This window comes from Cardiocondyla obscurior, linkage group LG22 (genome assembly GCF_019399895.1).
Source record: "Cardiocondyla obscurior isolate alpha-2009 linkage group LG22, Cobs3.1, whole genome shotgun sequence".
Taxonomy (NCBI): Eukaryota; Metazoa; Arthropoda; class Insecta; order Hymenoptera; family Formicidae; genus Cardiocondyla; species Cardiocondyla obscurior.
The window spans coordinates 440,378-512,466 of record NC_091885.1 but is presented as its reverse complement, the minus strand read 5'-3'; the positions used below and the strand labels follow the sequence as shown (position 1 = coordinate 512,466).

The 72,089-nt window shown below is 44.0% G+C and overlaps 4 protein-coding genes across 4 annotated transcripts; all 4 read right to left on the bottom strand.

Moving 5' to 3' along the window:
• Window positions 1–24,547: 24,547 nt before the first annotated feature.
• Window positions 24,548–28,495, bottom strand: LOC139110887 (uncharacterized). Its single transcript, XM_070670847.1, has 2 exons — window positions 25,152–28,495; window positions 24,548–24,581 (listed from the first exon to the last, which is right to left on the bottom strand). The coding sequence occupies exons 1-2, from the start codon at window positions 28,493–28,495 to the stop codon at window positions 24,548–24,550; spliced, it is 3,378 nt and encodes a 1,125-aa protein (XP_070526948.1).
• Window positions 28,496–29,306: 811 nt separating this feature from the next.
• Window positions 29,307–32,149, bottom strand: LOC139110886 (uncharacterized). The gene has a single exon (XM_070670846.1). The coding sequence runs from the start codon at window positions 31,308–31,310 to the stop codon at window positions 29,307–29,309; it is 2,004 nt and encodes a 667-aa protein (XP_070526947.1). The 5' UTR covers window positions 31,311–32,149.
• A 7,701-nt stretch (window positions 32,150–39,850) lies between these two features.
• Window positions 39,851–45,118, bottom strand: LOC139110885 (uncharacterized). The gene is made up of 3 exons (XM_070670845.1): window positions 44,134–45,118; window positions 43,768–44,078; window positions 39,851–43,453 (listed from the first exon to the last, which is right to left on the bottom strand). Exons 1-3 carry the CDS (start codon window positions 45,116–45,118, stop codon window positions 39,851–39,853), a joined length of 4,899 nt encoding a protein of 1,632 aa, XP_070526946.1.
• Window positions 45,119–46,207: 1,089 nt separating this feature from the next.
• LOC139110934 (uncharacterized) lies at window positions 46,208–48,343 on the bottom strand. The gene has a single exon (XM_070670911.1). The coding sequence runs from the start codon at window positions 47,292–47,294 to the stop codon at window positions 46,212–46,214; it is 1,083 nt and encodes a 360-aa protein (XP_070527012.1). The 5' UTR covers window positions 47,295–48,343; the 3' UTR covers window positions 46,208–46,211.
• Between the last annotated feature and the right edge of the window lie 23,746 nt (window positions 48,344–72,089).

Sequence of the window (72,089 nt, the reverse complement as noted above, 5' to 3'; positions counted from 1 at the left end):
GATCTACGCAACGAGCAACATGGGCCGCCCAACCGCCCACACCGCGCACCGCCACCCGACCGCTCGGGAGTAAGGGCCCCCACTCCCGGGCCCACGGGTATATAAGCCGCCTCGAGCGCAGACGAGGCACCTTTTTCCGCGCTGGGGAGCACCCCAGCATCCGATCCTCCAGGACTTGGGCGCTCCCAAGTCTTCCTCGACCGGGCTCACCCGGCCTCCGAAACCGACTTCGCTCTACACGACTCGGGCGCTCCCGAGCCTTCCTCCGACCGGGCGCTCCCGGCCGTCCTCGACACCGACATCTCCGAGACTCGGGCGCTCCCGAGCCTTCCTTCGTCCGGGCGCTCCCGGCCGTCCTCAACACCGACATCTCCGAGACTCGGGCGCTCCCGAGCCTTCCTTCGACCGGGCGCTCCCGGCCGTCCTCGACACCGACACCTCCGAGACTCGGGCGCTCCCGAGCCTTCCTTCGACCGGGCGCTCCCGGCCGTCTTCGACACCGACATCTCCGAGACTCGGGCGCTCCCGAGCCTTCCTTCGACCGGGCGCTCCCGGCTCTCTCTCCCTCTCGCCGACACGGCCCTGGCGTTCCGTCTCGTAGGCAAATTAAGTCGCGGTGCCGCCGACTCGCGAACGCGAAGCCTGTACGACCGACACGGCCCAGACGGCCTGGCTTGTAGTCCGCGCCGCCGACTCGCGAACGCGAAGCCTGTACGACCGACACGGCCCAGACGGCCTGGCTTGTAGTCCGCGCCGCCGACTCGCGACCGCGGAACCTGTACGACCGACACGGCCCGAGCGGCCTGGCTTGTAAACCGCACCGCCGACTCGCGACCGCGAAGCCTGTACGCCCGATACGGCCCGAGCGGCCTGGCTTGTAGTCCGCGCCGCCGACTCGCGAACGCGAAGCCTGTACGATCGATACAGCCCGAGCGGCCCGTCCTGTAAACCGCGTCGCCAACTCGCAACCGCGGAAGCCTGAATAACCGATACAGCCTGTTACCTAGGATACGTCCCAAAGCGACCCGCACTAACGTTCCCCTGGAATCCAGCTCACGGCGGATGGCCGTTTTGTTCAACTCATCTTTAGTTCATTTCATTTGTTTATTTCTTTGTTTCAATTATTCTTAGATTAAGTGTATTATTTTGACTCTATATTATTTCTTATTAATAAATCTTTTATTTTACGATTAACCAAGTCTCGGTTTCTTTCCACTCGCACTCTGGCTTCCGACGAGCTTTCCGGACCCGAAATTACCGTGTTACATGGCGCCCAAACAGGGACCTGACCGAACCGAGACTTGAGTTGTCGCGAATGAAGAGCTGGATTTACAAATTATCCAAAAACGATTTAGCCGCGGAATTAGCGCGAATTCACATTGACAATAGCGGCCCTTGCAGCCAATTACGACACCGACTTCGAAGGTTTGTGGAAGCCAACCCCGACTATAAGCCCCCGATGGCCCTTAACAAAACCGATCCACCGAAACCACAGTGCAAATCACAGACAACCATCCTCATGAAAGTACCAGACGACGAGCTGCACGCCTCAAAACACCTAGATGCGTTCGCGGCTGGCACACCGCAGCACCAACCGCTCCCAGCATTCAGCCACGTGGAGGAACTCTTACCATTTCACGCCCCGGCACCGGAGGCTCGGATGGAGGGTGCCGTCATCAGTCGGGCTTAAACGAGTCCCCCTCGTGAGGACGAATCTGTCAGCCTAGCCGATCACGCGAAAGTTATTAATCAAATTCGAAAGTGGGGCGTCCACTTCGATGGAAGAGACCCATTCGCATTTCTCGAGCGTATCCAAGAACTACAGCGAGCGTACGGCTACCCGGGGGACCTCTTGCTGCTAGGGCTACCCGAGATGTTAAAAGGAGATGCTTTGCTCTGGTTCCGAAATAACCAGGACCAGTGGAAACGTTGGGCCGATTTTCAGGACAGCTTCCGGAACTATTACCTGCCCCACCGATACCGAGCCCAGCTCACGCGAGAAATACACGGCCGAGTACAACGAGCGGAAGAACCGTTTAAGCAATACGCCACCGCACTGCTAACCATGGCCCGTCGGGCGGGGAACCTGTCCACCGACGAAGTCCTGAATCGAGTTTACGGGAATATGAGGCCCGAATACAAATTATACATCCGGATCCGAGACGTGAGCAACCTGGAGGACCTCACTAGCCGAGCAGCCGCATTTGAAGATATCAAACGCCAGGAGAGGGAGCATGCCGAGAAACAGCAAGCCAGTCGGCCACCAGCAGTGGCTGCCGCCGTCACCTATAGCCGAGAAGAGTGCTGTTGGCGCTGCGAACAGAGAGGCCACACCCGTGCCGAATGCCGGCGCCCCGCCGTCAAGTTCTGCTCCCGTTGCGGCAAGGACGGCGTCCTGACGAGGGATTGCCACCCGTTGGCGGGAAACGCACAACGGGCCGGGGGCGTCGACCACGCCGACCGGCCCGGTACCAGCTAGAGTTAAGGTTTCGGCCCCGGCCGCACCTGCCGATCCTGCTCGGAAACAACGAAATTGAAGCGTTACTCGACTCAGGATCCGAGCTGTCATGCGTCAATGCCGACGTAGTAAAGCTGGCCGAAGGCCTGGGTTATCATCGCCAGGCGGACCGGCAACAAGTCAGACTGGCGGACGGGGAAACCACGGAGACCGCCGGTACTCTGCAACTTCCGGTCCGGTACGAGGGGAAGACTTTCCGGCACAAATTCACGATCATGCCGCACGCCCGTACGCCCATGATCATAGGAATAGATCTCTGGGAACGGATCGGTTTAACTCTACGGATCCCACCCGGCAGTACTCAGCTGAAACAAACGTGCAGTTTAGACGAGGCCGGTTTGGCCACCCAAAAACCGGAAGAAGAGAATCGCCTCAAGCACTTTCTCGAAATAGAACTTAGTAAGTTCCGAGATGTATACGGACCAACCGATAAAATCACTCACCGCCTACGCCTGAAAACCGATCGACCGATTAAACAGAGATACCGCCCACGCAACCCAGCCATGCAGGAGATCATAAATCAGGAAGTCAACCGAATGGAGCAAGGCGGGATTATCGAGCCCTCCCGCGGAGCGTGGAGCTCGCCAATTGTTCTCGTCAAAAAGAAAGACGGCCGGTATCGGTTCTGCATCGACTATCGGAAAGTCAACGAGGTCACCGAGAAGGACGCATACCCGCTGCCACAGGTTAACGCCACGCTCGACAAATTGCGAGGGGCACGATACCTAACTACGCTGGACTTGAAGAACGGCTATTGGCAGGTGCCGCTGGAGCCGGAAAGCCGACCGATCACTGCATTCACAGTCCCCGGCCGAGGTCTGATGCAGTTCAAAGTTATGCCATTCGGACTGCACTCGGGGCCAGCTACTTTCCAACGGCTTCTGGACGAAGTGATCGGACCCGAGCTCGAACCGTGGGCACTGGTCTACCTCGACGACATTATCATCCTCAGTCGTACGTTCGACGAACATCTAGCCCACCTAAGAACGGTTTTCAAGCGCCTGCGTGACGCAAAGCTGCGCCTAAACCCAGAGAAATGTTATTTCTGCCGACCACAGTTAAAATACCTGGGACACATAATTGACCGCAGGGGTATACGCACCGACCCAGAGAAAACGTCAGCCGTAACTAACTGGCCACCACCAACAACCCTCCGCCAGGTACGGCAATTTCTGGGCATGGCTTCGTGGTACCGCCGATTTATCGAAAATTTCTCCAGCATTGCGGCACCGTTGTCACGACTTACCAGAAAACACGCACGGTGGAATTGGGGGCCCGACGAGGAAGAGGCATTCACCAACCTTAAAACCGCGCTAACGACCGCGCCAGTACTGGCCTGCCCGGATTTCACCCGCCGGTTCGTACTTCAAACGGACGCCAGCACCAGCGGTCTCGGGGCAGTATTGACGCAACACTTGACGGAAGAAGAACGGGTTGTTGCGTATGCCAGCCGCACGCTCAACAAAGCGGAGAAGAATTACAGCGCCACGGAACTGGAGTGTTTGGCGGTTATCTGGGGCATCCGGAAAATGAGAGGATACCTAGAGGGTTATTCTTTCACTGTAATCACTGACCACCAGGCACTAAAATGGCTACAGCGCCTGGAGGAGCCCTCCGGACGGCTGAGACGATGGCTGTTCGAGCTGCAGCAATTTGACTTCGACGTGCGTTACCGACGAGGGGCGGCAAATCAAGTGGCCGACGCGCTCTCCCGACAATCGATTGTGGCCAGCACTGAAGCATTATCCTCCGATAACTGGTTCCGACGCATCCTCAACGGAGTACGGAAAAACCCAGCGAACTTTCCCGATTACAGAGAACAAGGAGGACGCCTGTTCCGTCACATCCTACATGAATTAGATTTTAAGGAGGTCGACCCAGCGGCGCAGTGGAAACAGTGCGTACCCAAACCGGAGCGGCAACAGACGATAGCTCGGCATCATGAGGACGTTAACGCCGGACACTTTGGCACCGCCAAAACCATTGCCCGCATGGCCAGGCTGTTCTACTGGCCGGGCATGTTTCGCGATATCACCCGCTTCGTAAGACAATGTAAAAATTGCCTCGCCTATAAGATATCACCTACGAAGCCAGCCGGGAAACTACACACAGCACCAGTATCGGCACCATGGCAACAAGTCACCATGGATCTGATCGGACCCTTGCCCCGCTCTCGGAAGGGCCACACGTGGCTATTGGTCATGCAGGACCGATTTTCAAAATGGGTGGAACTCCAGCCGTTGCGTAAAGCGACCGCAGGGGCAGTGGTCACCGCCATAGCAGAAAGAATCTTGTACCGGCATGGATGCCCCGACCAAGTTATTTCAGATAACGGCACACAGTTTAAGTCCCGCTTGCTGAAACGGCTGCTGGCATCTTGGCACATCCAGCATCGCACGACGCCTATCTACACTCCTCAATGCAATCCGGTCGAGCGGACTAATCGCACCATCAAGACGATGATCGCGCAATACACGCAACGACATCACCGGCGCTGGGACGAACAATTGGGGCCCATACAATTCGCGTTTAACACTGCTCAGCACGATGCAACCGGATATACGCCCGCCTTTCTGAACCATGGACGCGAATTAGCGTTTATGCATCCCGACGACCGCCGGCACGCCACGCCAACGACACCGCACCGAACTCAGCGCGCGCTGCACGAGGCTTTTCAAGTAGTCCGGATTAATCTAGCTCGAGCATTTCAGCGCCAAGAAACCACCTACAATCTACGACGACGAGATTGGCGGCCCCAAATCAACGACGCCGTGTGGAAAAAAGAGCACCCACTGTCGCGGAAAACCGACGGTTTTAATGCGAAACTGGCGCCAAAATATTCAGGCCCGTTTACAGTGGCCAAATTTCATTCGCCAGTGATAGTGGATCTCCGCGACGCCCGAGGGCGTTGGCAGCGGCGCATCCACATTCAGGACCTCAAGCCGGACTCCCCACCATCAGTAACCGACCAATCCGCGACTAAGACGGCCCCGCAGTTAGGATATATAAAGCGCTCACGACCACGGCCATCATTAGTCAGTCGACCGAAAGCAGCTATGGCAAAACAAGAGAAAATACACGAGCTCTTCGGAAGCCTCAGTGAGGAAAGTGAGTCGCCACCAGCCAGCCCACCGCCAGGGGCCTGGCCCTCGCCGGTCGACTTGAGCCGCCGATATCCGGTGCCGCGCGTTGGGACGAGCGTCCAGCGAGGAGACGGCAGCCAGCGGGGTCACACCCGTTGGCTAGAAGAGCTACCACCCGCTCTTCCTAAAGCGCCCCGAAAAGGCCAGGGGCGCCCTCGGGCTCTGCCGGATCCAACCGCCGGTGCGACCGAGACCACCACCGCTCGGTCAGGAAAAGGGCCAGGGCAAGCAACCACGACAGGCCCGCAAGGATCAACCAAAAAGTTGCAGCCCACCAGAGCAAGCTCCACGTCCAGCTCGGAGAGCCGCAGGACCGACGGCGGCCCCGCAAAAACAACGGCGTCCAAAGTCCATCGAGGCGAGGCAGAAGACCCGGGCACAAGTCGACCGCCAAGACCAACAGAACCGGCCAAGACACCGACGATGCGTCGTCAAAACTCGCCGCCACTCCGAGGGCCAACAATTCGGGCCATGGAAGTTCTCCAACCAGCCCGGCGCGAGCCGAAAAACATTGCTGGGATCGAGATCAGCATGCCCGACAGAAATCAGACGGGGCTGACGGCCACACCAGGGGGACCGCCGACTCACGGCAGGGCAGCCAGGCTGAAAGTACCGCGCATTCGGCCAGCTACCGCAGCCACAACGGCCAAACCAGCAACAGCCAGGACACGAGGAAGAACCATAAGCTCCTCGACGGCGGCCAGGTTTCCAACCACAGCCAACACGCCCGCGGTTCTGCCACTACCGCCATTCGCGCTGAAGCTCAGGCGGGCCACGGCACCGCCGGTGGCTCCACCACCGATGCCACCAGTGGTCCCAACGACGACAACGTCCGCGGCTCCACCACCGACATCGCCAGCATCTCCACCACCGCCATCGCTGGCAGCTCCATCGCCGACGTTAGTGGCAGTCACATCACCGACGCCACCCGCCTACATCCGCGAAAAAGGATGGACATCGAGGCCAGGCATCTCACTCGCCGTGCCAGTCCAGCTCCCGAACGGCGACATCACCTCAGTACCGATGTCCGCCATCCGCCACAATCGGAAGTGGCGGGCCCGGACCGCAACCGGAAAATGGTTGCTGCGCTTCGCCCCCGACGGCAGACTCACCATGTGCCGGAAGATCCAGGGGGAGGCCTTCGATTAAAAAGAGGGGGTGATGTGGCCTGAGGCCACGTACTTCAGACCCCGCGCCGCGACCACCACCGTTCGCCCGAAATAATCGCGCGGTCCCGAACACAGTTAAATTACGCGCGGGCCGACCAGCCGTCCGCGGCGAGTAGCGCGGATCTACGCAACGAGCAACATGGGCCGCCCAACCGCCCACACCGCGCAACGCCACCCGACCGCTCGGGAGTAAGGGCCCCCACTCCCGGGCCCACGGGTATATAAGCCGCCTCGAGCGCAGACGAGGCACCTTTTTCCGCGCTGGGGAGCACCCCAGCATCCGATCCTCCAGGACTTGGGCGCTCCCAAGTCTTCCTCGACCGGGCTCACCCGGCCTCCGAAACCGACTTCGCTCTATACGACTCGGGCGCTCCCGAGCCTTCCTCCGACCGGGCGCTCCCGGCCGTCCTCGACACCGACATCTCCGAGACTCGGGCGCTCCCGAGCCTTCCTTCGTCCGGGCGCTCCCGGCCGTCCTCAACACCGACATCTCCGAGACTCGGGCGCTCCCGAGCCTTCCTTCAACCGGGCGCTCCCGGCCGTCCTCGACACCGACACCTCCGAGACTCGGGCGCTCCCGAGCCTTCCTTCGACCGGGCGCTCCCGGCCGTCCTCGACACCGACATCTCCGAGACTCGGGCGCTCCCGAGCCTTCCTTCGACCGGGCGCTCCCGGCTCTCTCTCCCTCTCGCCGACACGGCCCTGGCGTTCCGTCTCGTAGGCAAATTAAGTCGCGGTGCCGCCGACTCGCGAACGCGAAGCCTGTACGACCGACACGGCCCAGACGGCCTGGCTTGTAGTCCGCGCCGCCGACTCGCGAACGCGAAGCCTGTACGACCGACACGGCCCAGACGGCCTGGCTTGTAGTCCGCGCCGCCGACTCGCGACCGCGGAACCTGTACGACCGACACGGCCCGAGCGGCCTGGCTTGTAAACCGCACCGCCGACTCGCGACCGCGAAGCCTGTACGCCCGATACGGCCCGAGCGGCCTGGCTCGTAGTCCGCGCCGCCAACTCGCAACCGCGGAAGCCTGAATAACCGATACAGCCTGTTACCTAGGATACGTCCCAAAGCGACCCGCACTAACGTTCCCCTGGAATCCAGCTCACGGCGGATGGCCGTTTTGTTCAACTCATCTTTAGTTCATTTCATTTGTTTATTTCTTTGTTTCAATTATTCTTAGATTAAGTGTATTATTTTGACTCTATATTATTTCTTATTAATAAATCTTTTATTTTACGATTAACCAAGTCTCGGTTTCTTTCCACTCGCACTCTGGCTTCCGACGAGCTTTCCGGACCCGAAATTACCGTGTTACAATGTTACTAAATTCTTCATCTTGAATGGTGCGTCGAGCTTCGCCTACAATTCGGGTTCTAATAACCTTGGTGAATTGAGGTTCTGCTTCTGGAGGTAGCATATTTTTTGCTTCCTTACACCCTTCAATGAAGTAAGATAATGACGAGCTTTTACCGTCGAAAAAAGGTACGGCTTCTACCGCGTATTTTAATGTAGCGAAGGGGTTATGATTGGTAATTATTTTTGTTTCTTTAGGAGTGGTCTGCATCGTGGATTCGGATTTGTTTCTACTTAGAATTTCGGGAATTTCGTTAATGGTAACGTGTTTAGCAGGTGGTTGAGAAGGAGTTTCGGGTATTTTACTCTCGTCAAGAGTAAAATCAATATTTTTCGCGACCGATTGAAAAGGAGTTGAAGTTGTTTTAGAACTTTGTGAATTTTCTATAGCTGTTTTATATAATTCGTCTATTACTGATATATCTGTTTTGCTTCTCGTATTATCCGCCATAAGTCGCACTCAACATCCCGGACGAGTCCCCCAAAATTAGGTTTTGTTACGTCCAGGTCGTTGATTATTAAAGATAGGAGAAAAGGATGAGGCAGGTCTGGGTAACTTGACCTTATAATCTCGAGATACACAGTAAATAGTGTACTCGAGATACCGTTCACACCAAAAGCTGCGACAAGAGTCAATGCCTCGAGAGACAATGTGACGTCTTATCTAAGCTGCGTGATCGGTGGCCGCTAATTTTGATAAAGTGATAAAAGTATCACCTATTATCAGGGATGGGGCCGGTGCGACTTATAACTAAAATAATCTGAGAAGGCAGAATTATAAAAAAACAAAAACAAAATATATTTCTTAAAGTTACAATATAATCCGTATACAACTTTTTAATTAAAATTAATATCCACAAAGATGACTTTAAGGAACAGGAATAGAGAAAAAGGTTGGCAGGTGTGATTCAGGAAGAATGAAAGGAGTTTGATGTTCGGGATGATAAACAAAAATGACAGGATCGTTGTCGAAAAGGTTGTATTCTGTTTTAAAAGCTGGAGGAGGGAAGGATTGAGGTTCCGGAGTTTCTTGAGGTGGGTGAGGGTATTTATCGGCTATCTTGTCGAGGAAATGTCGGTAACTGGAATTAGGAAGAGCTGCGAATGGAGAGGAAAAAGAATGGGTAAAACTCGGGAAAGGAACCGGAGGAGGAATATTAGAATCAAACGAGGGAAGGCGTTGAGGTGACGCGATCGGCGATGAAGAAAACGATGGGCCTTGGGCCTCGCAATAATCCGCGTACAATCGGAGCTCAGGGTAGCACACTTTACAATTGTAACTTTTGCCGCATGGCATGGGAAGTTTTCTCTTTAATTCAGTAAGTAAATAGTCGTATTCCGACGTATTCTTATCAGAGTCAGCGGAAGTGGGTGGACAAGTTCGGCTCACTATAAATGAGCGAATCGATTTAATAATTATTTTACTAAAACTCGAAAGAAAAATGAGAATCAGACTTACTACTTAGGCGGGTTAATAAACAGGCGAAGTTATAGTGAAAATGTTTCTCTGGCGGAGCAGTAGATTCGTGATTCCGGTGGAAGTCCGGCGGATTTGAGCAGCTCGTGGATCGGCTGGTTAGAGCGGCTAACGGATCGGTTGATTCTTCCTTCGGTTTTGAGCACTCACGAATCGCGGTTAAAATAACGCCAGGTATCAAGAGACTTTTTAGAATGAATGCATGTTCCGCCCGCTCGCGCTTTTTATATGATTCAAAAGGGCGTTGTTTACGGGTGCCGTGCGCACCGCTTATCGTAGGGCAGTCTGATTCATTTTTCCGAATTTTCCGTTGTTATGACTCTTTTCTTAAAAACAATCCACTTGACTTTTCATTTATTGTTAGTCATCTTTGTGAATTTAGAATGTTCTGGAAAGAAAGAAATTAAAAGGGCGTGGACGTAACATAGTGATAAAACAAGTCGAATAACGCAATATTAAAATTAGAAAAAAGTACATCTTACTGTAAAATTTTAGATGTACCAAATGTCAGTACATCGAAACCCGATGGAAATCTTACTGTAAAATTTTTTCAAGTTTGAAAGTTGCTAATTCACCCTCTAAATTGATGTACAAAATTGTAGACGTGTTACGTAATTAATGTCAAAGCTTGCTACCAGTTTTTTGTCGGTAGCAAGTTCCTCGTCTTGCCGCTGCTTGCTCGAGGGCGTGATTGCGACTACTAACTGAAACGCGTACATCGTCGCGTAGTCATATCTAGTACGAAATCGGGCGTGACACATAAAAGTACGTCATGCATACATCGCAATTGAGGAGTAGAAATTTCCTATACAAATGGACGACACTTCAGTCAGAGTAAGGAAGAAAAGAATATTAAAACTATCGACTTAATAAATTTAATATATTTCGCAGTAAGTAGTAAGTCGAAATTTACTAGGTTATACATCGGTAGGCTACTTTCTTTCGAGAAAGGTTTTTTTACATATGCTGAAATATAACGATGTTAACAATTACTCGAGAGGCTTTGCGTTGACGGTGACTGTCCCGGTGTGTTAAAAAGTTAACGATTATTAAAGACTATTAAATGAAGCTCGTCTCGAATAATTTATGTCTTGAAAAAAAAATTTTTACCGTTCAATTCAGAATAATGTTATAAATATTACTGAAAATAATTGCAAAATGACGACAAAGTAAGTTCAAAAGGCAGAGTTAATAGTGATGTTACGTCCAGGCCGTTGAAGGTTTAAGATAGGAGGAAAAGGATGAGGCAGGTCTGGGTAACTTGACCTTAAAATCTCGAGATACACAACAAATAGTGTACTCGAGATACCGTTCACACTTAAAGCTACGATAAGAGTCAATGTCTCGAGAGACAATATGACGTCTTATTTAAGCTGCGTGATCGGTGGCCGCTTATTTTGATAAGGTGATAGAAGAATCACCTGTTATTAGGGATGGGGCCGGTGCGACTTAAAGCTAAAATAATCAGAGACCTCGGATAAAAAAAAACAATAACAAATATATTTCCGTAAAATTACAAAGTGAGGTAAATTATAAATTTAACTAATAATATTATATTAAAATTGGAATCCACAAAGATGCTAATTAATTGGAGGGGAAAAGAAATTTGATAGGTGCGATTCTGGGAGTACGAAAGGAATAGAATGATCGGGATGATAGACGTAAATGACAGGATCGTTATCGGATAGTTCTGTTTTGACTGCTAGAGAAGGGAAAGATTGAAGTTCCGGAGGTTCTTGAGGCGGGTGAGGATATGTGGATGCTACTTGATCGAGGAAATGTCGGTATCGGGGATTAGGCAAAGGAGAGAAAGCAGAAGAGAAAGAATGTGAAAAGCTTGGGAGAGGAACCGAAGAAGGAGAACGAGAGAGAAACGAAGGAAGGCGGTGAGGTGACGCGATCGGAGTTGGAGAATATGAAGGGCCTTGGGCCTCGCAATAATCCGCGTACAGTCGGAGCTTGGGGTAGCACACTTTACAGTTGTAACTTCCGCCGCATGGCATAGGAAGTCTCCTTTTTAATTCAACGAGTAAGTAGTCGTAGTCCGACGAATGATTATTAGATTCCGCGGAAGAACGTGGTTGCGTTCGTCTCACTATAAATGAGCGATTACCAATTTTTAAAAGTAATATAGAAGGTGGTAATTCGGAAAAGTGAGAAGTCGACTTACTACTTAAGCAGTTTAAAATCAGGCGGATGAAGCGTCGAAATATGATTTGGCGTCTAAACGTCCTGCTAGTGGATCGGCGAATTCGTGCGACCGGTGTCCGGAGTATCGGCGGAATTTGACCGGCTAGCGGATCGGTTGATTTGAGCGACTAGCGGATCGGCTGGTTTGTCCTTGAATTCGGAGCACTCGGAATAGTCACACGAAGCGCGGTTAGAATAATGGCAGGTGCCGAGAAACCTTTTGAGAATGAATGAATGTTCCGCCCGCTCGCGCTTTTTATACGATTCAAAAGGGCGTTGTTTACGGGTGCCGTGCGCACCGCTTATCGTAGGGCCGTCTGATTCACTTTTCCGAATTTTCCGTTGTTATAGATTATAACTCTTTTTTTAAAAACAATCCATTTGACCTTTCATTTATTGTTAGTCATCTTTGTGGATTCAGAATGTTCTGGAAAGAAGGAAATTAAAAAGGGCGTGGACTTAACACCCCCGGCCTTAGACGAATGCTGAGGTTTGAAAGCTCGGCATTTGCAAGATGGAAAATGAGAGGGTTAATTTTTTTCTTTCGCGAACAACTTAAGAGGTATCTTAAAATTATTGGTTGCCCTTTGTTCCAGATAAAACGTTTCTATCAGTAAGTAAGTAAATGTTTTTTTTTCTTTTTTAAAAGAAAAATATATTTTTATTTTTTGTTTTATCTGAAAGAAATGCTGGTTTCTTATCTATTTTCTATTTATAAATCGCATATGTATTGATATAGAAAAAGAATTTATATACTAGGATAACAAGTCCCAATTATTTGGAATGTATCTTATCCGAATCCGAGCCGGATCATCATCTCCTTAAGGTCATCATTGGCCACCTCGCTTTTGTGGTCGATTCTGAAGGTGATGGCTGCGCTGGTCTCGTGTAGGTGACGGCGGATTTTTATCCATCCTATTAGTCCTTTGAGGAAGGCCTTGGATACCGCTATGGCTCGCTCGGACCACTCGTGCTCCTCATTCAGTGGTCGCAGGTAGGCGAGGCCGCAGGGGATGGCTTGCCAACGGAGATGGCAGAAACGATTCTCCAGGAGGTAAATCTCGAAGAATGGGACCTTGATGGTTCGGCCCCAATCCCGCAAGGCGACGTATACCGTCTTGTCGATGGTGTAGAGAATCTCTCCCCGTCTCCATATGTGTTCCTCTTTTACCGCTACCACGATGATGTCCTTGATTTGATCGGGCGGAATGTGCATAAACTTGCTTTTTCTTTCCATTCTTCTGGTCAGGTCTTCTGTCAGTTTTTCCAATTCCTCCTGGCTGTTAAGCAGCTGTACCCAGAAGAGCGTGGGGGAGCTGACCTTGATTATCCGGGCCTTGAGTTCCCCTCTGGTTAGCGCTTTGGTGTTGATGTGCACAATTCTTGATTCGGTACTCATTTTCTGAAGACGTGATGGTGTTAGTTAGTTTTGCTTTATCTTAAAATTAGTAGGAATTTTATAGGAGAAAGGGAAAAAAAATTTTGTTTTATTATTTTACATTGATATTTATACAGGGTGTTCCAGACCAACGTCACTTTTTTTTAATGGTAGGTAGAACTCGTCAAAATAAGACGAAAAGTCTTATATTATTTTTCAAAATTTGCAACCGTTAACGAAATATCAATTAAAATGTAAACGTGTGCGAGCGACAAGGAAACGCAGACAGAGCGAGCGCGCGATAGACGACGGCGAGTATCGCTTAAAGAGAATGGGCGGGATTAGCGCGTAGCGAGCGAGACAAGGAGGCAACGCGTGAGGGAGACGATGCGACGACACGCGAGCAAAATAAAGCGACAACGCGCGTTGTCTCTTTGTCTCGCTCGCTACGCGCTAGTTCCGCCTATTCTCTTTAAGCGATACTCGCCGCCGTCTATCGCGCGCTCGCTCAGTCTGCGCTTCCTTGTCGCTCGCACACGTTTACATTTTAATTGATATCTCGTTAACGGTTGCGAATTTTGAAAAATAATACAAGACTTTTCGTCTTATTTCGACGAGTTCTACCTACTGTTCCGGCAAATTCCAGGTTCACAAGAATGAGGTGAAGGAGTTGGGAAAGGATGATTTATCTTTAATGCGTTCTCGAAAATTATGCACTTTATTTTTCACTTGTAGAATACAAATTTCACCAACGCGAGCCACGCGAATTTGAAAGCAAGCGCGAAACGCGAAAGTGAAAATGCGAGCACACAATTGCCTTTTAAAACAGAGTTGAATTCGTAACGATAAAATCGCATGAAGTGTCTTCGGGCAAGACTCAGGGGATACTGACGCTATTAGCAGATTGATGACAAGTGCTTAGCACAAGTTCTTTGTTTTAGCGAGGACGCGATCCCGGGGTTTCCGGCGATCTCAGAATCTGCAGGATCGTCTTGCGTTGCTAGCCGGATGTTATAGTTCTAATTTTACAATTGTTCGTGACGTTAGCCCGAAAATGGCACTGCGTATTGGCAGATCGTTATTAAGACTCAATACGTGCTTAATCTTTGTCTGATGAAACAAAGAAAGGGCTAGCATTAAGCGTTATTTATTTAAAGTGCGTATTGAGTGACGCGACGGCGTCGGAAAGGCTAGGAATTCGTTTCCGCTAATCATTAATTATTTAAAACTTATACATATTCCGCCCACCTCGCCATGGCAAGGGCGAAATTTACTCGCTAGGCTCGGATGCTAAAGATAACGGTATTAATTTTACAACCGGCCGAACTAAAGTAGTGGCTGCCGTACGTACGGTTACAACACGTATATTTCCGTCAGTGCCAGGGTGAGTGGCTATTACACGAGCAAGGGGCCACTGTGATGGCGCGATATTTTCGCCTTTAATTAAGCAAAGTGTTCCGATTGTTAAATTTTTATCTGGACTACGCCATTTTTTTCTAATGTTCAACGTAGGGAGGTACTCGGTTGACCATCGTCGCCAAAAATGGTCTCTCATTTGTTGCACGAGCTGCCACCGTGTTAATTTATTTTCAGCTATGTCTTCACGGGACGGTTCGGGTATCGCGATAAGCGGTGTTCCGATTAGAAAGTGACCTGGAGATAAAGCCTCTAAATCTTGAGGGTCATTAGTTAATGCGGCAAGCGGACGCGAGTTGAGGCAGGCCTCAATTTGCGAAAGAAATGTTATGAGTTCTTCAAACGTTAGTTTAGCATTCCCGATCACGCGATGAATATGATGCTTTGTAGATTTTACGGCGGCTTCCCATATACCACCGAAATGTGACGCTGAAGGCGGATTAAAATGCCAGCGGATTCCGTCATTGGCTAAATTACTTAAGAATTGTCGATTTCGAGTTAAGTCGCGTATGAAACCGCGTAATTGCGCGTCGGCGCCGATAAAGTTAGTACCTCGGTCACTGTATAAATCGGAACACAATCCTCGGCGAGAGGTAAATCGGCGGAAGGCCGCTAGGAAGGCCTCGGTCGTGTAATCCGAGACGGCTTCCAGATGTATGGCTCGCGTAGCAAAACACACAAAAATAGCAATGAAGCCCTTATGGCTTTTCTGGCCTCGTCCTTTAGAGGTTCTCATTAAAATTGGACCTGCGTAATCGACTCCAGTGTTTTGAAAAGGGCGAGACGGCAAAACTCTGGCGTTAGGCAAAGGACTCATTAAAGGATGAGGTGATTGTCCTCGCCAGCGCGTACAAACAACACATCTATGAATGTGGTTTTTTACTAAGGTTTGGGCACCAATAATCCAGTATTGTTGTCGAATGACGGCCAAAGTTAACTGCACCCCGCCGTGCAGTGTGCGTCTGTGGCAAGTATCGACAATTAATTTTGTAAAATGAGAGTTGCGGGGCAATAGTATTGGATTTCGGGAATCAAAGGAGATCGCAGCGTGTTGCAACCGCCCGCCAACACGCAATAATTTTTTCTCGTCAAGAAAGGGAGTAAATTTAATAAGAGGATTCTGACGAGAGAGGGGTTTATTTTTTATTAGATTGTTTATTTCCTCAGGAAACCAGATGGCTTGAATGGTGGTGATCCAATAGTTTTGAATTTCTTCAATTTTATTTGGCAAGATGGGTTCGTTTCTTTTACCGGAATTTTTTAGCAACCATCGACGACACAAGGCGCAGACCCTTAGAAATAGTTGCAGATTGGAAAATTTAAGCAAGATGGGATTTTCTTCTGGTGTTTGAGTCCCCAAATGTGCTTTGGCAGGTCGTATTTCTTCTTTGGTTTGAAAGGAAGGATTGCCAACGAGCCTGAGTAGCAGGTGGTCCGTATGCTGTAGCCATGTCGGTCCTTGCCACCACAGGGGGTGATTTTTAAATGCAACGGCGGAGAGACCACGAGAAGCACAGTCCGCTGGATTTTCTTCTCCAGGCACGTGACGCCATTGAGCCTCCGGAAGTGTTTCCTGTATTTCTGTAACTCGGTTGGCTACGAAGGTGGTCCATCGAGATGGATGGCCCTGAATCCAGGCCAAAGCAATAGTTGAATCAATCCATAAATGAATATTTGCAATTTGAAATCTAGCGCCGTGTTTTATATTATTAATTAATTTGACAAGCAAGGCGGCAGCATTTAGTTCCAGGCGTAGAAGCGAAATGGTTTTCAAAGGTGTGTTATATCCCGAGCCCTTAGCAACAGAGGCTCGGGAATAACGTCGGAATGTCGCACGCGCGCGACCGTTTAGCTTGATCGGCAGAATACCGCCGATTAAGGTAACCCGGCATTTCCGGCCGGGACGCGAAATCCGAGGACAGTCGCGGTTGCCACCCGCGATTCCGCTGATTGCTATGATTTTTGGCATAGCAACAGTAGGAGATATATAGGGGCAGCCGCAGCCCGGACAGCCAGTCGCTAACTAGTATCTCGCATGGAATCTTTAATTAAACGACAAGTGTAAAAAAGGAAGAAAGAAATAAAGAAGTGAACAAGAATAAACAAAGAGGCGACTTTATTCTCCCAAATATTACAAATATCTCCGGAGAACGAACCCCACGGCACCCTTGCGGTGCAACAATTGGTGGCAACGGTGGGATTCGCCCCCCGGAGTTTAGTCGCCCTTGTGTCGTCGCCTTCCGTCTATTGGGCGTCCGACTGATAGTGCGGGACCTCTGCAACAAACAAATAAAAAATCTGTGAGAACTCAACTTATGAATGAGAAGATAGAAGAAGACCACAAGCAAGGGAGAGCCATACGTGCAACCTGAGCATCCCCTGACCAGCGCAACTACGAGCAGCAGCCACGCAGATAAGCAGCCACGCAGATAAGCAGCCACGCAGATAAGCAGCCAAGCAGACCGAATACGAGATAGAGAAGCGTACGAGCAGCCAAGCTGAGAACATCGCGACTCATCAGCTATCAAGCAGCATGCTGTTACCGGCGCTATTGTAAGTTAGTTATATATATATATGCAGGGCGAAAAGGCGAATAAGATTGTATGTACCGCGGCGAATTCCTACTACACTGTCACACGTCGCGCCTATCGTGGTTGAACGGCATTACCGAGCCCGAAAACCTACAACCTATCTTTAAAAAAATTCCGTGTAGGCTAACGAATCAGACGCGAAGTTTTATCCGCGAAATAACGGTAGACGGCGAAATCTTGGCCCGCGATAGCGCGATTTACGAATTCACGAACGGAATCTCCCTCCCTGTACCCATGTATTCGGGTAACGCGAATTTCGCGAATTACCGAGAAGCCGAGGAATCCGGTAATCAAAGTCGCCGATCATCAATAGGATCACTAGTGAGCGAAATATTTGCACCCGAAGACCAGCGATTTGTATTCATGATGACCGATAACGGCGAAAGGAACGAGCCCTCGCTAGCAAGCGGGGAAGGCGCGAGAGCGCGAACCTCACACGGCGAAAACTCTATCATTAACACGGAACCCAGCGCCAACACAAACACAACGCAACCGCAGTGTCGACACTCCTCGCCAATCTCGCGACCAGGCGGCACGACGCGCGACGACGCGATGCTCACGATACTCGACGCGATATCACTGACCGCAACGAGAGTAGAAAGATTAGAGAACGAATATCTCGCGCAAAGATACGGCGCCAGGCTCAACAGGACGTCGGACTCCTTGCAGCAACCCGTGCCACCCCCGAGACGGCCCCAAAGAGATGTGCGGCATTCTCTCAACAACCCGCGGCAATACTTAACACTGCAAAACGCAATCGGATTTATACCCTCATTCGACGGGAGCGAAAACAACGTTAAAAAGTTTATTAAAGCATGCGAATATGCGGCGCGAAAAGTAGACCCGGAAGACGTGGATGAGTTACTGACGGCTATACTCTACACAAAACTTACGGGACGAGCGCTCTCGCGATTTGAATCAAAGCAAATTCTAAACTTCGCGCAATTCATACGCGAAATCGAAGAGGGTTACGTGCAGCGACGAGGTACAGCCCATCTCCAGCTGGAATTCAACCAGCTACGACAGCGTACGGGAGAAAGCGCGCAAGCATACGGAACCCGAGCCGACACATTAGTAACCGAGCTATATGACGCGTTGAGCAAAGGCTCCAGCTACACGGCGGACGAAAAACGCGGGATATGGAACTCGCTCCAGAAACAAGTGCTGAACAATTACCAGACGGGTCTGCTGCCGCATCTGCAGACAATCGTCCGGTCTCGGAACTACAGGACGCTACAAGAAGCGATAGCAGGAGCTGCAGCGGAGGAAAGGCAGCGTAGCGCACCCCTACGCGCATACAACGAGCGAGCGTACATCGAGCGAAACTTCCCGCGCACCCCGGCAAACCGCCCCCCCGTACCAACATGCAACAGATGCGGGAGGCAGGGGCACCCGGGATTTCTGTGCCGCACCGGCAGGTACGCGCCCAGGTACGGTTTGCCCAGAGCCGAATATACACCGCGCGTTAGTACCACGGACAAATTTTGCAATTACTGCAACAAGCCATATCACACGCGCGAAGAATGCCGCAAGTTAAAAAGGGACAGCGAGATATCGCAAGGAGCACGACGCGATAACCGAGCTCCCCCGCGAGCACCCCGACGGACGACCACGGTACATTCAACCTTACCGGAGGAGAGAGCGAGAGCGCCTACGAGACAACCGACACGCGACGACACGCGCGTAGATAACGAGGCACGTTATGAGACGCGGCCCGCGCGAGATTATCAAGTGTCGCACATCTCAGACGACAACAAAAATCGTCACTTGGATCTCGTCACCCTGCCCGTATTGCAAGCCACGGGCGGGAAAATGACGTTCTTGCTGGACACCGGTGCTGCTATCACCCTCGTCAAAGTGGGGAAGCTGAAGGGCGATACACCGATTTACACTGAATCGATGGCCCTAACTGGTGTGACCGGACATAAGGCGCAAACAATAGGAACAACTCGCGTGTTAATTTACTTGCGAGACAGTACGATCTCGCACGTTATGCACGTAGTGCCCGACGAATTTCCCATTGCGTACGACGGGATACTCGGGATGGATTTCCTTAAAGCGCAACGCACCGTATACGACGTCGAGAACGGGCTTCTGATAATTAACCGCGCCGCGATCCCGCTACAACCGTACGTACGCACGACGCTACCACCGAGAAGCGAAACAATAGTACAAGCCGTCACCGACAGCAACCAGATCGGAATAATATATGCCTATGAACTTAAACCCGGCGTGTTCATAGGCAACTGTCTAGTAGCCCCCGAAAATAATACTTGTGCCATAAGCATTTTAAACACACGAGACACAGCCGTGCCATTCCATACACCCGCCGTACACATAGAAGCGGAGCCGCAATTGTGCACGGTCAGCGCGCTCGCGTTACAAGATAAGCCAAATATAGCCGCAGTGCAGCAGCGAAGAGAGCACGTTAAAAAGCAGCTTAGAATCCAACACTTGAATAAAGAAGAAAAAGGTGAATTGATAAAAATCTGCGAAAGCTTTTGCGACATTTTCCAATTGCCAGGCGACCTGCTTTCCTTTACTGACTCTGTCGCGCACGAAATTATCACGGAAAAAAAAAGCAGGCCAATTAGCTGCCGCCCTTACCGACTGCCCGAAAAACATAAGGTAGAAGTACGGGAGCAGGTAGAGAAGATGCTCGATGAAGGAATTATAAGAACCAGCGCAAGTCAGTGGAACGCACCCATACTAGTGGTCCCCAAAAAAGCCGACGCATCCGGAAAATCGAAACTAAGAATAGTCGTCGATTTTAGAAAGCTAAACGATATTACAATAGGCGATTCCTTCCCTATTCCAAATATGACCGATATACTCGATCAACTCGGGCACACGAAGTATTTTACGACCCTGGATTTGGCATCAGGATACCACCAAATCCAGATGAAGGAAGAGCATAAACAGAAAACCGCGTTTTCCACACCCGAGGGACATTATGAATTCAACAGGATGCCTTTCGGACTTAAAAATGCACCGGCAACATTTCAGCGTATGATGAACTCGGTCTTATCGGGTCTACACGGTATCAAGTGTCTCGTGTATCTAGACGATATAGTCATCTACGGTTCAACGCTAAAGGAGCACAATAAGAGACTTGAAGCCGTCTTCAAACGTTTACGAGAAAATAATTTAAAATTGCAACCGGACAAGTGCGAGTTTTTACGAAAAGAAGTACTATATCTCGGACATCTAATAACCGAAAATGGAATTCGACCCGATCCCTCCAAAATTTTCGCGGTAAAAAATTTTCCGGTACCCAAAAAGTTAAAAGACGTACAATCATTTATCGGATTAGCCGGATACTATAGGAAATTTATAAAAGACTTCTCGAAAATCGCGAAACCATTGACAAAGCTCACGAAAAAGGACGAAAAATTTCGATGGGAAATGGACCAACAGAACGCGTTCGAAATATTAAAGGAAAATTTAACCACCGCACCGATACTTAAATACCCCGATTTCACGCGCCCGTTTATCGTCACAACGGACGCCTCGGATCATGCAATCGGAGCCATCCTCTCGCAAGGGGAGATAGGAAAGGATCATCCGATTGCATATGCAAGCCGTATATTAAACAAGGCCGAAAGAAATTACAGCACGACAGAGAAGGAGCTACTCGCGATAGTATGGGCGGTGAAACATTTCCGACCCTATATCTATGGAACAACATTTACGATTGTAACAGACCACAAACCATTGATCTGGCTGTTCAACGTAAATGATCCTGGGTCCCGCCTGATAAGGTGGAGATTGAAACTCGAAGAGTATAATTACAAAATAGTCCATAAAGACGGGAAAAAGAACACGAACGCGGATGCGCTTAGCAGAAACCCCCCGCAGCAAGAAGAAAAGCTCCCAATATATGTGCTAAAAGAAAAGAACACATATTCAACAGAAGAAAAAGCGAAGCTCTTACATGAATACCACGACACACCAATAGGCGGACACCAAGGCATCACACGTACACTACACCGCATCAGATTACAGCATGAGTGGCCAGGCATGCGAAGAGACATAGAGGAATACATAAAGAAATGCGAACAGTGCCAGAAAAATAAGTTATCAAAGAAGACAAAAATGCCGCTAATAATCACAGACACGCCGACTAAACCGTTCGAAAAATGCGCCCTAGACATAGTAGGACCGCTACCGATAACGAACAATAATAATAAATACATTCTAACGTTTCAAAACAATCTCACGAAATTTAGTAAAGCGATCTCTATTCCGAACCAAGAAGCCGCGACCGTAGCAAAAGCGTTCGTGACTCAAATAATTTTCGAACACGGGATACCGGAATACGTTCTTTCCGATCAAGGAACGAATTTTACGAGCAACATTTTCAAAAACATTTGTAAACTACTACGGATGGAAAAAATACAAACGACTGCATATCATCCGCAAACTAACGGCGCACTCGAACGATCGCATCGAACACTGGCCGAGTACCTACGACATTACATCGACGAAGATCAATCCGATTGGGATGAATGGTTGCCATATGCAATGTTTACATATAACACAACCCCGCATACGGCAACCGGATTAACCCCCTTCGAACTTATCTACGGACATCGTGCTACATTACCGACAGCACTGAAGACCGCGCCGAAAGAAACGTATTCATATGACGACTATGCGAATGAATTACGCGAACGATTACGGGCCTCCAACTCCCTCGCACACGATCACGCGAAAACCGAGAAAGAAAAAGCGAAAGAAAATTACGACAAAGATTCCCGAAAACGCGAATTCAGAGTCGGAGATTCCGTTCTTCTTTACGACGAAACGGTTCGACGCGGCCGGTCCAAGAAATTAGATGCGCTGTGGATAGGACCGTACATAGTAGTACAAAAGCATAGCGATGTTAACTTTAGCATAAGAAAAGGCAGAAAAATAATAAAAGTGCATGCGAACAGACTAAAAGCGTTCATAGAACATTAAGTAAAAAAAAAAAAAAAAAACAAATTAGACAATAAGCAAAAAAAAAAAAAAAAAATGTATATATACTTCTACTTATTAATATAAGCCCCAGGGATAACAGCCACCTGACGCTGTTCTAAATCCCGCGTCGTCTGCATCACCAGGCACGGCTCCCGGCGGTGCCAGAGATAGCGCACCCGATGTCGGGCCCGCAGCCCTACACAGTCAGAGCACACCCTTGGCCGGAACGCCAAGTAACACTCCTCGCACACATAGAAATACTGCTGCGAATCCACTAAAAACACAAAAAACAATACTGAACTTCACGAGCATACATACAACATATTTATAACTTTAAGCAAATTAACAATTACTTTCTATCTTCCCTTTCTCCCTTTTTCCTTTTTACAAAAAAAAAAAACAACAAAAACCGACTTCAAATTAACGTTACCGCCACGACTGTCAGAGACTTACTAACGAGACGAACGAAAAACTTTGACGCTAAAGCCGAGAGCGAATTTTGATAAACCAAAGCTCCAAGAAAGTAATTGTTATCCGTGCATAGAACCCTATACCAAAGATAAAAAGTACGTACCTTTAGCCGACGCTGCATCTTCATTCCCACGATGAAGACGACCCGCGAACTCACACACCTATCCAGCACGATACGTTAACACCTTCACACACACATACTTAACCAGTGAACATTTCAGATTAACGTTCACCACCGCGAAGGGCGCAATCGAAGCCGCACCTTATACAATTACACAATTCACCCACGAACCCGGATTATATTATGAGGACCACGGACTTCTCCATCTATCCGACACGACATGGAAATTAGTATTAATAATAAACATCGCCGACTTTGAAATTAAATTTAAAAAACTACAAAACCAAGTCGACGACGCGGAAAATGCCTGTAATAAACTACATGAAGCATATAACGGCGAATTATTAAAAGAAAAATGTCATAATTTAGCGATGTTGGTTACAATGCAAAATAATAAACTAATAACCGCATTAGATAGATTAACCGCGACCTATGAAGTCCAACATGTTAAAAGAGGTCTCATAGACTTAGTAGGCACAGTAGGAAAAACTTTATTCGGCATAATGGACGCCAACGACGAAAAAATCATCCAGGAGCAGTTACAACTGCTAATTGCGAGCCAGCAAACGACTCAACACGTAGCAAAAAATCAACTCAAAATATTAAACGGTACACTAAGCCATATACAAGAATTAGAGATTAAACTCAAGCAACACGACCGCGTCTTAACGAACGCGACCATCCTCCTAAGTCAGCAGATAGATAGAGTAACGCGGCAAATGGAGATGACGGAACACCTTAACACACTAAGAATACTCGTGACTGACCTACTGACTGACATACAAGACACCATCGACTTTATCTCCTGGACAAAAAAAGGCATCATTAACACACGGCTATTACCAATTGACAAAATCATAACAGAGCTACTACACGCAACGATTCAATTACCCGAAGGATCACAATTCCCGTTCGATACCAATCCTAAGAACTGGAATCAAATCGAAAAATATATATCGATTACAGCACATTACCGCGATCACAACGCTCTGATGATAATTATTAAATTTCCAGTCGTCACCGATACGACATACGAATTAAAAGCGGTCATACCGTTTCCCGTTTATGACCACGCTAACATTTTCAAAACAATTAAAACCGCGCACGAATATATCGCGTTAGATAAAGAAAATAACAAATACATAACCTTAACCCGCGATGAAATTAATAATTGTATCCGCGGAAGTAAAAAACTCATATGCGAAAACAATTTCGCGACGTACCACATATCAGATAACGCACCTTGCGAAGTCTTAGCACTCACCGAGCCGGGACGTCAACCCGAGAAATGCGAGACCCGCCATATCATATCTAATGTTAGCATATGGACAGCACTAAACGAGCCCCAAGCATGGCTATACTCGACCGCGTCACAGACCATTGAACTACGATGTAAACACAAGCCGAGTAAAAAAATAAATATAATCAGATCAGGTAAAATAATACTAAGGGACGCGTGCCAACTAAATACAAACGACCTCACAATACATTCGAAAACTCTTCTAGGAGAAAGCGATATTAATATTTGTATACCAACATATAATATCACTATGATACCAATCAAAGATAGAACCAACATCGCTAAAATTACGTCACAATTAAAAAACATACAAAGAGAACCAATTGTACGAAATAAAAACGAACTACTACAACTAAGCTTAGATTTAAACAAAATGCGTTCCGAACTAGATAATAATAATGTTGCGGCAAGAACAAAAACAATAATAATATATTCCGTAGGATTAAGTACAACATTAACCGTATTTACTGCCATTATTATAATTATTACTATAATAAGAAAAAAATATTGTAATAAAAATAAACTATAATTAATCAAAAAAAAAAAAAAAAAAAAGAGACGTATCACAAGCTCAACGTTTTCCCCCCGAGGGAAAGGGAATTTGTAAAAGAAAAAGGCTTGAACAAAAAACAAAACATTCAACCCTTTTTCTTCTCCCTAGGGGGGAGGGATGTTATATCCCGAGCCCTTAGCAACAGAGGCTCGGGAATAACGTCGGAATGTCGCACGCGCGCGACCGTTTAGCTTGATCGGCAGAATACCGCCGATCAAGGTAACCCGGCATTTCCGGCCGGGACGCGAAGTCCGAGGACAGTCGCGGTTGCCACCCGCGATTCCGCTGATTGCTATGATTTTTGGCATAGCAACAGTAGGAGATATATAGGGGCAGCCGCGGCCCGGACAACCAGTCGCTAACTAGTATCTCGCATGGAATCTTTAATTAAACGACAAGTGTAAAAAAGGAAGAAAGAAATAAAGAAGTGAACAAGAATAAACAAAGAGGCGACTTTATTCTCTCAAATATTACAAGTATCTCCGGAGAACGAACCCCACGGCACCCTTGCGGTGCAACAGGTGCTACTTTTGTTTTTGCTTGAAGTAGTGCAATTCTGGATTTGAAGTCGTTGTTCTCGATCGTAGTTACCCGAATGTAAACTACGGCAGCATATGCTTTTTCTGAAGCATCCGAAAATCCATGAAGCTCGATTATGCAATCGGTTGAAAAGGTATAAATCCAACGTGGTAATGAAATTTCTTCGATTTCACGCAATTCCTTGCGGAAAATTTTCCAAGTTTCTTGATCCTTTATTAATAAAGGTTGATCCCAGTCGATTTTTTGGAGCCAGAAGGATTGCAATAAGATCTTGGCGCGGACGATGACCGGGCCCAGCCACCCGAGGGGATCAAAAAGTCGCGTGGTTTCCGACAGTATTTCTCGTTTGGTAGGTACCAAGTCCGCTGTAGGGTTAACCTTAAAAGTAAATGAGTCAGTAACGGGATGCCAGTGTAGTCCTAAAATAGAATGGCCCTCTGCGGGGTGCCATTCAAGTGGTTCTCCCTGTCCTTGGACCGATGGTATTGTTTTCAAAAGTTCCGGTAAACTAGCGGCCCATTTTTTGAGCACGAAACCGCCCGCTGAACAGATTTTAATGAGTTGATATAGTTTTTCCTTAGCGTCGGAAAGTGTGTCCGCTCCGGTCAAAATATCATCCATATAAGTTTCCTTTTCCAAAATCTCGGCTCCGCAAGGGTAGTTGACCCGTTCATCCTCGGCAAGCTGGCGTAATGTGCGTATTGCTAAGAAGGGGGCCGAGATGAGACCATATGTAATTGTATTAAGTTGGAATTCACAAATAGGATCGGAGGGCCAGCTACGCCAGAGTATTCGCTGATAATCTCGATCGGATTCGGTTATAAGGATCTGACGGTACATTGTCTCGATATCAGTGGTTAAAGCGATTTTATAGCAACGCCAATTATTTAATATATCACCGAGAGGTGCTAATAAATTAGGTCCACAAAGTAGTTTGTCATTTAAAGATTCTCCCGTCGGTAACTGCGCGGAACCGTTAAATACGACGCGGATTGCGGAATTGTTTTCAGTTGTTTTAAATATGGCGTGATGCGGCAAGTAGCAGATGGCCTTGTTTGAAAGGTCGGCAGGAGGTACTATGGACATATGCCCGAGCTTGATATATTCTGTCATAAATCTTGTGTATAATACCCGAAGTTCGGGTTTGCGCTGAAAATTTCGCTCCATGCGTTCAAGCATGCGTAAAGAAAGCTGGCGCGAGCCAAGAAAATTACTATTTTGTTCCCTTATTGGTAAACTGGCCATGTATCGGCCGGAATCAAGACGCTTATGATATTTTATAAAATGTTTTTCGCACCAGATATCATCTAGAGTTTGAGGAATCGCTCCCCCCTCAACCTCCTCCTGCTGCCAAAAACGCATGACTAATTTTGCTAAATCGTGTTTTGTATTGCAAAGGTGAACAATTGCCAGAGAATCTAACGTACTGCCCGTTGCAATTCCCGAAAGAATCCATCCCAAAGCAGTTTTTTGCGCGACAGGAGAATTACGATTTCCTTTACGAAGCCCGTCTTCAATAATGAATGCGTGAACCGCGGCACCGAGGATAATTTCTACCGGATCAGAATCCTGAAAATTCGGGTCAGCCAATTCCAGGCCTTGCAAACGCGGCCAATGGTTTGACAACTGAACGGATCGTTCTGAATTGAGAGAAACGCGAGGCAATACAAAAACCGAAACCTTTAATTTATAAGCGCTCCGGGTACTTGAAGTAATATCGAGTGTAATGCAACCGTGAGCTTGTCCGGATTTAGTGCCGCCAATACCGAAAATGGCAGTTGTAGCTGGTTGGCGGGGCAACCGCAATTTTTGAGCTAGTGATTCTGAAATAATAGAAACTTCCGAACCCGGGTCAATTAATGCACGTACGAGGATTTCCTGGCCATAACGATTTTTAACATATATTCGCGCCGTTGCTAATAAAATAGTTACATGCAAGCTTAAATCATTACGCAAGTGGAGAACAGATGCTTCCCTTGGCTGGGTTGAGGCGACGGTGGTTGACGGTTGTGTGCTTGTCGGCGTCGTCGAGATCGTCGTGGTAGGCTTGGCGCCGGCTGTAGTTCGTTGACCTCCGGCTCCGGAGTCTGGGGAGCTGACGCAGGCTTCGTGGATGGTATTGTGGTGTCTTTGTCCACAGATTGCACAGCTTCTTGTAGAAGGGCAGGTGGCGAGGCGATGTTGTCCAAAACAGTTGAAGCAGAGCTGGCGAAAGGAAGCATAATCCCTTCGTGCCTTGGGGCCCTTTTTTGCGAATTCGGGACAGCTCAGAATATATTGTGGACCACTGCATAGCACGCACCTTGATGACCTTTTTTCTGGTGAGGTAGGAGATGCTTTCCCAATGTAGGATTGTCGCTGTCCTCGCGAAGTAGTAGTTGATGTTGATTTTTGTTGAAATCGTTCAAAGTTTCCCGGTACGGGATGGAGAGCCTCCAAGGTTCGCAATCGTCCTTCAAGAAACGTTTTCAATTCCTCATACGTTGGCGGATCGCTTGTGCAGCTAATTAAAGTTTCCCACTCGCGTCTTGATCGGGGATCCAGCAATTCAGTAATAAAATGCACGAATAAATCAGAATCGGCAATAGGGCGCTCAATTCCTTCAAGAGTTCCGACGGTTTGCAGCATCATATGAAAGAGCTTGCGCAAGTCGGGAAGAAATTCCGCTTTCATTTTTGGCATAGAAGTTAGAGATGCGAAGCACGCGCGCACCAGTAATCGTTTATTAGCGAAATGTTCCTCCAAAAAATCCCAAACACGTTGATAGTTTTCGGATGTCATGGGAATGTTCCGGACCATTTGTTCGGCCTCTCCTTTGAGGCATCCTTTTAAATAATGTAGTTTTTCCACATCTCCAAGAATAGCGTCTTTAGAGATAATAGATTGGAATAAGTCTTTAAAGGCTGGCCATTCTTCGAATTTGCCCGTAAATTCTGGCAACTGGATACGCGGTAGCTGTCTTCGAGCGACCGCTTCGGTAGCTATATCCCGTTCGGTGTCGGTCCTTTTTGCTTCGTTTAAATAATCAAGAAAGGCGGTTCGTTGAGTAATATATGACTCCTCTGCTTCGGCAAAGGTTCCATCCTTGATGTTGGCATGGCTCTCAATCTCCTTCCAGTGAGATGTACACAATTCATCGTGGGCCGCCTCGAATTTTGCCCAATTGCTATCGAGCAGCTGAAGGCGAGTTTCTACGGCGCCGGTGATAATGTTTGCAGCACCGATTTTCCGTAAATTTTCAACCGCACGCGATATTCGTCCGTATAGCTCAACTTGAGCATGAATTAAAGCTTCGTAAGACTTTGACATTTTCCACAATTCATTCACTTCACTCAAAGATCACTAGAACGCTTGGCTAGGATTAAATGAGAGGCGAAGATAAGATATCCGGCTCGAAGGACCAAATGTTCCGGCAAATTCCAGGTTCACAAGAATGAGGTGAAGGAGTTAAGAAAGGATGATTTATTTTTAATGCGTTCTCGAAAATTATGCACTTTATTTTTCACTTGCAGAATACAAATTTCACCAACGCGAGCCACGCGAATTTGAAAGCAAGCGCGAAACGCGAAAGTGAAAATGCGAGCACACAATTGCCTTTTAAAACAGAGTTGAATTCGTAACGATAAAATCGCATGAAGTGTCTTCGGGCAAGACTCAGGGGATACTGACGCTATTAGCAGATTGATGACAAGTGCTTAGCACAAGTTCTTTGTTTTAGCGAGGACGCGATCCCGGGGTTTCCGGCGATCTCAGAATCTGCAGGATCGTCTTGCGTTGCTAGCCGGATGTTATAGTTCTAATTTTACAATTGTTCGTGACGTTAGCCCGAAAATGGCACTGCGTATTGGCAGAACGTTATTAAGACTGAATACGTGCTTAATCTTTGTCTGATGAAACAAAGAAAGGGCTAGCATTAAGCGATATTTATTTAAAGTGCGTATTGAGTGACGCGACGGCGCCGGGAAGGCTAGGAATTCGTTTCCGCTAATCATTAATTATTTAAAACTTATACACCTACTATTAAAAAAAAGTGACATTGGTCTGGGACACCCTGTATATATATATTTTTTTTTTTTTAATTTTTATTTTTCTTTTTATTATTATATGTTTTTTTTATTATTTATTTTTTTTTTTCAATTTTATATATTTTTTTTAATTCTTTTAATTCGAACGTATATGCTGCTGTTTTTTCTACTGGTATAGTTGGATAAACTTTTGGATGTAAATTTTCCATCTCTAGATGATTCTGGGCGAACGTTGTTTCTGGATCTTGTTTAGGAGCGCTGGCCTTCTCGTATTTGTTCCTTCCTTTTCCCAGATGTAGCAGTAGGTTGGTTATAGAATCCCAGATTGCTCCTATCAAGTAGATTGACCATCCATAAACCGTGTGTAAGGCATAGCCATGTACGAGAGTATCTATTAATAATTTAATTGCTCTGCAAGTAAGATATATTCCCATTAATCCTGCGCTAATATTGCCAAAAATTAAAAATTTGCTCCAAAATTTTTGCCAGGTTGATATTGCGATTCTTTCTATCGATGCTTTGTCAATTAAATTAGAGATTGAGCCTCCTTGGATTAATGTTGGTTCGCCCATGATTCCTCTTGCAAGGGTGTTAAGAATGGCTGGTCGTTCGGCTGGAAACATTATGTGATTTTTCAAATCGTCTAAATCCGTTTGTGTATATATTCCGCTCGTGGCTAATGATCCTGGGCTCACATATTTCCAAGTTGGTCTTGTCATTGGTTTCATGACAGTAGGACGTACTGATTCCACTGGTCTTGGCAAAAATTTATACCACGAGTTATCTAATCTGAACATTGCTGGAGCCAAAGGGTTGCAGTTTATTTGAGTTCCCTGTTGTAATAATATATGCGTTTGTGGTGTTAGGAAATAAGTTTCGTTTCCTCGTATTACTGGAAGTTGATCGTAACATTCTTCTGTGCTTGCAATTTTTACTTCCGTGGGTACACATTTTATAATGTGAATTACTTCTCCTGTTGATACGGCCATGTATCCTGGTCCTTTTATGAAGTGAAAAGCGAAGATGTCTGGCGATTGTGTTGCTATTGCTAAAGAATTTCTTAATAATTGTAATTCTAATCTGCATTGTTCTAGTATTACATTTCTGTATAATAAATTAAATTGCTGTCGTACATGCCTTTCTACGTAAACAAATTTTGAATTAACATATGTGAATAAATCGTAGGATGCCGAGGATCTGTAATTTTTAAATATATATCCATTTGGATCGGTTAAAAATATTACTAATTTCGGATGCTCAGTCTGCGTTAATGTAAATCCGCAGCTCGTATATTCGCCCGTTCTGGTTAAGGCAAAAACTATGTCTCGTTGGTTTATGGTGTACACAATTTGCGGTGGTTCTACGTTATAGTCGGTTATGCTTTCGGCGATTCCTCTGTATAAAAGACTGTATCCTCGAAGATTGCAAGTGTCGCCCGGCTGAGGTTCCCAGAAGGTATTGCCTCCTTCCATATCGGTGCAGCGTGTAGCTTTTAATTCGCACACAACTCCGGATCTTAATAACACTTGATTAGAATTTAGTCGGATGTTTGCAGAGTAATCTTGTAGAGTTATTTTGATAGTGCTTAATACGATGACTTGCTCCCATGTTCCGTAAGGATCGGAGTAGGCGGCTCCGGAACAGGCTCCGTCGTTGTCCACACTTCCGGCCAGGACCACAGGACGGCTTGCGGTAGCATTCGGTTTTAATCCGGTTATTAGTGTGTTGCCAATCGTAAATGTTCCATCCAGATGCATATGTTGACATACTTCTCTAGAGACTTCGTGTATATATGAATATTTTCCATTATGCACTTCCATGGTGTGCGAAAACATTCCGCATTTTTTAATCATCCGGTCTATTTCCACTTTGCACTGTATAACTTTCACACTTGTAAAGTCGTCTATTTGAAGTAGCTGTAGATAAACTTGTGTAGTATTTATTGAAACGGTCGGAATATCACATTCTTCTAGGTCAATAAGAGATAGCGTCGTTAGATTAGCTGCTGCTGAGCCACAATCGTATCCTATTATCCCATGGGTGGAAGAGATCGATATAGTTAGTAACAAGAGTATAATTAATTTGCGGTAATGGTCCATCTGAAAAATTTAATTGGTTAGTGATTTTTAATATGTGAAATTCTTAAACGATTAGGATGCACAATTCGGCTATTTTTATTGATTTTAATTTTTATGTTATTTCTATTTAAAATTTCCATAATTTCGTGAGGTCCAGAATAATGATCACCGAATTTGCCAGGTTTCGGACCTTTTAACATGAATACGAAATCACCGGGTTTAAAAGTTTGCGTATTTAATTTTTTATCGTAATATTTCTTTGATTTATTTTTTGCTTCGATTACGTTTTCTCGTGCATTTCCTTGTATAGTATGTAATTGAGTGACGAGGTCTATTAAATATTCATCGTAATTAGCTAGTTTATCTTCTGGTCCCAGTGGTTCGTTTGATGGAATTCTGGCAATTTTTCCGAATACTAATTCGTATGGTGTATGTTTAGTGGCTTCGTGCACGCTTGTATTGTAATTATATATCGCGAGACTTATCCACTTATCCCACTGGTTTTGATTATTCGCGTATTGTTTTAAATATTCCCCCAGAGCGTGATGAGATCTTTCCAATGAGCCATTTTATTGCGGGTGAAATGCTGTAGTACGGAATTTGCGAATTCTGAATATTTTGGCAACTTTTTTCATTAATTCACTTATAAAATTTCTGCCTTGATCCGTTAGAATTGCTTTTGGAGCTCCCATTATACAGATGAATTGATTAACAAATGCTTCTGCTATTGTTTCGGAGGTTTGATCCGACAATGGTATTCCCATGCAAAATTTAGTTAATTGATCTTGCATTGTTAATATGTATTCGTTTCCCCTTTCCGTTTTCGGCAAGGGTCCCACGATATCCATGGCTACTTTATCGAAAGATGATCCTGGTGTATCGGTAATCATCATTGGTTGTTTAGTTTTCACTCTCACTAATTTTTTTAGTTGACACTGTAAACACTGCTGTATGAATTTCTGGATATCCGTTTTTAAGTTCTCCCAGTAATATTTATGTTTTATTCTGTTGTATGTTTTCGTTACTCCACGATGTCCTCCTGTCGGTGAACAATGTGTTTCACTTATTATTACTGTGCGTAAATCGGCTGGTGGATATTTAATTAATCCATTGCAAATTATTATTTTAGTCGTTGCTTCGATAAAAATTAACTGCAGTAGTCGTTTGATGTCGCTCCATGGCACGTTATTAACAAAATCTGTTTTTGCTATGCTGATGGTTTCCAGATTGAATTCTTCGGAAATTGTTTGCAAATCTTTTATAGCATTTTTAATATGATTTAATGTCATTGTTGGTCCTTCTCTCGATCCTTCACTGATAGGTAGAACTATGTGATAATATTTTTTGTATTTAATTATTTCGGCTTTTCCCACTGTAAGTGATGGTATTTTAGGGAGTTTATTTCGCTCGAATAATTTTTGAGATCCAGAATCTAAAGGTTTTCCGCTAGTATCTGTAAAGTATGTCACGTTATCTTTTCTCAAGAATAGTAGGTCACGAGTATCTATAACGTTGGTTTTCCTTACGCGTATATCGGTGATAACTGGCGTTGATTTTGTTTCAGATTCGTTATCACTCTTATCCTCGTGCGTTTTACTTTCTTGGTCGGAATTTTCTTTATTTTGTTCTCTTTTAGCTGTTTGGCTCCGTGTTTGAATTCTATTTGTGACTGGAAGATTATGAGTTGACACCTCTTTTGTTATTTGAAGTGGCGGCTGTTTTTCTTCTTTTTCGAGAGCAAATTCATTCTCTATTTGGTCGTCGATCGTAAAATCTTCATTATCAGATAGATATAATTTAAAATCTTCTTCCTCTTCTTCTTCTTCGCTATCGCTGTCAAATTCTTCTAACATTTTGGCAATTATTTCTGCATCCTTAGGATCATCTGGATTTAAAGTTTTCTTTCGATGAATTATGTTACACGGTGTTTGTTCCACTGGATTTCTTGATAAGGCGTCGGCGTTGACATTTGTTTTTCCGGCTTTATATACTACCTCGTAGTCGTATTCTGCCAGTTTTAATCTCCAACGCAGTATTCGCATATTGGCGTCTTGTGCGTTTTTAAACCATAATAAAAGCTTATGATCCGTGACTAATGTAAATTTTCGACCGTGTAAGTAAGGACGAAAATGTTTCACACAGTAGACTATTGCTAGAGCTTCCTTTTCGTAAGTATCGTATTTTATTTCGTTATCACTTAATGTTCTGGAGGCATAAGCTATAGGTTGATCTTTATTAATTTCTCCTTGTGATAATATGCCTCCTATTGCGATTCCAGAAGCGTCTGTGGTTAAGATGAAAGGTTTTGAAAAATCTGGATATTGTAGCACGGGTTCTTCACAGAGTTTTTGTTTCAAGATTTTAAATGCTTCCTCTTGAATGGATGTCCATTTGAAAGCTATATCGCCTTTTAACAGATTTGTTAAAGGCTTAGCTAATTTAGAAAACTCAGGTATAAATCTTCTATAGTATCCTGCTAGTCCGATAAATTGTTTTATATTTTTTGATGTTTTGGGCCGTGGAAATGATTTTACAGCTTCCAATTTCTTCGGATCTGGTTTTACTCCGTTCTTGCTAATCACATGTCCAAGATAAGTGACTTCGCTTTGTAAAAATTCGCATTTATCGGGCTGAAGTTTCAGATTAGCATCTTCTAATCGTTTCATTAATTTCTTGAATTTTTCTTCGTGTTCTTCTAACGTAGTAGCGTAAACAACGATGTCATCCATGTATACGAATAATTCTTGTCCTTGTAATGCAGCCAATACGATATCCATTAAGCGTTGGAATGTAGCGGGAGCATTTTTTAATCCAAAAGACATTTTAGCAAATTCATAATGACCAAAAGGCGTCGTAAAGGCGGTTTTGTGACTATCTTCTGGTGCCATTTTTATTTGGTGAAAGCCTTAGGCTAAGTCACACACGGAAAAATATCGTGCGCCTCCTAGTTGATCTAGGATATCCGTAATATTCGGTAGTGGATATGCATCGCCAATGGTTTTTTCGTTTAATGCACGGAAATCTAATACCATCCTCCATCGTTTATTTCCTTGCGAATCTTCCTTTTTCAGTACGATCCAGATAGGCGTGTTGTAAGGTGATTGAGATGGCTTGACTATGCTTCCTTTTAGTAATTCTTCAGCTTGTTTATTTATTTCTTCTTTATGTATCTGCGGAAATCGATACTGTCTAGTATTTATTGGTTGATCATCCGTGGTTGGAATCTGATGCTGCAGTACGTGAGTAGCGGTGAGTTGTTCCCCTGGTATGTGGAATCTTTCCTGATTTTCCGTTATGATTTTAATTATATTTTTCTTTTCTATTACATTCAAATGATTTAAACGTAATAGTTGTATTATTTTGTTGAATCGGTCTTCCGAATCTTTATTCGATATCGTGAAGCACTCTTGGGAACTTTGCAAGTTTTTTGCGAATTTTGAAGACAATTTATTATTATTATTAATTAAAGAAGAGGTTTGGAGATTTCCCTCTCTGGATTTTTCAGAGCCGAGCGATGTCACTGCATCCTTCTCTCGTACTTCTTGTATATTATTTGCTTCGCGAGAGGTTTGGATACTTCCCTCTCTGGAGTCTTCAAAATTTTCGGATTCGGATTCTTCGTCTTTGCAATTTACATCGTGGATAGTTTGGTTGCCATCAGAGTCTTGCAAATTTTTTACTTTATTCCGTTGATCGATAATTTTCCGATTAATTGAACAATTATTGATAAGAGGTTCGAGGTTCATGGTGGGCACTTGAACTTCAGTTTCTTTATCTGTAGTACTTATGATACTCAGATAAGTTTTTCCGTCAACATTTTCCGCTATCGTGTCTCCCAGACTGATTCCATCGGCTAATCTTATCTTCGGAATGTAGCCCTTTTTTATTTGTGGGTTCCCTATTCTTACGAAAAATAATGATTCAGTATGCGGAGGTACGGTAATTTTTTCTGGTGAGAAGAACGAAACGTTGGTTCCCGATATTTTTAAGTTTTCCTTCGCGTAGTCGATTTTGCTACCCGTCTGCGTAAAGAAATCGTTTCCGAGTATGCCGGCTTGTGTTATAGGAAAATCGCCAGGAACCACATGAAACGTCACTGGTATCTTAAAGAGATTTAATTTTGTTTCACCGAGAGTGTAAACTGGATGCTCGTTGATTCCACTCAATTTTAACACTACGCTGTGATTAACTATTTCACTCCCGGATAAAAATTGCTCTTTGACGATATTCGGCCCGGAGCCTGTGTCCAACATAAAGATCAAATCTATCCCGTGCAAATTTCTTTGAATTGTTGGTACATGGCTCTGTTTATCAAGATTAACAGTGACAGGCCGGACGTCGCAGAACAGCGAATTTCTTATGATCTTTGACTGGTCGAGGGGCGTGAAATCCGTTCGGTCCCCTCTGTCACGCCCGTTTTTGAGGGGCCGAGTAAGTTTCCCGCATTCATATTTTTCCGGCGATCATTATTTATTGATCTTAGTTCGCAATTTTCCAGGAGGTGTCCTTTTTTTTTACAGTACCGGCAGAATAACGAATTTTTAGATATTGAACTTTGTTCCGTTTTAAATCGGCATTCTTTAGCATTATGCCCGTTATTATTACAAATTTGACAAACAGTTCTGAATTTGTTATCTGAATTTTTGAATTCGTTTTGTTTTTTCCAACAATTATGAGCTGAGTGCCCGAGCTTATCGCACCATTGACAGATAACTGTGGGTTTATTTGTATTTACTTTACAATTCTTAGCCGTATTCCCGGTTTTAGTGCATATTTGACAAGTCAAAAGGTTTTCATTTATTAATGTTACTGGTCAATAACTTTGCGGATTCCGATGCCGACATTTGTCGGCACTGTGACCACGTTCCTTGCAAATTAGATAAATTAGAATAAGTAAACACGGGGGAGGGAGGAGGGGAGGAAAAATCCTGATGAGAGGAGCGGGGAGGTAGCCGTAGGTGGGAAGAGACGGGGGGTATCTGTCGCCCATTCATACCCCCCGTCTCTTCCCACCTACGGCTACCTCTCCCCGCGCTCCTCTCATCGCGGATTTTTTCCCCCGTCCCCTCGCCTCCCTCAACGCTCCTGAGTTAGAACCCGTGTTTATTCCCCTTACAACACCCCGCGCTAGCAACCACCGTTAATATATATTACAAATAAAATAAAAACTTACGTTTTTTAATTTTGCCGCATTTTTTTCACCCGCGGCAATTCGCTGTCTACAAAGGCGAATCGTTTCCCGTGGGTGCACAAGTTCATCCGCTTGTCTATAACGTACCCACACTCGTCACCCACGGGATTTTCGGGAACAGAACGAGGTGTTCTGTCAAAAGTCAATATTTCGCCACGTTCGCACTCACCGCGTATGTGATTATCGTAATATAAGCTCAATTGAGCTGAACTGTTTTTTTGGTGTGTGCTACACCACACACCGCCTGCACTAAACGGGGTGCGATCCCCCAACTCGCGGCGCGCGAGAATGTGTACCAACGATGCACACTTTTTTTCCATTTAAGAAGTTAATTAGACGTGTTGCACTTGAAAAAATCAGCATGCGACTGACAGGCAACAGCTACGAGCTCACTGCAGACAGTCAGAAAGAAAACGAAAGCATTTTTTATCAACAGCAGTCCCGAAGGTGTGACATATACTCGTGAGAATCTTTTACAACGTTTAGCACGTTTGAAACTTAAGATGCATTCTATCACGCAATGAGAGATTAAGAAATTATTTCATTTAAAAGATGTATCTCGAAAATGTGACATATACTTACGCAAATCTTTTTACATTTAATTCCGAGTTTTTAAAGAAATATGTATGAGATCAATCAATCAATAGTTCATGGACATTGGGGGAAAAATGCAACAATAAAAAATTTTTTTAATATAAACATTTAAATTATATATTTATTATAAAATATAACATTATTTGTATATTTTGATGGCAATAAAAAATGTTTTTAATATAATATAATACAATATAATATAATATAATATAATATAATATAATATAATATAATATTACTTTCGCGCTCCGAATACTAGAGCTAGCAGCTCACAATCAACAATTTGATTCCCATCATAGCAATCGCTAGCATGTATCGCGCTTACAACCTCGTCACGAGTTTTAGCAGTGGAAGCGATGCTAGCAAATCGTGCAAATTTTGAATCAATTATTTTAAGAAAAGATGTTAATTTATTAAACGCTAATGTAATACACTCATCAAGATCAATCATTTTAAGAAATGTCGATTCCATCATCATTAAGCATTTGCCAGCTGATTCAAATCGCAGGACATCCATGCCATTAAAGTTGCGTAGTCTGGCTGTCAACGCACCGAGGTACACGAAGTCTTGAAGATTTTTAAAATCGTTGTGGAGCAAACTCAAAATGTTTGCGCGATACTCGCAGAGTGATTTCCAAGCCTCGAGAGATAACGGCATTTCCAATCCTCGATTATCGCCAATAATAATTTCCACATAACTAGGTGTTCCAACATTAACACCAATTTCTAAATATTTATAACTCGTAGCCGTCAATGCATATCGCTTACATAGAATACGGATTGCATGATCTTTAGATGAGCTAGTGTAAAAACAAAAAAAAATGACCATATAAAGTTTGTATTAAAAAAAATTTTTTAGTTAGAAAAATTAATACTCACTCATTATTCACACACGATGTGCTAGATGCATTAGCTGGCGTGTAATAATTCATATTACACGCATATGATGTATTAGCTGGCACATTAAATTCCATATTTGTATTAGTTGGCACGTAAAAATCCATCACATTAAGAACGGTAATAACAGATCAGTTTGATGCGCGTGTTACATTTAATGTGATATAATTGTTCCGAGATTTTATATATATATATATATCCCCACCACTAATAAGAAATGCATCAATTAAGTGGGGGGGATTAAATCTTCAAATTGTGTAAGTTTTATTCCTAGGCAACACACACAGGACACATGTTGCATGGAATTATCATATACATTGGAAGTCCACAATTACCACATGATCTACCGCATAATGCGTTTTGAGTATCAATTTCATGTTTGCGAATGGCAATCATTGGCCCACCCACATCAGCTAAATTAATCATACATGGTGCACATACTGCTATAGCTTCACTAGGTGTGCAATAATAAAAAGACAACATACAATGTTTAGTACGTCCATTAAGCGCGAAAAGTTGTGGTGAATCTATTTTTCGAGAAATACAATCTTCAAGATCTTCACTTTGATCACTCATATAATCACTATCGTTGGGCAATCCAATATCGTCCTCATCAGATAAATCCATTAATTCTCCATTGTCATTTACAGCATTTAAATCAGCCATATTCTCTTAACACAAAATATAAATTTAGTGAACTGTCACCCGATGGTATTTGTATAGATCACATTTGTAGGTAATAGCGGGGATCACAAGCATTAGTCTTAAAATAAAAAGTGATATCATAAAGATTGCATCAGAAATGCAAGATTTGCGGGCACCACACGTGCTACTGCACTGCATTGGAAATGCAAGATTTGCAGACGCCGCACGTGCCAGTTATCTCAGGCAATGGTGTGGATTACAAGCGTTTAGTCTTAAATGAAAAAAACAGTGTTTTTATATAAGCGATAATGTTATGAAGATTGCATCAGAAGCGCAAATTTGTAGGCGCCGCTATTAAAATGTAATAAAAATAATATCATATAAAGATTGCAAGGTTTGCGGAATTGGAAGATGTATGTTTGCCTCCACGTGAATCATTTTACAGCTCATTGACTGATGATACAGTATCCGAAAATGATTATGCACACGCTATAGATATCTGGCAACGATTCTCAATTCAAACGCTCGGAGAATACAGTGATCTGTATTTAAAAACTGATGTCTTGTTATTAGCTGACATATTTGAAAACTTTAGAGACAGCTGTATAGTGAGTTACAAACTTGATCCCGCATATTATTACACCTTACCAGGTTTTACGTGGGACGCGATGTTAAAACACACGGGTGTAAAATTTGAACTTCTTACTGACATTGATATGGTTATGTTTATTGAACGTGGTTGTATGCACTAAGATGAAGGTTCGGATGAAAAACTTGAATACAGGTTGCACTTTATAAATTTTATTTTTCTTTTGCACTGATTAACACTTAGCCACTGCTGGGCTCGAAAGGATAGAAATTATTACAATGTTTTAATTTTAGCAAGAATGGCTCTGCTGGCCGCGATAGTATTAGCGAGAGATGCGTTCTGAATGCGTTCAAGAAGGCGACTGACTTGAGAGGCATTGCTTCAAGGAGAACAAAGCAGTTTTCTATTGTAACAAAGAGCATCTTAGGTTTCGTTCGGGACCGTCCCGTCTTGAGTGAGATATGGCACGGAAAATTTTGAATAGTTTCCTTTCGAGTAGATTCATATGGTGACAGTAAAAATAATATCAATCGAAACAAAGCCTCTCATATAACCAGACTGGCGTCGCTCTGACGGCATTCGATCGTTCTGACGGCATTCGATAGTCTGGCGTTTAAAATGTTCGAATAGCATCATCTAATGATTTTAAACATTTCCGCCCGCCTCGTCAGAAGCTGACGAATTTTTTGCAAAGGTAGTATCTTGTACAGGCAAAGGAACAATTTTAACGGCGGGTCGCGTAAATGTGGATGTTGCAGTGCGTACTGTTATTACTCTAACTTGCCCATCAGAACCCGGATGAGTTCCTATAATTCGTGCAAGAGGCCATTTACCTGGTGACGTTGTTTCACCTTTGATTAAGCAGAGCATGCCTACTTGCAAATTTGGCTGAGTTGTTCGCCATTTAGAGCGTATATTTAGTGTGGGCAAGTATTCGGCTGACCAACGCCGCCAGAAATGGTCACGCATTTTTTGCACGAGTTCCCAGCGGGAAAGTCTATTGTCGGATACATTAGTTAAGCATGGCTCGGGCACAGCATTTAACGCATTTCCTATCAGGAAGTGTCCTGGAGTTAGTGCTTCTAGATCCTCGGGATCATCGGAGAGTGGTATCAAAGGTCTAGAATTTAAACACGCTTCAATTTGCGTTAATAAAGTGTACATTTCTTCAAACGTTAGAGTAGCCTCTCCGATGACCCGTCGGATATGATGTTTCGTAGCCTTAACAGCAGCCTCCCAAATTCCGCCGAAATGAGGTGCAGATGGAGGATTAAATTTCCATTTAATTGCTTGATTTGCAATGGTTTGAGTAAATTCCTTACTCTTTATACTTTCAGCAAAGAATTTTCGTAATTCTTTGTCTGCTCCGACAAAATTAGTCCCTCGATCGCTTGAAATCGTGGAACAAATTCCTCTCCTAGAAATAAAACGCCGGAGGGCTGCTAAAAAGGCTGCTGTTGTATAATCTGAGACCAATTCAATATGTATTGCGCGCGTGGCAAAACATATAAAAATGGCCAAGAATGCTTTATGGGCTCGTTGCCCTCGACCCTTGCTTGTTTTGATCATTAAAGGTCCAGCGTAATCTACTCCGGTATTTAAAAATGGACGATTTACCGTAACTCGAGCTTGCGGCAAATCGCTCATTTGAGGATGCGGAGATGTGCCTCTCCAACGAACACATGGTACGCAGTTTTTAATGTGCTCCTTTACTGATGCTCTGCCTCCCATAAGCCAATAGCGTTGCCTTATGGTTGACAGTGTCAGTTGCGGTCCCCCATGCAGGGTCCTTTTATGGTAATGATCTATGATTAAAAAAGTTAAGTTTGAGCGCTTGGGTAATATTATCGGATGCTGCTGATCCCGTGACAATGACGCATTTCGTAATCTACCGCCGATTCTTAAAATTCCAATCTCGCTTATAATAGGAGACAGAGATGATAAAGCATTATTTCGAGAAAGCGATTTTCCCTCAGTCAATAATTTAATTTCTTCCGAGAACCAAAGTCGCTGTGTTGTTAGGATCCAGAAGTTAAGTGATTTATTTATTTCAGACCAAGATAATGGTCCCTTTGAGCTTCCCTTTAGCCAGCGTCGGCATAATGCAGTGACTCTTAATAATTTAAGTAATGTTGAGAATTTTAATAATAATTCATTCTCTTTTGGCAACGTGGTTATAGTAAATACGTGAGACCTTTGCTCGTTTTTAACAGCAATTAATTCTTCAGAATTAATTTCAAAGTTACTTAGATTTGGTTGTTCAATATTATTTTCCCTGAGCCATTTCGGGCCTGACCACCAGAGCGGGTGATTTTGTAGTTCGCTTGGCAAGAGACCGCGAGAAGCGCAGTCGGCAGGATTTTCATTACCTGGAATATGGTTCCAGTAAGCAGATGGTAATGCTTGCTGGATTTCCGATACGCGATTCGCTACATAGGTGGTCCATTTTGAGGGATGACCCTTGAGCCAGGCAAGAGTTACAGTAGAATCAGACCATAGATTAATGCTATTAAATTTTAATTTTATAGTAGCTTGAACGTGAACAACTAATCGAGTCAAAAGAGTGGCGGCGCACAATTCTAATCGAGGTAAGGATATTTTTTTTAGCGGTGCTACGCGAGTTTTGGCTTGTAATAATGATATTTTAAATTCATTATTCTGACTAATTTTAACAAAAATTACTGCAGCGTAGGCTCGCTCGGAGGCATCTGCGAAGCCATGTAATTCTATTAAGGATGTTGTTTCCGTGGTCATAAGCCATCGCGGTATTTTAATTTCCGACAATTTTATTAATTCATTGCGAAATTGTTGCCATAAATTGAAATCATCTTTATCTAACGGATGATCCCAATCGTTTCCCTTAAGCCAGAGCGTTTGGATTAAGATTTTTGCTTTAATAATAACCGGCGCAAGCCAGCCGAGAGGATCGAAAAGCCGAGCTGTTTCGGACAGCACTATTCTTTTTGTAGGTACTTGATTTTCTATTGGTGTTACATGAAAATAAAAAAAATCCTCTGTAGGATTCCAGCGGAGGCCTAAAATAGTATGCGTAATATCACTGTGAAAATCTACTGGACCCTTGCTTGGTTCAGGTGTCGGTATTATTTTGCTTAGTTCACTGCTATTGAATGACCATTTGGCTAAGGGGAAGCCGCCCGCCGTGCAAATATTAATTAATTGCGTAATTAAAACCTTTGCGGATGATACTGAGTCTGCGCCAGTCAAAATATCGTCCATGTATATTTCATGACGGAGAACCGATGCACCTAAGGGAAAATTGTTCGCTTCATCGAGAGCTAATTGCTTAATTACTCTGTTAGCTAAATATGGCGCAGAACATAATCCGTAAGTAATAGTATTTAATTTATAATCAAAATATTCATAAAGAGAACTCGGACGCCAAATTATCCGCTGATATTCTCGATCCTCTGGGTGAATTTCAATCTGCCGATACATTTTTTCAATGTCTGTGGTTATAGCTATCTGATACCGTCGCCAATTAGAAATTATATCAGAAAGTGCAGGAAGTAGGTTAGGACCGTTATGCAATACATCATTAAGGGACTCTGAATTTTTAAAGCGTGCAGAGGCATTGAAAACTACTCGTATTCTTGAATTAGGATCATTGCTCTTAAATACCCCATGGTGAGGCAGGTAATAATGCTTGTCAGATGTCGGAGGTGTTGTTTTGGACATGTGTCCTAACATTTCGTACTCGTGTAAAAAATAATTATATTGAAATCGTAATTGTAGTTGTGAGTCAAGGCGTTTTTCTAGCTTAGAAAAAATATTAATTGATGATGGTCGAGAGTTTGCAAATTCCGGATCCTGCTTAGCGAACGGTAGTCTAACCATATAGCGGCCTGATGGCAATCGTTGAGTGGTTTCAATAAAAAATTCCTCGCACTTTCGATCTGCGTCGGTAAGAGGAATTGGTTTTAATGGTAATTCTTCCTGTTGCCAGAAACGTGATACCAGTTCTACTATATTTTCTTGAGTTTGGCAATGATTTATTGAGACAAAAGAAGCAGACTGAATTCCACCCGTAGATCCGGATAAAATCCATCCTAATGCTGTTTTTAAAGCTATGGGCATTTTAGCTGTGCCCTTTCGCAAACCATTTTCTATTATAATGGCGTGAACTTCCGCTCCTAAAATTAAATCTATCGGGTCGTTAGAGGAAAATTCAGGATCAGCAAGCACTAGGCCTTGCAAATGTGGCCATGATTCGTTATTGTTAATAATGCGCTGCGTATTAACGGTGACACGGGGTAAAATTAATGCCGAAATCGTTACACAAAAGTCTTGATTTACGCAAGATTTTAAATTAAAATTTACACGACCGCGCGCGTAACAAGTTTTATCGCCACCAATGCCGAAAATTGTGGTGGTGTCGGATTTTCGCGGTAAACATAGTTTTTCTACGAGAGCTTCCGAAATAATTGATACCTCCGAACCCGGGTCTATGAGCGCTCGCACTATTATTTTTTTGTTATACTTATCGGTAATTATAACCCTTGCTGTGGCCAATAAAACCGAGACTCGTCCAGTTACATAATTACGCAAATGGAGAGACGTGACTGAGGCGCTTTGCGTGGCGGGACGCTCTTCCGGCTTTTGCGACGAGTTGGTTGATGGACCTGTTGAAGTTGAACCTGCTGGCAATGAACCGGCTGGTTGAGTTGTTCTGTGCATGATTGCTGGGCTTCGCAGGAAGGTTTCGTGAATGGTTGAGTGGTGCCGTCTTCCGCAGGAGACACAACTTTTCTTTGAAGGACACTGGCTAACGGCATGCTTTCCAAAGCAATTGATGCACAAACTATTTTCGGCGGCATAGTCTCGGCGCGCTGCAGGCCCTTTCCTGGAGAACTCACTACATGCAAGGATATAATGGTCTCCCTTGCATAAAAAGCATGAGGAGGGCTTACCTCCCGTGGTAAATGGCGCGGCGTGCGTAACCAAAGCTCGGGCTGGCTTGGAAACAGTCGTTGTTTTTGTCGAGGTGTCATGCCCCGCAGGGTATAGAGCTTCTAAAGCCCGCAATCGATTTTCCAAAAAGTTCTTTAATTCTTCAAAGGTGGGTGGTTCGGTAGTGCCACCGATCGTTGTTTCCCACTCGCGGCGTGAACGAGAATCTAATAGTTCGATCACTAAATGAATAAAGAGATCGTTGTCAGTAATGGGGCGGCGAATTCCTTCCATTGTTCCGGCAGTCTGAAGTACATTATGGAAGAGTCGTCTTAGTTCGTGGACAGACTCCGTTCGCATCTTTGGCAATGAGGTAAATGTTGAAAAGCAGGATCGCACAAGCATTCGTTTATTAGCATAATATTCCTTTAACATAGTCCAAACTCGTTCATAGTTATCGGCGGTGGTAGGAATATTTTTTACTAACTGCTCTGCCTCACCCTTGAGACAGCAGCGTAAATAATGGAGTTTTTCTACCTCCATTAATGATGAATCTCGGGCAATCATTGATTGGAAAAGATCCTTGAATGCGGGCCAGTCCTCAAATTTTCCAGAAAAAGTAGGCAGTTGAATACGAGGAAGCTGGCGTCGAGAGGAAACTTCGCTCTCGCGCAGGGAGAGCTCGGGTTTTTCCTCCGTTTTGCGATGTTCTTCGGCGAGATCCATCAAGATCGCCCGCTGCGAGACGTAGGCTTCTTCGACCATGCTATAGGCATCGGCCTTAACATAATCATGCTCGGCAAGTTCCGTCCAAAAACTCGTATGAAGAGTTTCATGACCCTTTTCGAATTTGCTCCAGTAATTATCGAGAAGTCTCAAGCGAGTCTCGATGGAGCCGGGAGTGATTTTAGCCGCACCTCCCTTTTTTAAATTTTCCACCGAGCGTGAAATACGCCCGTACAAATCCGTCTGGCTACGGATTAATGAATCCATGCTTTGACTCATGTCGATTTAGACTTTCGCACAACACTGCACTGTAACAAGTTTTTCGAAAAGCAAGGATATGCGTATCCGGCTCGAAGGACCAAAAAATGTATGCACTAAGATGAAGGTTCGGATGAAAAACTTGAATACAGGTTGCACTTTATAAATTTTATTTTTCTTTTGCACTGATTAACACTTAGCCACTGCTGGGCTCGAAAGGATAGAAATTATTACAATGTTTTAATTTTAGCAAGAATGGCTTTGCTGGCCGCGATAGTATTAGCGAGAGATGCGTTCTGAATGCGTTCAAGAAGGCGACTGACTTGAGAGGCATTGCTTCAAGGAGAACAAAGCAGTTTTCTATTGTAACAAAGAGCATCTTAGGTTTCGTTCGGGACCGTCCCGTCTTGAGTGAGATATGGCACGGAAAATTTTGAATAGTTTCCTTTCGAGTAGATTCATATGGTGACAGTAAAAATAATATCAATCGAAACAAAGCCTCTCATATAACCAGACTGGCGTCGCTCTGACGGCATTCGATCGTTCTGACGGCATTCGATAGTCTGGCGTTTAAAATGTTCGAATAGCATCATCTAATGATTTTAAACAGTGGTATACGCGGTGGTTTAAGTCAATGCTCAAGCAGATATGCATGTGCCAATAATAAATATATGCAGTCATATGATTCATCAAAATCATCAACATATTTCCTCGGCGAACCATGCAACACAGTTATTACCGCGATGAAACCGATACATTGATAGCGACTTGTTGTATGAACAGCATACATAATACCCTATGCTAAAAACCTTATGATGTTGGTGTGCGCATGTAGATGTGGTAGAGTCAGCATTCGTTTTTTCTAGGGTACATTCCAAATCGGCATATACCACAAATGGAACTCGTTCCTTTCTAGTATAGTTGTCAAAACTTAACCATTTTTTTTCATCACATGGTAATATAATTGCGCACTCATTAATTTTTCCACAATTTACGCTGTGTACCATTAATCTTTCACTTGAACTAAAGTAATGTAAGCATCTGGAATAAAGAATATAAATGCATTAAAAATTTTTTATTGTATAAAAGAAAAACTTTTATTTACATTTTATACTTACCGATCACAAAAATATTTCTTACTCTTTGTTTTACTAAGCCGTGAACTTATAAGACGTGATAAATTTTTTATCAATGAAAAATGTCCAACATCATTATCTCGCTGTGTGTACAACAAATGAATGTGTCTCTCTCGTACTTTATCTGTGAGTTGTATTGGTAGAATTTTTTTCTTCTCAATCGTATATATGTTGATGGAAATATTATTAAGATTTTCAAATTTTTTAACATGTTTCATAGTTATTGGAAACTCAATACCTTCAAGATTTAACACTGTTGCATAATGTGGATATGATATTATTCGATCCACATGTTTCTCGGCTGGGTATAGAGCGGCTACCACTGACCATGCGAAACATGCATTGTCAGCAGATTGTATATTTATCACAGCTCTTTTCATTTTAATTTCCTGTGGTAATATCACATGGCACCCAGCATGTAATGGATTGTGTTTATTTACATTTATCATCAAATTATGTATACGCGACAGTGCCCACCCGCTGTCACGTTGTTGAAATTCATCCAAGGATGTGAGAATAGGCTCGATAATGCGTGACTCGTACCACTCTTGTAGATCACTTGAACGAAAGAGTTCACAGTTTTTTGTGCACACACTTTTATTTGCAGTTTTATTGTTAGCCACAAATTCACCATTAAATACAACATTAATTTTTATATTGTTATGTTTATGCATAACATTTTGCACATGTTTTAATACAATGTCTTGCGCATCTTCCAGAAATTCGCGAGGCTCGATATAGTTTGAATTAATTACCACACCTGTTAATATGCGGCTTTCAAAAGCTGTGTCAATTTCACTCCATCGAAGTCCTTTATTTTTTGTATTATGTCCAGCACCCACATGAATGAAACGTTGTTTTGTTAAATCTCTTAAACTTTCGATACGTGCAATACATGCAACTAGTGATTGCTTCGCACCGATTGATAATCTTGCGCGTTTATTTCGCCCCTGGTCCTCCAATAATTCGATATATTCTTCACATTGCTGATTCCATGCATTAAATTCTTCTAAAGTCAATCGATCTGCTTGCGCTGTCAACTGTTGCTCTCGTCGATCCATTTTATTCTCGAGATTTCAATATGTTAAATGATAAAATGTGATGTATGCTCCACAGTTTTATATGTGGTATATGACAAACTGCTACGTTTACATTTTTAAGTAAGTTCAATGAATTCATAGCGATTATGTCAGCATTTTAAGTATTAACCTTCATAACGATGGAGAACAGATGAAACACTAGAAGCCGCCTGATAATTTTATATTTTTTCTAATGTTAGCAGTTTTGCACGTGCATATTGTGATAAGTGACATACATGTGGCGTCTACAAATTTTTGCTTAGTATTTTTTTTCAGCACATGTGTATAGCTGCGCCTACAAATTTGCGCTTCTGATGCAATCTTCATAACATTATTACCTATATAAAATCATTGTTTTTTTCATTTAAAACTAAACGCTTGTAGTCCACACCATTGCCTGAGATAACTGGCACGTGTGACGTCTACAAATCTTGCAAATCTTGCATTTCCAATGCAGTGTGATGCAGTAGCACGTGTGGTGTCCGCAAATCTTGCAATCTTTATATGATATTATTTTTATTACATTTTAATAGCGGCGCCTACAAATTTGCGCTTCTGATGCAATCTTCATAACATTATCGCCTATATAAAATCACTGTTTTTTTTCATTTTAGACTAAACGCTTGTAATCCACACCATTGCCTGAGATAACTGGCACGTACGGCGTCTGCAAATCTTGCATTTCCAATGCAGTGCAATGCAGTAGCATGTGTGGTGTCCGCAAATTTTGCAATCTTTATATGATATTATTTTTATTACATTTTAATAGCGGCGCCTACAAATTTGCGCTTCTGATGCAATCTTCATAACATTATCGCTTATATAAAATCACTGTTTTTTTCATTTAAGACTAAACGCTTGTAATCCACACCATTGCCTGAGATAACTGGCACGTGCGGCGTCTGCAAATCTTGCATTTCCAATGCAGTGCAGTAGCACGTGTGGTGCCCGCAAATCTTGCATTTCTGATGCAATCTTTATGATATCACTTTTTATTTTAAGACTAATGCTTGTGATCCCCGCTATTACCTACAAATGTGATCTATACAAATACCATCGGGTGACAGTTCACTAAATTTATATTTTGTGTTAAGAGAATATGGCTGATTTAAATGCTGTAAATGACAATGGAGAATTAATGGATTTATCTGATGAGGACGATATTGGATTGCCCAACGATAGTGATTATATGAGTGATCAAAGTGAAGATCTTGAAGATTGTATTTCTCGAAAAATAGATTCACCACAACTTTTCGCGCTTAATGGACGTACTAAACATTGTATGTTGTCTTTTTATTATTGCACACCTAGTGAAGCTATTGCAGTATGTGCACCATGTATGATTAATTTAGCTGATGTGGGTGGGCCAATGATTGCCATTCGCAAACATGAAATTGATACTCAAAACGCATTATGCGGTAGATCATGTGGTAATTGTGGACTTCCAATGTATATGATAATTCCATGCAACATGTGTCCTGTGTGTGTTGCCTAGGAATAAAACTTACACAATTTGAAGATTTAATCCCCCCCACTTAATTGATGCATTTCTTATTAGTGGTGGGGATATATATATATATATAAAATCTCGGAACAATTATATCACATTAAATGTAACACGCGCATCAAACTGATCTGTTATTACCGTTCTTAATGTGATGGATTTTTACGTGCCAACTAATACAAATATGGAATTTAATGTGCCAGCTAATACATCATATGCGTGTAATATGAATTATTACACGCCAGCTAATGCATCTAGCACATCGTGTGTGAATAATAAGTGAGTATTAATTTTTCTAACTAAAAAATTTTTTTTAATACAAACTTTATATGGTCATTTTTTTTTGTTTTTACACTAGCTCATCTAAAGATCATGCAATCCGTATTCTATGTAAGCGATATGCATTGACGGCTACGAGTTATAAATATTTAGAAATTGGTGTTAATGTTGGAACACCTAGTTATGTGGAAATTATTATTGGCGATAATCGAGGATTGGAAATGCCGTTATCTCTCGAGGCTTGGAAATCACTCTGCGAGTATCGCGCAAACATTTTGAGTTTGCTCCACAACGATTTTAAAAATCTTCAAGACTTCGTGTACCTCGGTGCGTTGACAGCCAGACTACGCAACTTTAATGGCATGGATGTCCTGCGGTTTGAATCAGCTGGCAAATACTTAATGATGATGGAATCGACATTTCTTAAAATGATTGATCTTGATGAGTGTATTACATTAGCGTTTAATAAATTAACATCTTTTCTTAAAATAATTGATTCGAAATTTGCACGATTTGCTAGCATCGCTTCCACTGCTAAAACTCGTGACGAGGTTGTAAGCGCGATACATGCTAGCGATTGCTATGATGGGAATCAAATTGTTGATTGTGAGCTGCTAGCTCTAGTATTCGGAGCGCGAAAGTAATATTATATTATATTATATTATATTATATTATATTATATTATATTATATTGTATTATATTATATTAAAAACATTTTTTATTGCCATCAAAATATACAAATAATGTTATATTTTATAATAAATATATAATTTAAATGTTTATATTAAAAAATTTTTATTGTTGCATTTTCCCCCAATGTCCATGAACTATTGATTGATTGATCTCATACATATTTCTTTAAAAACTCGGAATTAAATGTAAAAAGATTTGCGTAAGTATATGTCACATTTTCGAGATACATCTTTTAAATGAAATAATTTCTTAATCTCTCATTGCGTGATAGAATGCATCTTAAGTTTCAAACGTGCTAAACGTTGTAAAAGATTCTCACGAGTATATGTCACACCTTCGGGACTGCTGTTGATAAAAAAATGCTTTCGTTTTTCTTTCTGACTGTCTGCAGTGAGCTCGTAGCTGTTGCCTGTCAGTCGCATGCTGATTTTTTCAAGTGCAACACGTCTAATTAACTTCTTAAATGGAAAAAAAGTGTGCATCGTTGGTACACATTCTCGCGCGCCGCGAGTTGGGGGATCGCACCCCGTTTAGTGCAGGCGGTGTGTGGTGTAGCACACACCAAAAAAACAGTTCAGCTCAATTGAGCTTATATTACGATAATCACATACGCGGTGAGTGCGAACGTGGCGAAATATTGACTTTTGACAGAACACCTCGTTCTGTTCCCGAAAATCCCGTGGGTGACGAGTGTGGGTACGTTATAGACAAGCGGATGAACTTGTGCACCCACGGGAAACGATTCGCCTTTGTAGACAGCGAATTGCCGCGGGTGAAAAAATGCGGCAAAATTAAAAACGTAAGTTTTTATTTTATTTGTAATATATATTAACGGTGGTTGCTAGCGCGGGGTGTTGTAAGGGGAATAAACACGGGTTCTAACTCAGGAGCGTTGAGGGAGGGACGGGGAAAACGATGAGGGAGCGGGGAGGTAGCCGTAGGTGGGAAGAGACGGGGTATGAATGGGCGACAGATACCCCCGTCTCTTCCCACCTACGGCTACCTCTCCCCGCGCTCCTCTCATCGCGGATTTTTTCCCCTGTCCCCTCGCCTTCCTCAACGCTCCTGGGTTAAAACCCGTGTTTACAACTTTTTAAATAATTAAAATTAGTATCGACAAAGATGACTTTAAGGAACAGGAATAGAGAAAAAGGTTGGCAGATGTGATTCAGGAAGAATGAAAGGAGTTTGATGTTCAGGATGATAAACAAAAATGACAGGATCGTTGTCAGAAAGGTTGTATTCTGTTTTAAAGGCTGGAGGAGGGAAGGATTGAGGTTCCGGAGTTTCTTGAGGTGGGTGAGGGTATTTATCGGCTATCTTGTCGAGGAAATGTCGGTAACTGGAATTAGGTAAAGCTGAGAATGGAGAGGAAAAAGAATGGGAAAAACTCGGGAGAGAAACCGGAGGAGGAATATTAGAAGCAAACGAGGGAAGGCGGTGAGGTGACGCGATCGGCGATGGAGAAAACGATGGGCCTTGGGCCTCGCAATAATCCGCGTACAATCGGAGCTCAGGGTAGCACACTTTACAATTGTAACTTCCGCCGCATGGCATGGGAAGTTTTCTCTTTAATTCAGTAAGTAAATAGTCGTATTCCGACGTATTCTTATCAGAGTCAGCGGAAGTGGGTGGACAAGTTCGGCTCACTATAAATGAGCGAATCGATTTAATAATTATTTTACGGAAACTCGAAAGAAAAATGAGAATCAGACTTACTACTTAGGCGGGTTAATAAACAGGCGAAGTTTATAATGTCAAACGTTCTTCTGGCGAAGCAGTAGATTCGTGATTCCGGTGGAAGTTCGGCGGATTTGAGCAGCTAGTGGATCGGCTAGTTTGAGCGGCTAGCGGCTCGGCTGGTTTGAACGGCTAGCGAATCGGTTGGTTCTTCCTTCGGTTTAGAGCACTCACGAATCGCGGTTAAAATAATGCCAGGTATCAGGAGACTTTTTAGAATGAATGAATGTTCCGCCCGCTCGGGCTTTTTATATGATTCAAAAGGGCGTTGTTTACGGGTGCCGTGCGCACCGCTTATCGTAGGGCAGTCTGATTCACTTTTCCGAATTTTCCGTTGTTATGACTCTTTTCTTAAAAACAATCCACTTGACCTTTCATTTATTGTTAGTCATTTTTGTGGATTCAGAATGTTCTGGAAAAAAAAAAATTAAAAGGGCGTGGACGTAACACCTGCAAGTTACTAAAAATTGAAAAAATACAAACAACCGCCTACCACCCTGAAACAAATGGCGCATTGGAAAGATCGCACAGAACACTCGCCGAGTATCTAAGACATTATCTAAACGAGGAACAAACAGATTGGGACGAATGGTTACCGTATGCTATGTTCACGTATAATACCACGCCACACACAGCTACGGGTTTCACACCATTCGAGCTCATCTATGGACACCAAGCTTTGCTGCCTACAGCAGTGTCAGGCACACCAAAGAAAACGTATTCGTACGGAGATTACGTACAAGAACTCCGAGAACGACTACGAGCATCAAATTTCTTAGCGCGAGAACACGCTAAGGAGGAAAAATTAAAAGCAAAAATAAACTTCGACACACGAACAAACCCTAAATCATTTAAAGTCGGAGATTCCGTACTATTACACGACGAAGCAGTACGGCGAGGGCGACCAAAGAAACTCGACGCGCAATGGGTGGGATCATATGTAATAATAGAAAAACACGGCGAAATAAATTATACAATAAAAAAGGGAAGGAAAACCATTCGCGTTCACGCTAACCGGTTAAAACTATTTATCGAACATTAAAAGAAAAAAGAAGATGGTGAGTCGGTAAAACAGAGAAAGAGAGAAGAAGCAAAAGAAGAATCATGCCACAGAGCAAACAGAAAATTGATACCCAGGAGCATTAGATGAGAAAACTCAGGTATCTCCTCCACCACAATTTCCCCGGTAATAAGCTCCCTACAGACCATCGGAGGAAATCCACCGATGGACGGCATGTACAACGGGGGCGGCAGCCCCACGGGTGCCCCCCCGGTCGAAGTCGACGGGCCTGCCGAGTGCTCCGGCACCGTTGTCGCCGTTGAACTAGGCGACAAGGCAACCACGGAGCACTCCTCGCAATACCGAGGAGCATAAGTGCTCCGGCACCGCGAACAAAAATGCAGGCAAGCATGCGACATACTGTGTCCTAAGCACAGGGAGGCAAATCGGGGCTCGTCGCACCGATAACATCCAGAAGACACGTTCTCACTCACTGGAAACAAGAGGAAAGTTATAAAAAACCGACCACCACACATCACATATATGTATATATATATATATAAAAAAAAAATTAAAAAAAAAAAATTTTTTTTTTTACTTTTTTTTAAAAACGAAAAAAACGGACTCGTTAACGACAGACTGCTCGAGACAGACTAAAGAGTCTCTGAAATTAGAAGGCAGCAGTGAAGGAAAGAAGAACTTGAGCCGTGCAAAAAAATAAAAAGTTTAGATAAGTGAAATTTTAATCGTAATATGCACTCACCTCATCAAAAAGACGTTCCCACTGTAGACGTTGGACACCACGACACTGACAGACACTTCCACATAGAAATATAAAATCAAAACTAACACACAGTAAGAAAGGCTACTCATTTTTCAGACTTGCGTTCACGGTAACGCAAGCCAGGAACATAGGAGAAAACACGGATACACGCACACCACCGTATTTTATCGCCCGGTTTACACACACCCCCGGATTATATTATGAGAGCCAGGGATTTCTGCAAATGGCAACGTCTACATGGAAGTTCGTAATTATGACAGATGTCTCAACCATCGAAGAACGATACAGGAAGGTACAAAATTACACGGAAAAAGCAGAAAAACTCTGCAATTACTTCCATGAGGCACACGAAGAAAACATAGGTGGCAAGTGCAACGAGATATTATATACAACGCTCGCCGAATACGACAAATTAACAACCGCAATAAACCGGCTGCAAGTTATATATGGGTCCGCAACACAAAAGAGAGGTTTAATTGATTTCGTCGGGAAAGCGGGAAAAGCATTATTCGGCCTGATGGACGTAGACGACGAGAAACAAATCGCGGAACAACTGGAAATACTACACTCGCAACAACAGACTCTGCAACACATCGCAAAAAATCAGATAAAAATTCTGAACACAACGATAGGTCACATCCGAGAAACAGAAAATAAGATGGACCAACATATTAAAAATCTAGCTAACGCGACAGCGGCAGTAAGCTGGAAACTCGACCAGATAACACGCCGACTGTACGCGTTAGATTTTGTGTCTATAGTAAGAACATTGATCACAGACACATTAAATGATGTGCACGACATCACGGATTTCTTGACACATTCAAAATCCGATATGCTGAATCTGCGGTTATTTCCGTTAGAAAAAATACTAGCGGAACTAAAAGAAGCCGCAGGAAATTTAAGAAGGGGAAATCACTTCCTATTTCGTATCAACGAACAAAGTTAGTACAATATCCACGAATACGCAGAAATCAGCGCGTATTACAAAGAAAATGCAATAATAACAATTATAAAATTCCCGATAGTGGGATATGAAAATTTTGAAGTAATGCGAGTCACGGCAATTCCCGTGTATAGTAGTGAAAACATATTCAACGTCATAAATAACGACAATGAAATAATCGCTTTCGACAAAGAAAATAATAACTACCTAAAATTAACCGCGACCGAATTAGAAAAATGCAAACGCAGCGACAAACAGTACGTGTGCACTCAAAGCCATCCGATATACCACGCAAAGGCAAATGCCCCGTGCGAAATACAAGCACTCACGAGACCGGATCCACAACCGACGCAGTGCAAAACCCGACACCTCCTATCAGAAGCGACCATATAGATCTCCCTACACGAAGCTCAATCATGGATATTCTCAACTACTGAAGAACAGGAGATCCAAATATTTTGCTTAAACCACCCGAGGAATATTATTAAAATCAAGAACACCGGTAAACTTACTATTTTCGGCGAATGTCAGGTAATAACAGCTGACATATCAATAAGAACCAAAAGCGTGCATGAATCACACATCATGACACGCTTACCCGCATACAACCTGACACTCGACCGAAAAAACATTATATTAAGAAATCTCAAATTAAAGCAGAATGAGTTACAAGACGAAACAATTATATCTAACCCACGAGAACTACAACAATTAACGAATAGCCTCGACGAGTTAGACGACGAAGTAGACAAGGCAAACGAAATACCTATACATAAAATACTTGTATACTCCACCAGCGGCGGCACATTCCTCATAACAATAACCATCATTGTAATTATAACCATCGCAATAGTTAAAAAATGTAATAGAAATAAAATTCCTGCTCTTCCGCCGCGAACGCTAAAACCAAAGGTAAAAAACTCCGCTGCGACGGAGATCGAAGAAGCATAAAAAATGTATAATATAATAATTAAGAATTGTAAAAAAGAAAAAGATTGAGATACTCACTCTTTTTCTTTTCCCCTAGGGGGGAGGGATGTTGTAACCCGACAGCGCACGCTGGTCATTGACCACCACGCGCGACACATTTTTATACACAACTCAGCAGATTACCAAACTGTTGGAATCTGCTGAGCTCAAGAATCCGTCTTGTCAGCCTTTCGACATCACGCGCTATCAGCAGAAGGCAGTAGGGCACGCGGCCACTTCCTTCTGCTATTTCGCTGACAAGACCAAAAAATAATATTATATAATGCACGAGCTCCGAAGCTCGTGCAAGTCAGTTCGGGAGTTTGAGGTAGCGACTCGTAACTCTATCACCGAAACATCAAGAGAAATAAATTCACCAATATACTTTATACAACTAAGAGTATATTTATTTACAAAAAACTCGTGCCACCGATAACACTGGAAAGTGTAATATTCGGAGGACGGACCCCGTGCACCGCTTCGTTGCAACAGCCGGTACGTGTCGTTCTATTTTGCTTTCTCCTATCGTGTTTCTTTTTTTTATTGTCATTTCTGTCGTTGTTAGTTTACATGCTGTTCTTAATTTTACTATTCCTGTTCTATTTATTTCTAATTTTTTACTCGGTCTATGTTTACATTGAATTTCTATCGTTTGCTCTTTCGTTGTGGAGTATATCCACTCTTGTGGTTCGTTTACTGCTATCCAGAATGTTGCCCGTGATGCAACTTCTCGCGTTACGCACGTGTCCGGCTTTTTCGCTGGCTCGGTAATCGCTCTTACCTCGCACGGCGCGCTCGCCCTGGTATGGTATACCGGGAGGCTTTGTTCGCATATATATATATTATTGTTATTTGCGCATAGCTTGATTTCCTCTCTGCTTAATGTTAAGTAATTATTGTTTTCTATATCTACTGCTATGTATTCATGTTCTATTTCTATTATTTTAAATGCGTTCTCGTTCGATTTGTCTAATACAGGAAACGGCGTTACTCTTTTTAATTCGTACCTTGCATCGTCTACTATCGGGAATCTTATTATTGTGACTATCATTTGCTCGTCGCTATATGCGCTTATTTCCGCATATTTTTCTATCGCGTTCCAGTTTTTTGTATTGATTCTAAAGGGGAAATACGTCCCTTCTTCTAGGTGCGCGGTTGCTTCTTTTAATTCCTCGATTATTTTATTAACCGGTAACATTCGCGTGTTTTTTATTCCCAATTTCGTTTGTGCTATAAATTCCATTGTCTCTTGCACGTTCGTTAATAGATCCGTTATTAACATTCTTAATATGTAGAAATGTTCCGTCATTTCTATTTGTCCCGTTATCCCGTCTACTTTTTTGCTTAATAGCTTCGTCGCGTTTGTTATAACTTTCTCGTGGTACTTTATTGTTTCCTCTAATTCCTGTATATGACCAATCGAACTATTTATTACTTTAAGTTGGTTTTTTGCTACGTGTTGCAACGTTTGCTGCCTTTTCGTTAATATTTTTAACTGTTCGCTTATTACTTTTTCGTCGTCCGCGTCCATTGTTCCGAATAGTTTTTTACTTATTGTTCCTATTACATCTATTAATCCTCGCTTTGTTTTTTGTGCCTCATATGTTGTTAATAATTCTATCGCTGTTATTAGTTTTTCGTTTTGGGATCGTACTGTTTCTGCTAAGTATTTACATTTATCCTTAAGTAATTCTCCGCTATATGTTTTGCACGCTTTTTCTCCGTCTTTTACCCGTTCTTGTAGTTTTTCATATTGCGCTTTTAATTCTTGTGTTTTAGTTATTATTACTAATTTCCACGACGCGTCTGATAGTTGCAGTTGTCCCACGTTTTCGTAGTAGAGTCCGGGTTCATGTACGAACTGCGTTACCGTGTACGGTGAGCTTATCTCCGGCGGTTTGTCGCTTGCGCTCAGCGTCACGGTGATTATTATTCTGAAAGATGATTTTCTTTCAGATTGATTTCTCGCGGTTTTTTCGTATTTTAATTTCTATTTCTTTTCGCGTGTGTTATCTGTTATGTGCGTGTGTGTTCTTCGTGGGAGCGGCTGTGTATTATGATACGAGGTAAGTCTTTATAACTTTTCTCTGCTGTGTTCGCGCGGTTTCGCGTTGCACTTCTCGAAATTTTAATATGCATTTTTATATCGCGTCGGATTTGTCTCTTAGTCTCGTTGTCCGTTCCGTCAGTCTGTCAGTAACTTCCTAACTGTATTTTCTACTCATTTATACGGTTTATTATAATGTCGTAAGTGTTGATTTTGATTCTATTTTTTATTGATATTGTTTAACATTTTGCTGTTTGTGTTTTCTGTAGTTCCGTCGACGTCTTATTTGACGAAGCTGAATCTGCCCGCCGATGGGTAAACTGTGTTTCCTGTCGGCAGGGCTTTATGGCCCTGCGGTGCTACGCCTGCCGTTCGTCTGAGATTGTGCCAGTGCGTAGCCGGGTTTTTCGTGTTTCGCGGGTCCCTAATTTGATGGTGGTGGTTGAGGATCGGCCGGACGGTGAACATCGTGCCGTCTATCTTATGTTTTCTGGTGAGTAGAAAATTTTTTTTTTTTTTTTTTTTTTTTTTTTGTTAGTGCTCTACAAATGCTTTTAGTCTATTTGCATGCACTCTTATGCTTCTTCTGCCTCCTTTTATTTTGTAATTTACTTCTCCACATTTTTCTATTACCGTGTACGGTCCTATCCATTGTGCTTCTAATTTCTTTGATCTTCCTCTTCTCACTGTTTCATCGTGCAATAGGACTTGATCTCTTATTATGAATTTTCTTTCCCTTGTTTTCTTATCGAAGTTTGTTTTCGATTTTTCTTTCTCTCCTTTTAAATGTTCTTTCGCGATTGTATTTGACGCGCGTAATCGTTCCCTTAGTTCCTGCGCGTAATCGTCGTACGTGTACGTTTTTCTTGGTGCCGTCGCCAGTGCCGTCGGCAGTGTGGCTTGGTGCCCGTACACTAATTTAAACGGCGTGTACCCCGTTGCTGTGTGCGGTGTCGTATTATATGCGAACATCGCATACGGTACCCACTCGTCCCAATCGGTTTGGTCTCCGTTTATATAATGTCTTAGGTATTCTACTAGAGTTCGATGTGATCTCTCTAGCGCCCCATTGCTTTCCGGATGATACGCCGTTGTTTGTATTTTCTCGATTTTCAATAATTTGCATACGTTTTTGAACATTTCGCTTACAAAGTTTGTTCCTTGATCTGTTAGTATTTTTTCTGGGATTCCATGTTCAAAAATTATTTTTGTTGCGAATGCTTTTGCCACGGTTGCTGCTTCTTGATTTGCTACTGGTATTGCCTTGCTAAATTTCGTTAAGGCATCTTGGAATGTTAGGATGTATTTATTTCCTGCGTTTGTTATTGTTAATGGTCTTACGATGTCGAGTGCGCATTTTTCGAATGGCTTTTCCGGCGTGTCGGTTATTACCATCGGCATTTTCGTTTTTCTGCTTAGTTTGTTCTTTTGGCATTTTTCGCATTTGCTGATGTATTCTTCCACTTCTTTGTTCATGCCTGGCCAATTATGGTTGAGTTTTATTCTATTTATTGTGCGTTTCACACCCTGGTGTCCTCCCAATGGACAGTCATGATATTCTTTTAATATTTCCATTTTTTCTTCTTCAGAATATTTTTTTGTTTCGTTTTCTATTTTATTTATTTCGGTTTCTTCGATCGGGTTTCTACTTAGTGCATCCGCGTTTGTATTTTTCTTTCCGTCTTTGTGCACTATCTGATATGTGTATTCTTCTAATTTTAATCTCCAGCGTATCAGTCTTGAGCCTGGATCATTTACGTTGAATAACCATGTTAATGGTTTGTGATCCGTTATTATCATGAATTTTGTTCCGTATACGTATGGTCGGAAATGTTTTACCGCCCATACTATTGCTAGCAGTTCTTTTTCCGTTGTACTATAATTTCGTTCCGCTTTATTTAGAATTCTGCTGGCATAAGCGATCGGCTTGTCTTCTCCGACCGTTCCCTGTGATAGTATTGCTCCGATTGCATAATCTGAGGCATCTGTTGTTACCAGGAACTGTCTCGTGAAGTCCGGGTAACTTAACACCGGAGCTGTCGTTAGCTTGTCTTTTAATATTTCGAATGCGTTCTGCTGTTCTATTCCCCATTCGAATTTTTCTCCCTTTTTTGTCAGTTTTGTTAGTGGTTTCGCGATTTTCGAAAAATTTTCTATGAATTTCCGGTAATATCCTGCCAGACCTATAAATGCTTGTATATCTTTTACTTTTTTCGGCGTCGGGTAGTTTTTTACTGCGTTTATTTTTGCTGGATCTGGTTGTATTCCGTTTTCTGTAATTATGTGTCCTAGGAATAATACTTCCTTCCGTAGGAATTCGCACTTGTCTGGTTGGAGTTTCAGATTATTTTCTCTTAGTCTGCTAAATACGCTCGTCAGCCTTTTGTTATGTTCTTCAAGTGTCGGTCCGTATATCACTACGTCGTCCAGGTATACTAGACACTTGATACCTTGTAATCCTGCTAGTACTGAGTTCATTAGTCTTTGGAACGTTGCGGGGGCGTTTTTTAGCCCGAAGGGCATTCTATTAAATTCGTAATGCCCATGTGGTGTTGAGAATGCTGTTTTGCATTTATGTTCTTCTTTCATTTGTATTTGGTGATACCCAGATGCAAGGTCTAATGTGGTAAAGTATTTCGCGTTTCCTAGCTGATCTAGTATTTCGGTGATATTTGGTATTGGAAATGAATCACCTATTGTTATTTCGTTGATTTTTCGGAAATCTACCACTATTCTCAATTTCGCTTTTCCTGACGCGTCTACTTTCTTTGGTACTACCAGTATAGGCGCGTTCCATTGGCTGCTACTCTGGCGAATTATGTCTTCTTTCAACATTTTTTCTATTTGTCTATTTACTTCTTCTTTGTGTTTTTCTGGTAGTCTATACGGGCGACTATTTATTGGCGGATTTTCGTTTGGTGTATTTACCTCGTGTTTGACAGCTGCTGTGTACGTTAGTGCGTCACCTTCTAAATAAAATATGTCACAGTAATGTAGGCATATTTTTTCGAGCTCCCTTTTTTCTTCTTTGTTTAGATGATTCGTTCTTAGCTGCTTCATTAGTTTTTCGCTGCGCTCCTGTATCGTTTCGTTGTCGGTTCTTTTATTCAGCGTCAGCACTTTTGCGGAGTTGATGGTTCTCAGTTCTTCTATCTCCACTTGCGGTGTATGTATTTCCATCGGTTCCTCTGTCATGTTGAGCACACTTACTGGGCACTCGTTATCTTTTGGTGCTACCAGGCAGTTTCCTATGAATACTCCTGGTTTTGTTTCTTCCGCATTAATTACTCCTACTTGATTCTGACTTGTAATTGCTCGGAGTATTGTTTCGCTGCGCGGGGGTAGTATATATTTTTCGTACGGATGTAATTTAAATTTTACTCCGTCTATTACTATCTGCTCCTTTCCGTGCAAGCAAGATGCTCGTTGTTTTGTCAGAAAATCTATCCCTAGTATTCCTTCGTACTCGATCGGGAAATCGTCTCTTACTACGTACATTTTTTGTTTTACATTTTTCCTGCCTATTTTAATTGTTGCTCTTATTTTCCCTATCGTATTGATTTTATGTCCTGTGACACCCGTTAATGCCATTTTTTCTTCTATTATCGGTGTGTCTTCCTTTAAATTTCCTACTTTTATTAGTGTGATTGTTGCTCCTGAATCCACCAATAAATTTAATCTTCCCTTTTTCGCTTGTTCGACGTTTAGCGTGATGAGTTTTAATCCGTTGCTCACTTCTTTCGTCGCTATATTCGCAACTTGATACTCTCTTGCCGCTCTTATCACTCTTGGTCTCTGTCTTTCTTCTTCGCTCTCGCTTCCGCTTTCCTTGCTTCGGCTGGTTTCTTTTCTATTCCTACTTGTGCGAGCTATGTTTATCGCGGGTGATTGTCTTGTGCGTATTGTTTGTCTGTTGTCTTTTCTTTGCCATCGCGTGTCTGGCCGTCCGTTCATCGACCAGCATTCGTCTCGAGTGTGTCCTGGCTTTCTGCAGTGTGTGCAGAATTTCTCTGTGTTATTGATTCTCGCACGTGTTTCGGCTCGCGGCAAGTTGAATCCGTTTATATGCTTGCTGCTTCGGCATTCGCGTGCTATATGCCCTGCTTTCCCGCATTTGTTGCATGTAATGCTTGATGATCGCGGTTTTTCGTGCGTTTCGTTTGTTCGCGTTTTCTCATACGTGCCCTTATATTTCGTTGTCCTTATTTTTTCTTCTTTCACTGCGCCTTCTATTGCGTCTTTTAACGTCTCGAAATGTTGCGAGCGGACCATTGTTTTAATGTCGTCTGTTAGTCCCATGTGGAAATAATGTAACGCTTGTCGCTGTATTAATTTTAAAACCGTCCGTTTCTGTTCGCTGGTCATTTCTTTTTCATCCGTCATCGCTTCGTATAATTCCATCGCGGTTTTTTGTACGCGTAGTCCGTATGTAGACGCACTTTCTCCGTATTTTTGTTTCAACGAGCTCATTTCTGTCTGTAAACGCGAAGTCCCCTTTTTTCTCAAATATGTTTTTTCGAATTCTTTTAGGAATTGGTCAAACGTCGTGATGTCTCTTGCGTCGAAATCTAATAGCGCGGCGCCTTTCAATTTCGTGCAGAGTACTGCTTCTAACAGCGTTTCGGTATCTTCGCGTGCGACATGTCTCGCGGCGTACGCGCATGCCTTTAAAAATTCTTTCGTTTGAGCATGATTTGTTCCGTCTACCGTCGGAATCATTGCTCGTGCGTCCTTAAGTTTAAACGTAGATATTGGCTCTGTTGGTCTATTTCGTACCTCTCCGTGCGGGCGTTCGTTTCCTTCGATGAGTTCTTGATTTCCCCGCGTTTCTCGGTTTTCGTTTGGTCGCCGTTCGAGGCGAACAATTCGGGAATTCATTTCCCGCAAGTTTTCGAGTACTTGTTCTAATAATCGTTCTTGTCGTTGTGTCGGGTGTGGCGTCGCGGTATGTAGCTCTCGCAACGCGTTTACCTCTCTGTCGATGAGTATCTCCGGTACTCCCCCAACCGCTCCGTCCAGCAATGAGTAATTATGTGTCATTTTTTCACGGGTAGTGTTTAAATTATTTGCGAAAATTTCCGCGGGATCAAACACGCTACTATCGTATGACGTTAAGGAGAATTCTCCCCTGTCCGAAATACCGCTAATGTCGCTCGGGGTGTCTGCGAGTATTTGATTATGTGTACGGCGCGCAATATTTCCGTCTCCGCGGTTTAATAACGCGTCGTCTATTTCGCCAAAATCAAATTCGCGCGGCGTGATAACATTCACGGATTCCTCGCTTTCTGTCGCGGGGTCGTCTTCGTATTCTAACACGCGGCGTACCCTATTTCTAATGTCGTTTAATGCGTTTATGGCGACTCGCAATGGTCGCACAGGTGTCGGCTGTAACGCTCGTCTAGCCGCTTGGCTGTGTAGCCACGAATTGTTTGCAACGCGGCGTTGTAGTTCTAATTCGCTATCCGACATGGATCGGTCGGTTACAAAATATTTCGGACTTACATTAACGCTGTGACTCGCATGTTTGATCTGCTTTGCTGCTGGCTGCTATACTGCTCTCCTTGTCGCACTGCTTGGCTGCTATGTTGCCTTCCTCGTTGCACTGCTTGGCCGCTATGTTGCTTTCCTCGTCGCACTGCTTGGCCGCTATGTTGTTTTCCTCGTCGCACTACTTGGCCGCTATGTTGCTTCCTCGTCGCACTGCTTGGCTGTTTCTTCCTTCCTTTCTTTTATCACGGTTTCAGGTACTGAGTCTACTGCTGACTCAATACTTTTTTCACTGTTGTGTCCGTCTCGTCTCGTAAATAAGTTTTGTACTAATCTTTGATTTTATCTTTGTTCCAGAAATCGTCCTCGCCGTCGCAGAGTAGGCGACTGCGCCTCCCAGAGGGCGGATCCCACCGTTGCCACCACTTTTGTTGCACCGGGGCCGGTGCACGGGGTCCGTCCTTCGGGATCCGTGATAGAGAGGGCGAAATAATAAGTTGTCGTAATAAAAGATTAGGATTTTTAATTGATTACACTGTTTCTTTTCTATCTCCCTATGTTCTCCCTCTGTCGGTTCGGCACACGTCCTCGCGTTGTCACGCGTTCTCGTCTCCGCGAGGTTTCTTCTTACTTGGCACGCGACCGAACTTTCGTTATCACCGCTCTCAGTTTACGGTACGGACTATGATGCGACTGCCCGTCCGTGACGGGCCGCGGTTATTTAATAGTGACGCAGAGCCTTGGCCTCCTCGGGTTGCAATGCCGAACTTCGGTAGTTCGGCGAATGCAACCTCAGCGATTTCGGCAATAAGTTCTCGCACGTGTTTCTTTTATTATTTAATTTCTTAAGGAGGTTTGCTGATCTTGCATCCTCCGAGGTTATTTAATTACGAGATACTTATTCCGAAATGCCCTGCGTCATGTTTCGTGTTGTAACGGGGTTTGGGTTACAACAAATCAGAGAACGAGTTCCACACAAAGAATTTCCCGTAACAATAAATGAAGAAGGAATGGATCAATTAATTAAAATATCAAATTTACAAATTGCATATTTTAAAAACCGATTAATCTACGCACTACATATACCATTAATAAGTCCAGGACAATATAAATTATATAAAGCCGTACCATTACCGGCAAAACAAAATTTGGATGGAGACAAATATGCTATAATAAAACCAAATACAGAATATATTGCAATAAATGAAGACTGATAGTTACTATGAATTAGAAGTAGAAAACTTGGAAAAATGTTCAACCACGAGTTCTACTTTAATATGTCCCGCTACATCTCTTTTAAGAAAGATAAGACAGACGCCCAGCTGCAACATCGACTTGATGCTTAATAGAAAATTAATATTAAATCAATGTAACATAATATTATAGGAATTACAAAAAACATACTGGAAAGTTCTTGATACTCCAGGAAATTGGATTTTTAGCGCCAAGGAAGAAGAAGAAATACTATTGTAACCCGATCCTGGCAACAGCAAGGCCGCGCACGCAAAGGCACAGGCCGGGTTAACAACCAGCGTCGATCGGATCTTCCGATCGCGGAATCCGCTGACCGATCGACGCCTTGCACTTTTTCGCATAGGCAATGACCGAACGCGGTCACTGTCCTATGCGCCCGAAATCCGCGGACTGTTGCTTTTCCGCCTTAACAACAGTCGCGTATAAAACCCGCGGCCACCGAATGCCCGCGGGTCATTCTAATAACTACTACACCGGAATAACGCTGCCCGAAGTCTGAGCAAACAAACAGAGGGAAATAAAGAACATCTACGTAAAAAGGAGTTTACACTTTATTTAGTCCTCGCGGATATACAAAAGAACCGGGAGGACGGACCCCTTGCACCGTCCGGGTGCAACATTCTGGTGGCAGCGGTGGGATCCGCCCCCCGGCGAGGCACCGCTCCGGCGACGTCCCGCTACTCTCGGCGGGCCATATAGAAGATCTCTGAAACAAAAATAAAAGTGAGACGTCGGACTCATCCTACAAAGAAGAAGAAGACTAGGACAGCACAAGCAGCGGTTCTGCCGATATCGCACGCGCTCGACATCGGAGAGGCCGAACAGCTGGGAGATAAGCTAAGGTAGCAGCAGCCCGGCCGCAGCCACTCGAAGGAACGGACAGCCGTGGACAAGGACCGGAAGGAAAAGGCAACGAGAAAACCCGGAAGCAGAGACAGCGCCATGCGGCACCTTGCGTTAGTGTAAGTCCGAAATATAACTTTATTGTCAATCTTAACCCGACTAGTCGATGTCGGACGAAGACTCCGGTTTGCGAGCCCAAATAGCTAACGAATCTTGGCTACATAGCGAATCAGGCCACAGGGCACGGCGACCACCCCCTGAGAACCCCATAGACATTGCAGCCACCGCCCTACGCGAAATCCGCGATAACGTGCGTCGGGCATTAAATACAGAGAGCGATAGCGAAAGCTCAGCCGAACTTGATCCGCGCGAAGAAACCGAACCGTGCGACGAAACCGACTTAAATTTAGCACGACCTACCGACGAAACGCAAAAAAGCGACCGGAAGAGGCTATTAGAAGAAGCAGGTAGCGATATAAGCAACGTATCGCAATGCGGCGAATTCTCTCTTACCTCATACGACAGTAGTATATTTGATCCCGCGGAAATAGTAGACGAGTTAGAAATGCGACGACGCGGCCGAAACTCTACCCGCAATAATCAAGGGACCTCCTCAAGGCCCTACGAAAATCAACCAGTTAAAACGAACCCCGGCGAGCGAATTTTCATGGTAACAGACCATGGCGATCGCGACGGAACGAGTGAATCAAGGGAGGAGGCCGCCGGCGGCACCCCTGTGTCAACCGCCGACACCGTAATAAAGCGGCCCAGACCCGAACCCCCTTCTCCGATCACACGGAGGCGCTCACCGGCACCCCATAGCGATACTTTAAGTACGATTTTGGACGCCATACAAGAAATAAACAGGCGCCTAGATCGGGTAGAAATCGAGCTAAGCACGTTGCGAGAACCGCTCCACTCCACACGGACATCGGAGCCGGTAGCCGCACGACGGGAACCGCTAACTCAAGACCGCGATGACGTACGATTCTCTTTGGACAACCCCCGGCAATACCTGTCGATGAAGCATGCCCTCGAAACGATCCCTTCCTTCGACGGAAACGAGACGCACGCCAAAAAATAAAGCCTGTGAAGACGTCGCGCGGAAAATAGACCCGGCGGACGAAAATGAATTATTAGCCGCAATACTGTACACAAAATTGACGGGACGCGCGCTGTCGCGTTTCGAGACTGGGAAAGTCGTCGGATTCTCACAATTCTTAAGCGAAATAGAGGAAGCATACGTGCAACGACGGGGCACCTCATACCTACAAATTGACTTTAATAATCTGCGACAACGACATGGGGAAAGCGCGCAAGCTTTTGGATTCCGAGCAGACTCCCTCGCGACTGAACTATACGACGCCTTAAGCGAAAATCCGAAATATTCAGATGACGAGAAACGCGGCATTTGGAATTCCATACAGGAACAAGTGCTACAAAATTACCAGGCCGGACTCCTCCCGTATACTCAAATAATCGTACGGTCGCGGAATTATACTACGTTGCAACAGGCCATCGCGGGGGCGGTCATAGAGGAAAGACAACGCGGTATACCGACGCGATTCTTCCTGGACCGCGACCCGCCGCCGCGACGCCCCCCGCCAGCCTGTCAAAAATGCGGGAAGCAAGGACACGCGGAATTCGCTTGTCGCACGAGCCGTTACGCGCAACGTTTCCCGTTACCGCGAGCCGATCACCCGCCACGCGTGCACACCACAACGAAACATTGCTCCTATTGCAGCATACCCGGGCACACGCGCGAGGAATGCCGACGCCTGAAACGCGAGACGGGACCTCGTGAAAACATTAGACGCGACTCCCGACCGCACCCCCCGCCGAGGAGGGCCCCTGTAGTTAACACCGCGCATTGCCAAGAGAGAGAACCGAATACAGATATGGTAGGAAGCGGCCCGGGAACCGCTGTTTCGCCGCGCCAGCAGGAGACCCGACTCGCAAGAGATTACCAAATAGCGCACCTGGCAGAAGACACGAGGAGTCGACAGCTCGATCTCGTCACTCTACCGATCTTCCAAGCGAAAAACGGAAAGGCTACTTTCCTCGTCGACTCAGGTGCCGCGGTTACGCTTATAAAGGTAGGAAAACTAAAAGGTACCACCCCCATTTTCTCCGGCTCGACCGCTTTAACAGGAGTAACGGGGCATAAGGCGAAAACCCTCGGAAAATGTAACGCCACGATCCGCCTCAAAACTACCTTCGTGCACCACGATATGCACGTCGTGCCGGACGATTTCCCCATCGATTACGAGGGAATTCTCGGTATGGACTTTTTAAAGACTCAGCGGACCGTGTATGACGTAGAGAACGGTCGCTTAAGTATAAATCGTGTTACATTCCCACTCCATCCGTACGCTCGCATCATGTTACCGCCGCGCAGCGAGACCATCGTGCGCGCGATTACAGACGAAAACCGGGTGGGCATAATCTACGCACACGAGCCTGCACCCGGGATCTTGATCGGGAATTGCCTAGTCGATCCGATAGACAACGCGTGTCCTATCAGCGTAATTAATACAACCGAAAAACCGATAGTTTTTCCGACGCCACGACTGGTCGTTCACCGCGCGGAATTTGCTGACTCGGCGCCGGTACTCGCGTTACGCGACGCGCCAAGCGACGGCAAGGTACAGACACGGATAAAAGCATTAAACGAACAGCTGCGGACATCACATTTAAACAAGGAAAAGGACGACAAGCTGCGGCAAATCTGTGCAAACTTTTGCGACACATTCTACCTCGCTGGCGATACTCTCTCTCACACTTCCGCGGTAGCGCACGAAATAAATAACGACGCGGGAATAAAGCCCATAAACTGCCGACCCTACCGGTTGCCGGAGCGCCATAAAGAAGAAGTAAATCGACAGATAGATAAAATGATGAACGAAGGAATTATTCGCGAAAGCACGAGCCAGTGGAATGCGCCCATACTCGTGGTACCGAAGCGAGCCGACGCGTCAGGGAACCCGAAACTCCGGATAGTTGTCGATTTCCGGAAGCTAAACGACGCCACAGTGGGAGATTCGTTCCCTATACCGAACATTACGGATATCCTAGACCAACTGGGAAACGCGAAATATTTTACAACATTAGACCTCGCGTCAGGATACCATCAAATTCCTATGCACGAGGAGCACAAAAAGAAAACCGCGTTCTCAACGGCGTTGGGGCATTACGAATTCAATCGAATGCCGTTCGGGTTGAAAAATGCGCCAGCTACTTTCCAACGACTCATGAACTCGGTACTATCGGGTCTCCAGGGAATAAAATGTCTAGTGTACCTCGATGATATCGTAATTTACGGAGCCTCGTTAGACGAACACAACAAGCGACTCGTGGAGGTATTAAAAAGATTGCGCCAACATAATCTGAAACTTCAACCTGAGAAGTGCGAGTTTCTCAGGAAGGAAGTTTTATATTTAGGACATATAATAACGGAGGGAGGAATACGACCCGACCCATCTAAACTAACTGCAATACAACAATTCCCGACGCCAAAACGAGTACGCGACGTACAATCATTTATAGGGCTAGCGGGATATTATCGCAAATTCATCGAAAATTTTTCAAAAACCGCAAAACCTTTAACCGCGCTTACGCGAAAAGACAGCGTTTTCAAATGGGAAATGGAGCAACAGCAAGCTTTCGAGATACTGAAAGAAAAACTGACTACCGCCCCTGTGCTAAGCTATCCGAATTTCGAAAAAATTTTTCTGATTACCACCGACGCCTCGGACTACGCGATCGGGGCTATTCTGTCGCAAGGGGAAATAGGAGAAGACCGCCCTATCGCATACGCTAGCAGAATACTAAATAAAGCGGAGAAAAACTACAGTACAACGGAAAAAGAGCTACTAGCAATAGTCTGGGCGGTAAAACATTTTCGCCCGTACATTTATGGCACGCGTTTTATTATAATCACGGATCATAAACCACTCGTGTGGCTATTTAACGTTAACGATCCGGGATCACGATTAATCAGGTGGAGACTAAAACTAGAAGAGTACACATATGACAACGTGCATAAGTCAGGCAAGCAGAATACAAACGCGGACGCGCTCAGCAGAAACCCGCCAGAGGAGTTTATCGGAGTCAGCACAAACGAGACCGACGAAGAACAGAAATACAGCGAAGAAGAGAAAATAAAAATACTCAAAGAATATCACGACTCCCCCTTAGGAGGACACCAGGAAGTAAATCGCACAATAAATAGGATCAAATTACGTCATAATTGGCCCGGAATGAATAAAGATATCGAAAAGTACATCCAGAAATGCGTAAATTGTCAAAAGAACAAATTAAGCCGAAAAACGAAAATGCCGCTGATATTAACGGACACGCCAGGGAAACCCTTTGAGAAATGCGCCCTGGACATCGTGGGACCGCTACCGATAACGACCGCCGGAAATAAATACGTGCTGACATTTCAAGATCTCCTAACTAAGTTCAGCAAGGCTATCGCGTTACCGAACCAAGAAGCGGCTACCGTGGCCAAGGCGTTCGCGACAAAGATAATTCTCGAGCACGGCATACCCGAGAATATTCTCACGGACCAAGGGACCAACTTCCTAAGCGAAATCTTTAAACAAACCTGTAAACTTTTGAAAATAAACAAGATTCAAACCACCGCATACCACCCTGAAACGAACGGGGCGCTAGAGAGATCGCATAGAACCCTAGCGGAATATCTGCGACATTATCTGAATGAAGAACAAACCGACTGGGATGAGTGGCTACCCTATGCGATGTTCACTTATAACACCACGCCCCACACATCCACGGGATTCACCCCATTCGAACTTGTGTACAGGCACCAGGCAATGCTACCTACAGCACTGACCACGGCGCCCAAACTAACGTACTCTTACGAAAATTACGCGCAAGAATTACGCGAGCGATTGCGCGCGGCCAACCGGATAGCCAGAGAAAATGCCAGACTAAAAAAGGAAAAAACAAAAAGTGCGTTCGATCAGAAAATAAATCCGCGCGCATTCAAGGTAGGCGACCATGTGTTACTGCACGACGAAACGGTACGAAGGGGGCGATCGAAAAAATTAGATGCTAAATGGATAGGACCGTATATAATAATCGAACGGAACGGCGACGTAAATTATACAATAAGAAAGGGCCGAAAAACAACGCGAGTACACGCGAACCGACTAAAAGCCTTTATAGATCATTAATAAAAACGAAGAGAGATCACGCGCAGCGAGGCGGACAGGAGTAAATAAGCAATAGGGATAAGGAATAAACAGCAGGGGGACCAGTGGCAGAGGCAATCGATACCAGCCTCAGGACTCAAAGAGGCTGGGTTCAAGCCAAAGGACGGACAAAGCATAGAAAAATAACACTACTCACGATTGCTGAGGGGCCAGACGACCCGGCCAGTCGACGTCGCCCGGACCCGGAGGTCCACGTCGTAGCGACGCTCCCACACGGATATTAGGCGAAAGTCGTCCCGCGGCGGGGGAGGCGGCGACGGCGTCCGTGGGGTGCAGCAGGCCTCACACATCCGTGGCTCAAAGGACTGGCTGCACCTCACGCAGACGAGGTACCGCGCCCGGTCCAGGAGATGGTCCTGGCACAGCACGATGTACCCGGGCGCGTGGCACCGGTAACACCGCTCCCCCGATGCCAAGGTTGCCTCTCTTGGAAAATCCACTGGAAACGAAGAAATCACAAATAAACACCCCGTAGATATAAGTACACTTAAGTAATTATAAGGAAAGTAAATGTAAGAAACACACAAAAAAAAAAAAAAAAAAAAATTATAATAAAATATTTTTTTTTCTTTTTTTTTCCGGAAACAAAAACGCGATATTCTTACTTTTGCTCAAACTCCGGAAAATAGAACGAGTACTTATAAAAAAAAACCGAAGTATACCCGTTGACAACGAGAAGAAGACTGACGGGACGAGCATAAAAAATTCACGGGATAGATTAAGGCGACACCGTAATATTACACGAATGAAATAGAATATATGCACTCACCTCAGCGATAGAGTCCTTTTCGCCGGCGCAAACGAAACTTCAGACACGTGGGGACACTTCGCACACTCAAAAAAAAAAAAAAAAAAAAAGCCAACGCGGCGTCGCGTTATAATAAGACTGAAAGATAATTTACCTTTCAGAATTATTCTCGCTGCAACACACGGTTCAAACGGCGGTACGAGGGGTGAACAGTCACCGCCGTACAAAATCACCAAATTCGAGAACGAACCCGGGCTATACTTCGAGGGCCAGGGACAACTTCAGATAACCGAATCCGTGTGGAAATTCGTAATAATCACCGACACAGAAGCCATCGAAGCACGGTACAAGAATTTACAAAGCTACGTCACTAAAGCAGAAGAATTATGCGAGAATTTCTACAAAGCAAAGGAAGATCAGATAGGCGCAAAGTGTATGGAGATACTATATACAGCAGCGGCAGAAAATAATAAGCTAACGGTCGCGTTGAACCGGCTACGAATTATATACGGAGTGCCAGTACAAAAAAGGGGATAATAGACATTGTAGGGAAAGTAGGAAAATCATTGTTCGGATTAATGGACGCGGATGACGAAGAGCAAATAACCGAACAACTGGAAATTATACATTCGCGGCAGGAAGCGCTACAACATGTCGCCAAGACGCAAATAAAAATTTTAAACACAACCATAGGACACATAAAATTGATGGAAGATAAAGTGGAACACCACATACAGATTTTAGCAAACGCAACGAGCAATATCAGCTGGAGGCTGGACCAGCTGACGCGCAGACTATACGCGATAGACTATCTGTCGGTATTAGAGGCATTAATTAAAAATATGATAAGCGACGTATACGACGTAACCGATTTTATAACGCACGCAAAAGCGGACATTATAAACCTGCGCATACTACCCTTAGAAAAACTAATAATAGAGTTAAGAGAAGTCTCGGGGCATTTAAAAGGGGGAAATCACTTACCATTTAGAGTAAACGAACAAAGCTGGAATGACATACAGAAATACGCGGACATTAGCGCATATTATAAAAAGAACGCGATAGTAACTATTATAAAGTTCCCCATCGTCAAATATGAGTCGTACGAGGTAATGAGAGTCTCGCCGGTACCCGTCATAGAGAAGGAAAATAGATTTAAGGTAATAAACGTAAACAACGAAATAATCGCGTTTGACCGAGATAACGCGAATTATATCTTATTAACCGCGGACGAGTTAAAGA

What these genes read in the sequence shown, in the direction of transcription:
- LOC139110887 (XM_070670847.1), bottom strand. Translation starts at nt 28,495, where the DNA reads ATGTCAAAGTCTTACGAAGCTTTAATTCATGCTCAAGTTGAGCTATAC. An exon ending in GCACCTGTTGCACCGCAAGG is followed by an intron (nt 24,582 to 25,151) that starts GTGCCGTGGGGT and finishes TTCTTATTATAG; the next exon opens with TAATAATTATAATAATGGCA.
- LOC139110886 (XM_070670846.1), bottom strand. Translation starts at nt 31,310, where the DNA reads ATGGACCATTACCGCAAATTAATTATACTCTTGTTACTAACTATATCG.
- LOC139110885 (XM_070670845.1), bottom strand. Translation starts at nt 45,118, where the DNA reads ATGAGTCAAAGCATGGATTCATTAATCCGTAGCCAGACGGATTTGTAC. An exon ending in CGCGCCATTTACCACGGGAG is followed by an intron (nt 44,079 to 44,133) that starts GTAAGCCCTCCT and finishes CCTTGCATGTAG; the next exon opens with TGAGTTCTCCAGGAAAGGGC. An exon ending in AGTCACGTCTCTCCATTTGC is followed by an intron (nt 43,454 to 43,767) that starts GTAATTATGTAA and finishes GTTAATACGCAG; the next exon opens with CGCATTATTAACAATAACGA.
- LOC139110934 (XM_070670911.1), bottom strand. Translation starts at nt 47,294, where the DNA reads ATGGATCGACGAGAGCAACAGTTGACAGCGCAAGCAGATCGATTGACT.